Source organism: Hesperophylax consimilis, chromosome 17 (assembly GCF_061612785.1).
Source record: "Hesperophylax consimilis isolate HC1 chromosome 17, BYU_Hcon_1.0, whole genome shotgun sequence".
NCBI lineage: Eukaryota > Metazoa > Arthropoda > Insecta > Trichoptera > Limnephilidae > Hesperophylax > Hesperophylax consimilis.
The window spans coordinates 23,483,669-23,544,616 of record NC_142852.1 but is presented as its reverse complement, the minus strand read 5'-3'; the positions used below and the strand labels follow the sequence as shown (position 1 = coordinate 23,544,616).

General features: G+C 35.8%; 3 protein-coding genes and 1 long non-coding RNA gene across 4 annotated transcripts; 2 read left to right on the top strand and 2 right to left on the bottom strand.

Annotated features, from left to right (window-relative positions):
• Positions 1–11,487: 11,487 nt before the first annotated feature.
• Positions 11,488–17,204, bottom strand: LOC149416282 (uncharacterized). The gene is made up of 3 exons (XM_089641938.1): positions 17,094–17,204; positions 16,526–17,012; positions 11,488–11,555 (listed from the first exon to the last, which is right to left on the bottom strand). The coding sequence occupies exons 1-3, from the start codon at positions 17,145–17,147 to the stop codon at positions 11,488–11,490; spliced, it is 609 nt and encodes a 202-aa protein (XP_089498064.1). The 5' UTR covers positions 17,148–17,204.
• Positions 17,205–17,407: 203 nt separating this feature from the next.
• LOC149416281 (uncharacterized) lies at positions 17,408–21,475 on the bottom strand. Its single transcript, XM_089641937.1, has 4 exons — positions 21,465–21,475; positions 20,636–20,796; positions 17,669–17,821; positions 17,408–17,436 (listed from the first exon to the last, which is right to left on the bottom strand). Exons 2-4 carry the CDS (start codon positions 20,787–20,789, stop codon positions 17,408–17,410), a joined length of 336 nt encoding a protein of 111 aa, XP_089498063.1. The 5' UTR covers positions 20,790–20,796; positions 21,465–21,475.
• A 22,713-nt stretch (positions 21,476–44,188) lies between these two features.
• LOC149416280 (uncharacterized) lies at positions 44,189–46,480 on the top strand. The gene is made up of 5 exons (XM_089641936.1): positions 44,189–44,271; positions 44,354–44,505; positions 44,723–44,991; positions 45,571–45,639; positions 46,338–46,480. Exons 3-5 carry the CDS (start codon positions 44,805–44,807, stop codon positions 46,478–46,480), a joined length of 399 nt encoding a protein of 132 aa, XP_089498062.1. The 5' UTR covers positions 44,189–44,271; positions 44,354–44,505; positions 44,723–44,804.
• A 9,916-nt stretch (positions 46,481–56,396) lies between these two features.
• LOC149416279 (uncharacterized) lies at positions 56,397–57,478 on the top strand. Its single transcript, XR_016303530.1, has 3 exons — positions 56,397–56,462; positions 56,997–57,176; positions 57,324–57,478. It is a non-coding gene; the product is annotated as an uncharacterized LOC149416279 (long non-coding RNA).
• The last annotated feature ends 3,470 nt before the right edge of the window (positions 57,479–60,948 follow it).

Below are 60,948 nucleotides of genomic sequence, written 5' to 3'. Positions count from 1 at the left end.
CAGGGCAGGTATTCCATCAGGTCCACTAGCTTTGTTAACATCGAGCCCCCGTATGACGTGGAGTACATCCCGATGCCGGATCCTCAGCTTTTTCATATAGAAGCCGCAGTGAGGAACCGACGGCGGAACAGCACCCCCGTCGTCGAGGGTCGAGTTTTCCGCAAACATTTTCCCTAATAAGTTAGCCTTTTCGGTGGCGGTGTTTGCTAGTGAGCCGTCAGGTCTGGTAAGAGGTGGCAAACTGGGTTTGCGAAAATTTCGACCTATTGAGCCCGCAAGCGACCAGAATGCTCTGCTGCCATGCGGGCAGGCAGCCAGCTTTTTGCTGGTCTGCAGGTCGTGTTCGAATTTTGACCTATTAATGATTCTCTTGCATTCCTTTGCCGATTTGTTGTATGCTAATCTGCTTTCGGGCGTTCGAGATGTGTTGTAGGCTCGGTAAGCCGCGTTTTTTCGTCGAACTGCTTCGGAGCATTGCCGACTGAACCACGGCTTTGAGCCCACACCAGTTTCTTTAGTAGTTGATTGAATGAAGCCATCCATCGCCGATTTGATGACTTCACCAATCTCCTGGGCACATCTTGAAGGGTCCGAAGTCCGAAAACAAACAGCTGACCACGGAAAAGCGTTGAAATGGGCCCGCATACCGAACCAATCTGCTGACCTATAGTGCCACACTTTTCTCCTCAGTCTCTCATTGGTTGGTCTGAAGCTAACAGGGATTGATGTCGTCACTAGGCAGTGGTCAGATGATCCCAGAGGCGCTGTGACGTCAATCTTATAACCGTGTGGCACAGTAGTTAAGAATAGGTCTAACAGATTGGAGCGGTGAGTCTGGACATCAGGAACCCTTGTAGGCTCCTGAACTAATTGCTCTAATCCGTAGCAAATGGCAAAGGATTCCGCCTGTCGGCCAGCCGAGTCCGTTGGGCCTGAGAACTTCAACCATGGTTCGTTATGAACATTGAAGTCCCCCAGAACAACAAACTCGGCCGAAGGGTAGCGGGGCAAGAGATCATCAATAGTATCGCTCAAATGTTTGAAGAGCTCGGAAGTGTCTGATTCGCTTTGGTTCGGTGAGCGGTATAAACATGCGTAGAATCTTGCCGTACTGGCAAGATTGACGCGCACCCACATTACGTCGAATCTGGAATTTTCCAGACTCAATAGTCGTACACAGTTGACGTCAGCTCGACTATAGAGGCAGACTCCTCCTTTGAGTCGAAATTTGCTTGCGAGGGTAAAGCCCGGGCAGTCCAGATAGGAGGAGTCTGGCGGCTCGGCTATCTGAATTTCGGATAGGAAAAGAAGGTTGGGACGTTGGGACAAAAGATGGTGATGGACGGAATTTAAATTTGTGTGCAGGCCGCGAATGTTGGCAAAATTTACCAACAGTTTTGGCCCAAAACCCTTTACCCCTTTGGTAAGTACTTGACATAAACCCAATGCTGCAAGACCCTGCATACTAAGTAACGGTCTGCAGTGCAGTTCAGTGTGAAACTTTTCTGCGCAGGGTCTTTGAACATTTGGTTTTCGTCGATTGCTTACTGATCCGTGGGACGACGGGCTAAATCACAAATCTATTTATAAAAGAAGAGTGACTGTGACGGGCGGCCGCGTGGCGGACTCTGGGTGTGTCTAAAAAAGAGGAAGATCACATTTACATCTGATCTCGAAAAACTCTGTTGAAAGCACGGGGAACGGACTTCAGCTAGTTATTGATAAAAAATACCGTAGGTTCTTTTGTTGTATTCGTAGATTGTCACGTGCTGCCCCCCGCTTCGTCCCGCACTTTGCTTACTTTGCTCCTCTGTCACAGCGCCAAAGTATATTAAAATAATGAAATATTTGCCTGCAGCAGCTATTGAACTATATTTGAATATGTTATAAAATTAAATAAATCTATTTTAATAAATTCTGTACTATTTTGTAGTCCGCGCAAATAGCCCTAAACTGTCGTTTTTGTAAATGTTAGATGTCAGTTATATTGACAGCCCATACCTCTTGGAATGCTATAAATTGTTTGTACCGAACAACTACAGTCAAGGTTGACGCCACGACTGGCTCTGTATTCCACACGAAAGAACGGACGTTATGGCCCAGCATAGCATGCATAAATATACCACTCTCTAGATCGATATCTTCGGGCTTTTTGTATCCAACAGACTTATACAGTACTTAACCACAGATATACAAGCAGTACTTACGGTGCGGAGAAGAGCAGTAGACAAGGTAGAAAAACTCAAGGTCATCTAAAAATTAGATACAACCATAGATAATATAATTGCTCTCGGCCTATTCCATTCATTCACAACCCAAAAAACTATTTTAAAAATAAAAATGTCCTTGAAGCAGAAAAATGTTTTCCAAGGGCAAGGTTCATCTGACTAAGTAAATAAACTTTTAGTGAGTATTTCCTTAAGATGAAACTTGTTAATCTGAGAAGAAGAAACCCAAAATGACAAGAAATTTGCAAAAACACTGAAGAAAATTTCCAAAACATGATTGTCCGACAGTACGACGATGAATTCCGACATTTTTCTGCCTATTTTGAACTCATGGTTACATATGTTTAAAAATCTTTAATTTCACCAAAACAATAAGATAATACAGGATAACAATAATCAATAACATGAATAACTAGCAAGTTGGAATCGCGTGTTATTTTGCGTGACGTGTTGTTTGCGTTCTATCGTTTATTTTTTTAAGCTGAAAAATGAAGTGGAACACGCGTGATATATTCTCTATCTTCCCATAAGTATATATTAACATAAAAACAGAAACACACACACCACAAAATGCAGGACATCATATAGCGATGTTACTGAAGGCCGCATATGTTTCAAGTTGACTATCGGCCGCTCCTTCCTGGGTAAGGTTTTTTGCGGTTTCCCTTACTCCATCAGGCAAATGCGGAAGGATTCCCACAAAAGGAAGCAGCCGAATTTCCCCCCCGAATCCAACACAACACAAACAGACACGTATGTAGTATATGGCCGCCGTTGGTCGCTGGTGATATTGATGCTTGATAATACATGCAATTTTAGTAGGGTTTTTTGGTAACAAATTTTTTCCCTACCGAGAAAATACAAGGCCTCTAAGTCTAAAAAAGCCAGGTAATATTTGAATAAACCCATATGAGTTAAAAATTGTGAGGCACATATGACGTCGTTCTATTTGTATAAAGAACATTAACTTTAAATTCAGTAAATTTAAATGATTCACCACTTCATGGAATATAAGAATCTAGAAAATAAAAGATAGATGACTACCAAAACGCAAAGATACTCGCAACTAGTTCCTAGCAGCGATTATGACACACGGCTAGTTAACTAGCTTATAAGCCAACACGCCAGCGAATAACGAGTAAATAAGCCCGTCTTTTTATTTTACTCGCTGCTTTTTTACAATCGGATAGTCAACAAGCAGATTGTAAAAAGCCGATGACACGGGGCCAGTTTACAAGCTGCTAGCGAACACGCTGGCTTGTAGCTTGTAAACTAGCCCCGTGTCATCGATGCTTAAGAGATGTACACAAGGAACAATCCCAAAGGTATTAAAGTGTGTGGGACTTTATTTCCCCCCGCATGTGGCAATTCTAACACGAAGTTAGTATTGCCGGTTTTAGCGTTCGATTCAACCGCCAGTACCAGGGGGGTATAACTCCGCTTCAAAACGTCAACACAAACTGTAGCCATTTTGAAAATCTATGTTTGTGACGTAGGCGATACTTATTTTTTTTGTTACTCGCTCACTTTACCATAAAGGGTGGTACACACGCAAAGCTCACATCAACAGATAATATAAAGCACAATAGCGCTCGCCATACAATCCCATACAGACCCGACACACGTAAAAAGATAACGCCCTATAAGTGTGGTTCTGAACTTCGCTAACCGAATTTATTTTACGTAACCGCTCCCGACGCGATATTTGAAAAGTTATGCGTCCCCCTCTCCGCCGTAAAAAGGAGAGGGGGTCATTTTAATTACGGAGCTACCAACTAAGTTCCGTGTTCCCTTTGACAGCCATGACATAAGCAGCCTAATAATGCATTTCTTATTTATTATCATCATCATCTGAGGATGAGCTGTCCAACAGATCCAGCAATAGGCGACAAGTATCATCCATTTCGAAAACGTGCTCAAACTGTCTGTAAGTAAAGTTGTCACTTTGACAGATGAAATTATGTTCCTCGGCCGCTCTCGAATTCAACTGACCCCCTCTCCTACCATAGGAAGAAATATTTGATAGCGTCGTGTGTCGGTAGAAAAGATGATGCGCTGTACATTAACTTTTGATGTGAGCTTTGCGTGTGTACTAACTCTAAGACTCGTGCGCCAGAAAGAGAGGATTCGCAAACGGTGTAATGCGTGTTCTCGCCGCTAGGTGGCCGACTTATGCTTCCCGCCATTTCACTTCCTCTAAAAAACTGAAAGAAAAGTTTGACAGACGCCGTTGTTTGTCATCATAACATTGTCAAACATTTTTAAATATCTGGCTGTGTGAAACAGTTGATTTATGTGTGAAAATGCCTACCGATAAAGTCTTTAAAACGTGTTGTGTGATAGGATGTACGGACAGAGACTATTCGACACAAGTTTCCGACCATAACCTCTGAGAGTCCATTTTGAGAAAGGTGTTCAGCACGTATCATGACTACATCCTAAAAGGTATTCTATACTGCATCAGCCTATAATAATAATAATATGTTTTGTTAATTCGGTTAATGTAATAATTATATTTATTTCAGAGCGTAACATCTCAACCAGCAGCGTACCCGTTGCTGCACAGGTGATGCTAGTGGGGAAAGGAAGGTACATATCTGTTTTATATTACTTAAAAGGGAATAGTTTTGTTCGTCTAATATGTCAATCTTTACTTCAATTTCTAAAGAACTATGATATATTTTTTCCAGAAATAAGTGCAGGACCCAGTCATGTCTTCTTTGCAACCAGCAGTGTTGCTCTTGCTGCACAGGGGATGGCAGTAGAACACGGAGGTACATATCTGTTTAATATTACTTAAAAGGGAATAGTATTGTTAGTTTTGTTCCTCTAATATGTCAATCTTTACTTCAATTTCTTCAAGAACTATGATATATTTTTTTTCAGAAATGATTGCAGGACCCAGTCATGTCTTCTCTGCAACCAGCAGCGTTGCTCTTGCTGCACAGGGGATTGCAGAACATAGATGTAAAATATCTTGTATAGGTGACCCATATGATCCCATAAATTCATCAATCTTAGCAAGCGAGTTCCGTCCCACAGAGAGGTTTTGCTTAAATTATCCCACTAAGAAATTTGCTATCAACGCTCCTAAAATTCATTATGTCGTCGAGTATGTACTAAATTATAATTGCGAAAATTTATATCTTGTGCCCGTTATTGAAGAAACCATTGCCAAATATACATATTTTGATTGGCTTAATTGTAACGAACATAAAAAAAATATTCAATTCATTATCAAAATTACTGTTCCATTCATAATCAATGCATAGTGTACCGATGTCAATAGAAAATTAATTGGCAAGGATACACTACCATACAATGGACCTGACTCCATGAAGAAAATGGCACTACTGCGACATTTAAAATATTATGCTTAATATAGGAAGAAATGGTTGTCATAACTAATTTATTTTAATAAGTTAAAACCAATTAGGACCACAATTTGTTCCTATAAGCGTCTTTTAAATATCGTAGTACTGCCATGCTCCTCATTAAATCAGGTCCATTGTATGGTTGTGGTGTATCCTTGCCAATTCATTTTCTATTGACATCTCTATATGAGTAGTAGAATAATAACGAAAAAATAAATATACAAGTCAAATATTGTTATTGTTTGTAATGTTAAGCCAAATATTCTCTGATGCGGAGTTTACATTATGTATTTAGTTTGGCTGTATTTGTATGCAGCCCATTTTCAGTCACCGACTAGTGTTAATAAAAAAATAGTCGAATTATTTTATTTTATATGTCTAGTTTATATAAAGTTCTACTTTTTTATTACATACAACTTGACATCATAATGAATATTCTCTCAACACCTTCTTTAAATTTTACTCTTGTATTTGGTGTTTTTATTTGTTATTATTATACCCTATTTATTTATCAGGTGCCAATATGTATTGTTAAAACAATAACCTATTGTTATATTTCTTTTCTGTTTACACTGTTACATTCGTTATGTTGTGTACTATTCCTAAGTTAAAAATATCTAAAAGGCATATAAAGTTTTTAAAACTAAAAAGTATTATATACTTACTATTTATATATGAAAGGTATTAATATTTAAGTAATAAGATAAGTAGGAGGGAAACAAAAATAATAATAATGTAATTAGACGCCAATACAGCTAAAACAGTAGGTTGAATCGTTGACTGCCTTATTGACAATACTTTTTTCAATAGCCGTTGGATGTTGAAAGAAAATAACTATCATTTCCAACAGCTAGTTTTATAGTGATACAGTAATTTCTTCTAAATTCACCTTCTAAATGTGTTTTGTGCCTATATTATTGTATTTCATGATTATATTTAAAAAATAAAATTATTGTACATGTAATTGTGAGTTTGTTTTTCAGCTTCCTTCTGATAAAACGCTGTCCTGAGAAAATGAGCTATAAAGGAAAATACTTTAAAGGTCATTTCTTTCTTAGGACAGGGATTTGTCAGATGGGACCTTGTGGTCTTGGGTGACATTTTACTTATGTTTTAGGCTAATGAATTGGGTTTTAGGTAGGTTCCGAAGCAGAATTAAAATGTCTATGGTTGCGCCATTTTTTAAATTTCCTTAATCCTTTGTCGATGGTGTACTGTGACGTCGGCGATGCGTGGTGTATTCAAATTTGCCAAATCTATGGTTAAAACTTGACCAAAGCAAACGTATGGAAAGAGGGCGGAGTTATCAATCTATAGATAGTTGATTTATGGCCAGTACTACCATTCTTTCTGCCACCGTCACACAGTGGGCTGAAAATCGCCTTTCATAGACATACAGACTTGAATTTTCAAGGGTATTTTTTTTTGGCTAGAAATGGATTCTGCCGATCATTAATATGCGATAAAATTTCGTATGAAGCAATTGCATGTGCAAATGAAGGAGTTATCATTTTTTAAAGAGAAATTTGTATGGCACTGAAATTAAAAATGAGGCTATCTCTGGAATCATAAGGTTTTTCATCATATCCTTACACACGGATATAATACTATTTATTTGTATTTTTTGACATACTTCGTATTGAAAAAAGTCAAAGTTGAAAAATAACTTTTTTATGTTGATAATTCAACGCTGACCGATGCACTGGAGCGTAACGGTTACACAGCAAGTCAGACAAGGCAAATCATAAGAGCCAAATCTGCACCAAACGAAGACAGAATTGAACAAGAGTCGAAAGGCTGCGCCTTCCTGCCTTATGTGCACAATGTGACAGACAGAAATGCCAGGCTATTGCGAAAGGAAAATATCAAGACTGTCTTCGGAACCACGAACAAGATACAAAACTAACTGAGGTCTGCAAAGACTAAGTTTCCTCTGGAAACAGATGGAGTGTACAAACTAAGCTGTTCCGGATGTGACAAGGTCTATGTAAACGAGACAGAGCGGACTATTTCCAAAAGGATTTCAGAACATTTCAGAGCTTGTAAACTCGGCCACCCTGACAAATCATTTGCCGAGCATTTGATTGAAACCGGGCATTACTTTGGATTTGTTCCTGAAGTCCTGGGGAGACCCAAAACTTATAGAGCACGGCTGATTACGGAGGCCATTGAAATTCACGAAAATCCCGTAAATATTAATAGAGACGATGGAGCTTAGCTCAGTAGTTCTTGGTATCCGGTAATTGACGGCTACACCAGAGCTAAACGCAAAAACCACTTATACGTTCATAATAGCTCAGACGGTTGGAGCTTGCAACACGGTATCACATCCTCACACATAAGATTACATTACACAATACCCTCAGATAAACATAGATCGATCGAATCCATCAAATTATCGCCCTATCAGCTTATAACCAACACTGAGCAAAGTCCTTGAGCAAGTCGTCCTGTACAGGTACGTACCTCACCACGAGCAAAATAAGACCCTTACTGACGAACAATTCGGTTTTCGAAAAAAGCATTCTACGACCCACCAACTTGCGCGAGTCACAGAACAAATTATTAGAGGATTTAATAATAAACGCTACACCGTAATGGCGCTATTGGACCTCGAAAAAGCCTTTGACACGGTATGGATGAAAGGTCTCATATACAAAATGTACATTACCAACACGCCAACTTACATCATCAGAATTGCGTAGTCGTACTTAGAAAACCGAACCTTTACGGTCAAAGTGGGCGATGCAACATCAACAAGAAGATAAATACCTAAAGGAATCCCGCAGGGAAGTTTACTCGGACCGCACTTTTTCAATCTGTATACCCACGATATATCTCCGCTAAATGAGGAATGCAACAAGGCAATTTATGCCGACGACGCGGCAGTCTACGCTACCTCAAGAACGCCCGAAATGGCAATGAAATACGTACAGCGAGACCTCGACACGCTCACCGAATACTACAAAAAATGGCGGCTGAAACTAAACGAGGCTAAAACTGAAGCGATAACCTTCATGCGAAAACGCAAAAATAATATTCCGCAAGCCAAAATTCTCATGAGCGGAAAGCAACTAGATTGGAAATCCGAAGTCAAGTACCTGGGACTCACAATGGACTCAAAACTGAATTGGAAAGCTCACATCGCCATAGCGACGGCGAAAATTCAGAAAGCAATAGGATCGATAAGCCCAATATTCAACAGAAAGAGCTCGCTAGCTAAGAGAAAGAAAATACATCTGTACCTCAGCCTAATACGCCTGGCGCTAACGTACGCTTTACCGGTTTGGAGAAACATTGCGTACACAACATATAACAAACTTCAAGTTACTCAAAACAAATGCATAAAAATCGCCTACAACACACAACGATACACAAACCTCAAAAGGATACACGAACGAGAAGATATACCTACATTACAGGAGCACCCATACCAACTCACATCACGATTCTACAACACTCTGAACCCGGATAGTCCGTTAATTAAAGCGCTGGGTAATTATAACTCGCCAGCGGATCTCGCTTTCAACTACAAACAGAGGATGTCCAAACACCTCATCATGAAGTTCCTTGAGAATGACGACATCGCCAGTGAAGAATTAGAAGAAGAGGACGATGATTATTAGCGCAAAGTATCCTTTTTAATATAACTAAATGTTTTTCTCCCAAATACTATTTTCTCCCCGCAGGTAGATGTGCAAAACCACGGAAGCGTAAAGGACGCAGCCAAATTATGAAAAAATGAAATATTTACATTCAGTAAATCACAAAGGTAAAAAAGCGTTAAAAGTTCAGAACTTATTGTTTTTCTTTTTCTTGTCATTTGTATGAGGTTTTTTTATCCAGTTAAGAATTTTTCCTCATAAAACTCATTAATGTAACATAAAATCAGTCAAGTAAATATAGTCATATACACTTCACTACAATACAATATCTACGACAACGGTCACGTCTTTACTTCGCTCCCGTAAAAAATAACCAAACTGCCTAAAAACATCAACATTAATCATAAATTAGTGATATTTAATATTAAGCAGTAGAAACCTGTTGTTTTTAGTGACGTTGCACAAGTGAATTCTGTCGTTTATAGTGAATATTAAACAAAAACAGTTACAACAAAGCGTATCAATATTTTTTGTTACTCTACCCACGTAAATAATATTTTTCCTAAAGACATTTAAAAATACAGTGAAATTAAAAATAAATATTGATAAAATAAATACTCACGTCTAGTGCTTAAATCAGATCTGTTTAATAAATAAAAGCATTACATTATTAATTTATTTATTTTTTACGATTATTTAACGCCATCTGTGTCTGCATGCAAATAACATTATTACCAAAACAAAATACTGCAGATCTGTTAGTTTATTCACCACATAGAGGTCGCATTTTGAAATAATATCGAAATAAATAAATACTTAATATAATAATAAATAAATACATCATTTTTAAAAATGAACTGTGGCGTGTGCAAATCCTCTATAACTCAAGGCGTGCAATGCTCGTCCTGTAAAGAAAATCTGCACTACAAGTGTGGAGGTACGTCGGAAGAAAATTATAAAAAGCTGAAACTGGACCTGAGAAGTACTTGGCGATGCAGCAGGTGCAAATCTTCAAATATTGCCGTCGGCGTCCTCGATCTGACCACCATTATGGAAGATATCAAAAGGATTCAGATGGACTTGTCGTCATTCAAGGCACTGCACGACGATATTAAAATCCTCCGTGAAGAAGTACAAGGCGTTCAAAAGTCGGTTGAGAGCTGTCACCATGATGTAGCAACATTCGGAAACAAGATTGCCGATATGGAAAATCGACTTCAAAAAGTCGAACATCTGGAGGCAGAAGTCTCCCACCTGAGAACAGAAGTACGTAACATGGTCGAGGAATCAAACAGAAAGGACCAATGGGCAAGACTGCAAAACCTAGAAATAAGGGGTATCCCGGATAAGAAGGGTGAAAACTTAGTAACCATTATTTCAAAAATCGCTAGTCTGAGCAACGTGGATATCGGCGAAAGGGACATGGAGTTCGTAACACGTGTTGCTCCCAGAGGCCGCGAGACTGGGAAGATAAAAACAAAATCAATAGTTGTGAAATTTACCAGCCGAAACTTAAAAAACCAGCTTCTGCAGGCGGTAAAAGACCGCAAAGGGATCTCCTCGACGGAATTAGGATTTACGGGATTCCCGCAAAACGTCTATGTAGGTGACCATCTCACTAGCATAAACAAACAGCTATTTTACCGCGCAAGGCTTCTCGCGAAACAAAAGGGTTTTCAGTTTGTATGGTCAAAAAACTGCATAATTCACGCTCGACGAAATACGTCATCAGCGCCCATCATAATATCAAAGGAGGCAGACCTGAAGAAGATGGACCGCGAGCCTCCGGCCACAGGACCCAACCGAGGAGATGCAGCAGGCCCTCAGCCGAGCCAAGCCTCAAGATAAGACCATTCAAATTTATCGTATTTCAACTAACTATTCTTAATGTTTTATATTACTCTAAATGTACCTTTCCCTCCCTCATCCCCATCACCTACCCTAAGGATCTATTCATACTAACACACTTTTCGTTCTTTAAACATTTTGCAAAAATATTTGGGAATTATATAAAAATAATTACAAACTTAATTATCGATTTTTCTCGGTCCAATGACTCTAAATAAATTAAATATATATCACCAAAACGTAAGAGGGCTACGCACAAAGACTGACACATTGCTGATGGCAGTTCGATCCAACGAGTATGACGTTATCGCTCTGACCGAATCGTGGCTTGTTGATGGCATCTGCAACGAAGAGTTATTTGATGATCGCTACGATGTACACCGCCGAGATCGGGACTACGCTTGCACAGGGCAGCGCTTGGGCGGGGGTATCTTAGTCGCTGTTCGTCGTGAACTGGTAGCTCACGAGCGCCCAGGGTGGCATTCGCGAGCTGAGGACATCTGGATATCATTAGAATCCAAGGGATCCAAACACACAAATCTTCACATATGCTGTGTATACCTCCCTAAAGGACCAACATATCGTGAAAATATGGAAAGCTTCCTCACCCAAATTTCTGCACTTACGTTGCAATTTCCCTCAGACAAATTCATTATCCTAGGTGACTTCAACCTCTCTGACATTTCATGGAATAAGTCTCCCAATAACACGTCCTTTATACCCAGTGATCGCTTATCGCCTGTTAGCACATCATTTATAGACTGCATGCATTTTTCTGGATTGCGCCAATATAATGGAATTCCAAATACCAACGGTCACTTTCTTGATCTCGTCCTATGTAATGACTTCGTCACGGTCTCTGCATGTGATGAACCATTAATTTCAGAAGACCCTCATCACACCTCACTAATCATAGAAGTTTCATTTTCTGAACCCGATCCACTAGTGGAGGAACTAAGAAGCGGTTACGTCTTTAGGCGCGGTGATTACGAACAAATTAATACATGTCTCGACCAGGTAAACTGGCATGAGCTCCTTTCGATTGGTGATGTAAACACGGCATTAAAATTTTTTTATTCACAATTAAATAATCTTATAGACGCACACATTCCCAAAAAACTATATAGGAATTCTAAATACCCGCCATGGTATAATTCGGCCCTCATTAAATTGACATCAGAAAAATACAAATACTTTAAAAAGTTTAAGATATACAAAAACCCATCTGACTACGCCACTTTCTCTTTACTAAGATCACGCCTCAAAAAACTTAATTGGGAATGCCACAATATTTACTTATTAAAAATCGAACGTGATATATCCTCCGACCCAAAAAAAGTTTGGAATTACATAAAATCCAACTCCAAATCCCACGGTGTTCCGAACACTATGACATTTAAAAACGAAAAAGCTGAAAATGGGTCTGCCATCTGTAACTTATTTTCTAAATATTTCATGTCTGTCTACAACAATAATGCTCGAAACATCCAGATCCTACCGGACAACCCCAAAGAGCTCTGTGTTGCTAGCATTAATAATATTGAAGTCGACCAGCATCATATACAGAAACACCTTGAAGATTTAGATCTCAAAAAAGGCGCAGGCCCAGATAAAATTCCCCCTTTCTTCATAAACAAATGTGCCCGCAGCCTATCTAAACCGCTATTCATAATTTTTAGTCGCTTCCTTAAAGAGGGAATAGTCCCAAACACTTGGAAAACGGCATTTGTAACTCCCATCTTCAAGAATGGCCAAAAATCTAACGTCGAAAATTATAGGCCAATTTCAAAGCTTTGCATCTTTAGTAAGGTTTTCGAAAAAATTGTGTATGACCAGATGTTTTCGGCCTTGAGAACGTCACTCAATAATAACCAACATGGATTTATGAGGGGGAAATCTACAACCACTAACTTAACGGCATTCACCGAATTCTTACAAGATAACATGGATCAGCGTATACAGGTAGATGCAATATATACAGATTATAGCAAAGCTTTTGATTTAGTTATTCATGATATCTTGCTGAGAAAACTTTTACAAATCGGTGTACACGGAGACCTCCTCAGATGGCTCTCGTCCTATATTGAAAACCGTAGCCAAGCAGTAGTTGTCGGTGGCTATAAATCGAACTGGGAAACCGTGCCGTCGGGAGTACCCCAGGGGTCATTATTGGGACCATTACTCTTTAATATATATATTAATGACATTGGGAAATGTTTTCACCACTCCAGAACTTTATTATACGCAGATGACATGAAAATATTCTCCCCTGTCACGTGTATCAATGAGTGTACCCGCGTGCAAGAAGATCTAAATCGCCTAAATATTTATTGTGCAGAACACAACCTGCAAATAAATGTAAAAAAATGTGGCACCATCAGCTTCACCCGAAATAAAAATCCCATTTCTTTTAATTACTCCCTTAACGGCACAATACTGAGCAAAATGACAGAGGCTAAGGATCTAGGAGTAGTGTTAGATTCAAAATTACTTTTTGAGCGCCATATCGAATCCATGGTTGCAAAAGCTTCCCAGGTACTTGGCTTTGTACTCAGAACTTGCAAAAATTTAAAAAAAGTAAATACCATGAAAATGCTGTACTTTGCGTATGTACGCAGTTCTCTGGAGTACGCCTCTCAAGTCTGGAATCCCAGGTATAAATCACACATAGAAAGGATTGAGAAAGTGCAATATCGTTTTCTACGATACCTTGATTTTCGGGCCTATCGTCCTCATCTGAGTCACGAGGAGTCAGCAGCGTTTTTCAGGATTTCGTCACTGGAAAGTCGTAGAAACTCCGCAGACGTACTATTTTTACAAAAAATTGCCACCTCTGTGATAGATTGCCCGGAATTACTAGAAAGAATTCAATTAAGAGTACCCATCAGACAAACCAGACAAAATCACCCATTAAACATCCCTCAATGTAACACTAACTCAAAACAAAATGCTTTTATTCACCGTGCTTCATACAATTTTAATACTTCACACAGTAAATTAGACTTATTTAACTCAGCACCCCACAATTTCAAACCTAAAATCAATAAATAATTATATTATCATTATTATGTTTTTATTAATACACATACGTACATGTTACACATTACACAGACTAGATCCATCCCATCCCCCTCCCTTCCGCCATCCCATCCCTATAGGCTAATTGTAACTTTTTTTCTAACATAAATATTATATATGTTCACTAAATAATTAAAATACCTTAGTGAAAACCTATTATTGGTTAAATAATTTAACACTTACTACACCATACCTTGTAATGATTATAACTGTTGGTTTTCCAAATAAAATAAAATAAAATAAAAAGTAAATACAACCATCAGATGGTGATAGTAATAAGGTCAAATGAGCCGCAGCACTAGTTAGTTAGAAATATGAAAGGGTATTGCTATAAGCCCTAGCTAGTTAGAGGATTACGAAAGAATCCATAAAATCAAAACAAACAAAAAAATCACCCTCAGATAACACATCTGCCCTGATGATGGACACTACTATGATGTCCAAAACGTCGGCTAAAGAAGAATTTAGCGCAACACGGCAGTACACGCCAATAACAAATAACAAAAAAAACTATTTTTATAATAAAATTTTATATTAAAAGTTATTTCTTAAAAACCATCAGAATGCCCTAAGTGAAAAAGACATCTAAAGAAATCCTCATGTTCTTTGACAATCGCTCTTGAAATACTGAATTATCAAATGGGGAAGTGCAAATGACAAAATATCAAAATCAACTCGTTAAAACCCCAAAAGCCCTTATGAATTTTCTTTTGGAAGTTCCTGAAAGAATTAGCTTCGCATTCAATGGTACGAAACTCTACAAAAAAAAAACCCACTCTCATTCAACATAAGGAGATCATAATATACTGACACCGAATAAAGATTGAAACCGAATCCACTAACCGATAAAAAAAAACACAATGTAATTTTTTTTTATTTAAAATATTAAAATATATTTCTTTAATATAAAAACATAAATATGTTATACTTAAAAAACTAATTACAATAAAAAGGTTTTCTTTTTAACGTAACTACCCAACTCAAACACGAGAAAAAGGTTTCTCGTGTTTGAGTTGGGGATTAGTGCCATTACAATATACATTGGTAAAGAAAAGAAAGAAAGTAAACGGAGCTGATAATATTGCAAGCGAAGGTACATAATAAATTGCGACAATAAGCTGTTGGTGGTTCGAATGCTGATATAATATTTCAAGAGGATATGGTAAAAAAAGAAAAATACATTTTTTTTGTTAATTAATGATGAAGATAAATATTTAATTACATACTGAGTATGAAAGATTAAAATTTGAATTTGATCAATTACTACTAATATGTACCTGTAATTAAAAGATACATAAAAAAATTATATCAAAACTTATAATTATTATTTGGTTGATCAAGAAGTTGTTTTATTTGTAATTTAAAGGTTTATAATTTTTTTCAGATTTGATTTTATATAGGAGTGCATTACAAAAATTTATGTGTCGGGATTTCTAAGTTGCCACGTGATCTTGTTCGGTTACTTATTTTTGGAAATATATTTATAATTATAACTAGCTGACGTGTGGTTGATCAACTTTTGACCCGGCAATGATCAACTTTTCTCTACTTTCAATAAATATAATATCTATATACGTACATAACATATACTTCCGTAAGAAATTCTCTACATGTTAGTGAAAACCCTATCAAACTTCGATGGAAAGCTAAGAAGAAATAAGCGAACAAATAAAAAAACACGGATGTTATACTATAACAAGAAACCAAAGTATAGTCACGATTACGAATTTACTAAAAGTTTATCGGGAAACGTCCTATCTATATTACCGATTCCGTATTGGGAAAATTTGGATACAGTCAAATTATATTCTACTAAAGATATTAGACGTTTTTAAAGTGTGTTATAGTAGTAGATAGGCATGATAAAACTTGATTACGTTCTTCATACCATCAACTGCTGGGAATTTAAATAATTTGGGAATAAAGCCATCCGTCCGATCTCTACTGGATGTTTATAAAACGTCAAATATTTTGTTTTACTGATATTAAGTGTGGTGTGTCAAAATGTGGTTCGTCAGAAACTGCTTTCGAGAACATGAATATTTGCACTTGGAACATGAAAAAGGTTTTTCTCCAGTGTGAGTCAGCATGTGGCTCATCAGACTGCTCTTTTGAGAAAATAAAGTGTTGCACAAAGAACACGAAAAAGGTTTTTCTCCACTGTGAGTTCGCATGTGTACCGTCAAACTTCCCTTTAAAGTACACGAATAGTTACACTTTGAGCATTTAAAAGGTTTTTCTCCAGTGTGAGTTCGCATGTGTACAGTTAAGTTTCCCTTTATAGTACACGAATAGTTGCACAAAGAACATGAAAAAGGTTTTTCTCCAGTGTGAGTCAGCATGTGGCTGGATAGAGTGCTCTTTTTAGTAAATGAATTGTTGCACAAAGAACACGCAAAAGATTTTTCTCCAGTGTGAATCAGCTTGTGGTTCGTCAGGCTGCTCTTTCGAGTAAATGAATATTTGCACTCGGAACATGAAAAAGGTTTTTCTCCAGTATGAGTCAGCATGTGGCTCGTCAGACTACTCTTTTGAGAAAATAAAGCGTTGCACAAAGAACACGAAAAAGGTTTTTCTCTACTGTGAGTTCGCATGTGTACCGTCAAACTTCCCTTTAAAGTATACGAATAGTTGCACTCTGAGCATTTAAAAGGTTTTTCTCCAGTGTGAACCAGCATGTGGCTGGTCAGACTTCTCTTTTGAGTAAATGAATAGTTGCATAAAGAACATGAATAAGGTTTTTCTCCACTGTGAGTTCGCATGTGTACCGTCAAGTTTCCCTTTACAGTACACGAATAGTTGCACTCGAAACATGAAAAAGGTTTTTCTCCAGTGTGAGTCAGCATGTGGCTGGACAGACTTCTCTTTTGAGTAAATGAATTGTTGCACAAAGAACACGCAAAAGGTTTTTCTCCAGTGTGAATCAGCATGTGGCTCGTCAGACTCCTCTTTTGAGAAAATGAAGCGTTGCACAAAGAACACGAAAAAGGTTTTTCTCCACTGTGAGTTCGCATGTGTACCGTCAAACTTCCCTTTAAAGTACACGAATAGTTGCACTCTGAGCATTTAAAAGGTTTTTCTCCAGTGTGAGTTTGCATGTGTACCGTTAAGTTTCCCTTTATAGTACACGAATAGTTGCACAAAGAACATGAAAAAGGTTTATCTCCAGTGTGAGTCAGCATGTGGCTGGACAGACTTCTCTTTTGAGTAAATGAATTGTTGCATAAAGAACACGCAAAAGATTTTTCTCCAGTGTGAATCAGCATATGGTTCGTCAGGCTGCTCTTTCGAGTACATGAATAGCTGCACGCGGAACATGAAAAAAGTTTTTCTCCACTGTGAATTCGCATGTGTACCGTCAAGTTTCCCTTTAAAGTACACCAATAGTTGCACTCGGAACATGCAAAAGGTTTTTCTCCAGTGTGAGTCAGCATGTGGCTCGTCAGACTACTCTTTTGAGAAAATGAAGCATTGCACAAACAACACGAAAAAGTTTTTTCTCCACTGTGAGTCTGTGGTTTTATATCGGTTTTACCTGGTGTATGGGTAATTCTTTCAAAGTTTTCTAAGCAGTCTTTTTTAACATCTGGCAGGTATATGTCGATTTCCATGTAAGGAAATCTCTCTTCATCTTCTGCTCGGGCTCCTAGTTCTGCCTTGATGGTATCACTCTCCACATTAAAGCTACCTAGAAAAATAATAAGTATGTTGAACATCGAATTATAATATAAGGTTTTTTTTAAGATTGAAGGAAGCATCGATAAACAATGTAGAAGCGTGAATTTGGATAAGAAAATTTAAGGTTAATTTAAGAAATATGAATGACCCAAGATGTCTGCTTCAGGAACCGATGCTTCAAGAACGGAAAACCATTTGCTTTTGAGCACCTTCCGCCTAGTTAATCCCACTTTTAACTTTCTTGAGATACGCTCAGTATCGCCTGGTTTAACACACATAAAAAACGGATAAAATATAACTCCATACAGGGTGTATCGGCACTTACCCGACAAACTTTAACCAGCTATTCCTTAGCACATTTGGAGTAAAAAATGTTATGTGCACTTTGCTGTCCGGTAACGTTTTTTTTTAATAAAAAATTAATCAAACATATTTTCACCACATGTCACCACTGTTTTATCCTTTGTCAAAGTTTGAAACCAACGTCGCAACTGCTCGCGTGTCGCTGCGAACGAAGCCCGTATTACATAATCCAGTACCAGAAAATAAATATTTTATTTAACAATAATGATTATTCACATTTTTCGTATGCGAATCACTGATTGTCTTCTTGTATTGTACACATCAGTTTTATTTTTGTATCTAAATTGTTTCACCTCTGGAATGCTCTGGTTTCACCTCTTACGCGTTTCACGTATTAAATAGTATACTATTGAAACTGAAAATTGAAAAAATAGTATAAATAATAATTTTGAAACTAAGAAACTAATTAGTAGATTTCCTGAATTTATAATCGAAGTCCAATAATTCTGAGCACTTTTAAAAACAATTTTCCTCACTTAGGTACTTATCAATAATAATAATTGGATTATTTGAACAGCGCCGTTGTTTTTTAAATCACCGTAAGTGCTCTGTCAACATGTTACTTGCTAGGCTATCCTACAACGTATATTTTTTAATAAATTTAGTTATTTACAACTTCGCGGAATGTGATTTATGAATATTATTGCTTATGTTAAAAGCCTTCCAGAATTACCGGAATATAACGAGCAGCTTGACACACTTAAGTTTATTTCCACTAATTTGAAGGTACAAAGAATGTATAGTTTTAAAAACAATCCCGATGAATCAAAAAACGGTTCATATAAAACTGCTGCGCAACACACTCACACAAAGGAAAGCACTCACACAAACGTCATGACTGCATTGGATTGACCACCTGCAAATGAATGCTGCCAGATTGCTAATTTATTTACATAATAATTATTAAATTTTATTTAAAATATCTCAAATTTTTTAAAAAATCGACAATAAATTACAACTATAATTTAAAAAAATATTCTTAACCCCACGCTTTTTCGTAATTGATTAATTAATTCAGAATTTAAACGTTGCTTGAAATGACTAGCCGTATTTGGTGACCAGATCTGAATATCCAGGTACTTCCTCACCTTCCACTCCTTCCCTTAGCCATAAAACTTACCCCAATTCAACATAAAAATTGTGTAGATTATCGGATGTAATGAAATGCATAATAATTAGACCCCAAAATACTTAATTATTCAGGGAAATAAACCCCTGAGTCATCAGTTGGAAATACCAACGACATTAAGTGAAATTTTAAACAATGCAATAATAGGAATTAGCAAATAATAATTTACGACAATTTACTCGGAAATCAATAAAGCCAGGATAATAAAAATAGAAAGTTATCACTTACGTCGTCTGTAAGTGGCTTCACCACAGTTTGATAATGCCGTCAGAAGGTGAAACAGCTGTCACGCGTAATAATAATTACAACTAGCAGAACTTGTTTATAAAAACACTGTTTTTATAAATTTAATAATAAGACTGTTAAAAATTTTAAAAAATCTCTAAATTGAAATGGAGTTCTACAAACTAAACGTTAAATCAAATAAATTTATTGCGAAGGTTCAAAGTACTGTACTGTAATATTATATTAAATAATACTTGGAAATATTTTAATAAATTCTTACGTGTTTAATTATTGTTTGAAGTCAGATTAAAGCGATTAAAAAACCCACCTGGCAATTCTTATTCGAGTTTCGTTGTATACTTACGTATTGGCGCGCTTTTACAATAACAATGGTATGGCTTCATTCGTCTCATTTTTAACTATTATTATTTAGTGTGTAGGAAAGAGCGAAGATGGTTTTCGACACACTTGCTTATAACAGCCCACACGGGACTTGAGACAGAATACGTGTGAAAGATGTGACAGTAGCGCGGCGTTGCCAAGTACTTTACCCCTATAATGGGGGCAGTAACGGAGTGTGGAAATTTTATTTATTTTTTGTTTTTAAAAGAAAAAAAATGTTACCGGACAGCAAAGTGCCCATAACATTTTTTACTCCAAATGTGCTAAGGAATAGCTGGTTAAAGTTTGTCGGGTACGTGCCGATACACCCTGTATATATTCAAAATCTTTATAGATATATTCCTATGAACACAATTCTCAAATGAAACGTGGCCGTGTTAAGTGACCACATCTGAAAAGCCAGGTGCTTCTCAGGTTCCACTTCTCTACCTCTTTCCATCCATTCTACCATCAGCCTCACAAATACTCTCCACATGGTGGGGAGCAGTATTGACTTTAGTGCGGAAATCACAAAAACAATTCATCAAGTTGAAAGCGTATAGTTTGGCTGTTTCCATCAAGAACACATTTTATATGAAAATGCCAAATATATGTATGTACGGTAAGAGAGGACGTTGTGTACAAGCATATGTCCTGCCTGCATGACAATTCAAAACGAACTGGGATTCCGAAAATCATTTTTTTTACATATGCAATGCAACTAACTGGCAGTCCGAGAAGTCTCTGCACTTTTCCAACATTCCATCTTTACATCTGGGACGTCAAAATCCATATCCGTATACGGTATTTCACCTCCACCTTCTTCTTGGGGCCCTGGTTCCGTCTTTATGAAAACTGTATCCGGATTTTGTATATCCATGGCTCTGCTGTGGAAGAATTTGATAATTAGTACAAGCCCAATGAAATAAACCTGAAAAATAACATAGTTTTAACGGAACTATTATTTTAATGTGTTCAGAATATTCTGTAAAAAAAAAGATATTGTATGCAAAACGCATATTGAAAATAAGATCTGTGACTATCTTCACTTTAAAGTCGACATTTGAAATCGGTTGAGAGGAATTGCCGACAATCTTCGGATAACTCAATATATACTTTATCCATATCTAAAGTTAAACCAGCAAACATTTCATTGCGTCCGCCATTATATTTTTTTCAGGATATTGGTTATCGATATTTGAAATTCTTGTCAAATGGTAGACGTCTAATTGACAGTTTATAGTTCTTCAAAAAAAACGGACTTTCTCACTTAGGTTTCGATTGGCGTAAGTTAAGATAAGTTGCGTTAGAGACAGCGCAATTGTAAATTTAAGTATTCCATAGCACAAATTAAAGGACAGTGGTCGCTCAGTTTGATTTGGAATAACGGGCGCTACCAAAATGAATAGCGAATATAAGCATCAGTAATAATCAACAGCAATCACAAGAATGAAATTATAAATTTAACTGCGTGGGCTGAACAGTGGAACATAATGTATATCGATGTAAAGAGATTTAAAACAGGATGAAATCACTAGCAGTAAAGGAAGCATACGTCAAAAAATGATATTTATGCATAGACAACAATAATGAAATCATAGACATTATCTTACTCAATCTATCTTTATATTTATTTATTTTGCTATAGTCGCATCTGAAAAAATGATTTCAAAAATAATGAAAATGAAATAGTGAAAACAAAACAGCGAAAATTACAAAAAAAAATTGACTCTCTTGCTCCACATTAGAACTAAATCAGTCAGAATTGCCCCAAAACAAGCGTGCGGGCGCGCGACGTTTCAAGGAACGTTTATAATAGGAATTAGCGGTATGAATAGGCCGGTGCCGTAATCCGTAATATTTTAGATTGTCGTTTATAATTGGAATAGCAAAAGAATATAATACGCTCATAGAAGTGACAATGCCGCTGTAGATTGTATAATACCAGTAAACCGTTCGTTGTGTTCGCCATTAGGTATACTATTAACAGAATATTGATTACCGATATTTGATATTCTTGCAAAACACTTAAAAATGGTAGACGTCCAATTCACATTTTAAAGTTCTTCAAGCAAAATGCCAATGGATTTCCTAACTTAGGTACCGATTGGTGTAAGTTAAGATAAGTTGCTTTGAACACAGCGCCGTTGTGCATTTGAGAATTCTATAAAACAAATTAAAGGAAATTGGTCACTCAGTTTGATTTAGAATAACGGTAGCTACCAGAATTAATAGCGATGAATATAAGCATCAGTACTTACCAATAACAACCACAAGTATGGGAATATAAATGGGCGTGGGCTTAACATGTGAAGGACTATAACGTAGAATTAGAGATTAAAAATATAATGAAATCACTAATAAAATTTTTGGGCATAGAAATTAAACAATTATGAGTCATAGACAATTATTCTCCTCCACCTATATATACAAATGATGCATTACACCATACTTTTTTTTCATATTGATCACTATATGAGTCGTGTAATTTCTATACCCGCTATATCAACTTTCATTGATTTGGAGAAAACCGCAAAAAACTGTCACATCTCTAGCGTACATAAGTAAATGCATTACAATTTTTTATATAATGAATTGGAGTAATAAAATTTCGAAAAGCATTTATTTTTCTATATATGTCTAGCAATAATTAAGTAATTTCGATAAATAAAATGGATATAGCGGATTTTGATACTCACTTCGTGATTTTGAAAGTCAACTGAGCCGACATGGCGGGTTTAGAAACTCACGCGTAGATCATTTTGACACACGAACGTGGCGTCAGAGCGGCGGCCATATTGTATTTTGGCAAAATAACTGACTGCGATTCGTTGAATCCGATATAGCGGGTTTTGATAGTAACTTTCTGTATGATATAGCGGATTTGGTTTCTCACTCGCAGTTTTAACATGGTTTTTGGTCGCGATAAGGAGGGTTTTGAAACTCAATTTTAGGCTCCTCTTGTTGCTCGCAAAAATGTGAACAAGATGTCATACTCAGATCATTTTGTCAAAAAATCGGATATAGCGGGTATAGAAATTATAGGATTCATATCTGGATCAGACGAAATATTTTCGTCTTCCACGATAATTTTTTCGTTATGAAATGTTTTTCAATTTTTTATTTATTTTCGATTTCATATGAAAAGTTTTGCCATTCTAGAAGAAATAATATTTTGAAACGGTACTAAATCGTCAACAAGTGGCAATAACTTGAAAATAAACATATATCACAATCATGAAATCCCGTAACTCATTTGCGAGTTTTATCACGTGCTTTGTCGTCACCCAATCGATGTTTTTGTCAACTGGTTCGTTTTTAAACCTTTGTCATAATGATTTGTATACATAGGTACCAATGCCTTAGCGAAATTGTATATATATGATCTTTGCATCTTGATCGGTATGATATTCGTATTATATTTGTGGTAGAACTACCATAACACAGCAGCTAAAATACGGAAGCAACAACTTTCACAACCCACTCTCCATAAATAAACCACTCGCCCTGTTTCTATTTCATTAAAAAGTATGTTACAATATCAAGTAACAAACATAGATATTTTTCATAGTGAGGGTATTTAAATATCAAGTAACACACATAGGGCTGCACGACTGTCTGAAAAGGGCGAATTGGTGTGCCAAGCGGCTGGCCGTGCCGTTGGAGAAAATATTCCTACAATTATAATAAAACAAATATGAAACTTTTTTCCACTTTAATTTTACTGACCGTAACCGGTTTCAGCTCGTTAAAGCCATTTTCAGACTGGTCTGAAGCCTGCAATCTGAAGATGGCTTTAACGATCTGAAACCGGTTACGTTCAATAAAATTAAAGTGAAAAAATTTTCATATTTATTTTTTGTAATATATTATAATGGAATTCCACCATGAATTGTCAGTATAAAAAATATTCCTACAATTGAGATTTCACTCCACTGTATACAAGCTAGCTTACGCATGGGTGAAAGCGGGATGGGTCTACGTAAGCCAAACAACAGAATCACGAGCTATCCACATTATCTCGGAAAATATTCTTCTCACACTATGACTCACTAATACCAGCATACACACATTATTTTACTCAAACACCACACACACATCTGTACGTTCCCAAATCTTATCATTGTGGGTATACTTGAATAACTTTAAAAATGAAAATATAAATGATTAAAGTATCTTTTGATATCCCCGAAGAAACCATACTCACATGTAACAAAAATGTGATTGTTAATCCCGAAGACATGAATAAATATTGTTGGGAATCGTACGGTCTGAAAATTATTCACCAAAACATTAGAAGTATTACCAACATTTATGACTTTCTCGTATTTCTTGACCAACTTAATTTCACATTCGATTTGCTAGTTCTAACTGAGTGCTGGATTAATAAATACTTCACTGCCAAAAAGATACTGAGTACCACACAACCAGTATAATAAATAAAGCTAGTGGTATAGTAATCTATGTCAGGGACGGTATACAGACGCAAGTTGATGAGCTCATTTTAACACAAGCAAATTGTCTAAAAATTTTGCTTAGCAAAAATCTATGCATTTTTACAATATATAGATCACCATCATTTCACAACATCGATTCATTTTTAAATTCACTCCACTCTATCATTTACAACACAGAAAACCCAGAACACCAAATAATCATTGGAGACTTGAATATTAACTCTTAAACCATACCACTCTGGGAATATAGTTATTCCTACCACGGGGTACTGAAGTACCCCGCGCAAAAAAAATGAATAAAATAAAAGTCTTTGATATTTTTTAAAATATTATTTTTATTATGGCAAAGTAATAAGAAAAGACAATAAAATTTATTAATAAGAACTAATAGACATTTTTGTCGTCACATGAAGGACAAATTTTGAATTGATGGTCAACACAAATATGGCGGCGACAAGTGTTACAGACAGATCGAAATTTTCTGTCATTTGTGCGCGTACAAAAGCAGCAACGACCAGGTTTGGGATTATCGGGGACCGGCCTATGATCTTCAATATGAATATCCAAGACTGCTCGTATAGTTTCTCTGATATCCCGGGATAAACTTGGCTATTGTAATTTTGCTCTCATATTTTTTATTTGTTTTTTTTATTTTTTTAAAGTGAATACCTCACAAGAGTCCCAACTGCTCCCGTCTGGAGCCAGTGAGACTATGGCATCCCCAATTGGGGGATGTTGTGAGGCTGAAGGTAAGTGGGGAAGGGAAAGAGGAAGGTGGGGAAGTACCTGGCTATTCAGATCTAGTCACTAAACACGGCTAAAGCCATTTGGAGCAACGTTTCAATTCTGAATGGTGGTCTTACACCAGGGCGATACTGGTAGTATCTTCCACTCTGGAACGTGCTACAAATATACTATATATTATTTTAATTAATTAATTGTGAAATAACACAAATTAATCAAATAAAATTTATCTGCGCACGCCGGGTTCGAACCCGCGACCTTCGGAATGGCAGTCCAATGCGTTACCACTGGACTATGCCGGCCTTTATATAAGGCTTTATGGGTGCCATTGACAAACTCTTAAGAAATTCACGCCGCTTGGTTATTTTCTCTTTATCAATGTTAGCTGACAGCTTGAATAAGACCCAAGAGTTGACACTAACGGCATTTAGTGACCCGTAGAAGAGACACATGGGCCACCTTTTGATCTTCCTGGACGTCGAGTAATTTTTACAAAGTTGGTCGGACACATCCACCCCGCATTTGGTTTTATTATAGAAATGTATTATTTCTGGAAGGTACACTTCGTTATCCTTGTCAGGGCTGTCATGCATGGTGGACAGCATGATTACAACTTTCTTCTTAGCTGACTTCAGAGGACAATACGACAAAAGTGTGAGAGGTCCGTCGTAAGCAAACATTGAGGTGCATCTCTTTCGATGTTTAATGTCCAAGAAAACAGGAGAAATTTCTCGTTTATTCTTTCTTCTTTACAGTTCCAACTAATGTTATACATTTTTCCAGTAACTTCTTGGCTGTGGGTGTAGATGTGAACCAATTGTCACATGTCAGGTTTCTGTTAAGACGTTACCAGATGGGTGCAATAAAATATTGCGACGAGGCATTCTTGAGCGAGAAGGCTTAACCCCAGTCTACTTTTGTCGATTATTATGTCTTTTTCCTTACAGAACTAATGGAGAATCTAGCACACGAACTAAGCGCCTACCTTCTTCATTTATACCAGCCCCGTCATTGTCAGGCACTAAATCGCTATCTTGATCACCGTCTTCACGAGGTGCGACTTCAGAATGGTCCCGGAAATCCTCGATAACACCGTCGGGCTCATCTTCTGAATCTTCTCCTAGGTTTTGCTCTTCGTCATCACGCTGCCTTAGTTCTTGTATGTTCAATAGACCATTTAGCAAATTTTACAGGAGACTTTTTTTTTGTTTTTACAGGCAAATTCTAAAAAATTCTCGACTTTGGTCATTTAGTTTAATAAATATGTGTAACAGGAAATTATTTAAGATCATTTTTCGAAGGTTGAAGCTATAATATGCCCATATTATGACTTTAAAGGCGGACGTTGAACATGGCTTGAAAATTATGAATGATTATTTTGGATATTGAACATATCGTCTGGAGATTGAACAATTCGGCTCCCATAAGTTTGAGGTATTTTTTGTTTAATTAGACAATTAGTGGTAAATTGTATATACAGGGTGATTTTCAGATTTCAAATACTTTACTTTTATCTTAATGATTGGATTATTTATATAGCGCAGTTTTCGTGAGAAAATCACCTCAAGGGCGTTTAACAACTTAATTTATGCATTGATCACTTAGACTTAATTACTTTTGGTTTATAACTGAGTTTCATAGATAGAGAGAGACTTATAACTAAGACTAATGTCGAGTGATTTACAACTAAGACTTAACTAATGACTTAAGCTATACATATTTTTATGACCAAGTGGGCATTTACACAATACTGCTATAATACGTATTACAACTACGGCTTAAACTAGAGATTTACGACTAACATACATATTTTATTTATATTTACAAATACCGATTGTTATGATTTCTGCCCGTGGTGTCAGTAATAAAATATTATAACAAAAATTGTTTACGCGTAATAAACGGTTAATAACGGTGAAAAAAAAAAGTCAAGTGGAAAAATCCCCTGGACTGAGCAATGAAATACTACTGATGAAAAAAAAATAAAAAGTCATCATTCTGGATACGACAAGTTGAAAAGGTGAGTCTTTAGTTTTGCTCTGAACTCAGATGAGCTGTCAATCTTTCGCAAATATGAAGGGAGTTTGTTCCAAGCTGTTGGGCCTGCTACTGCAAAAGCTCGGTCTCCAAAATTGGTATTGTGATTGCGCATAGGTACTAAAAGTCTACCTATGGCTGTTGAAGATGCTGATCGAAGCGTTGCTTGCCTAACATTAACATCAATTGGAATTTTATATTTTATATTTTATTATATTTTACGCCCAGAGGGCTTTTACATATATACATAAAGGCAGTACAATTTGACATGAGAAAGAAATATACATACATACATAAATGAATTAAAAATAAATGCATTAAAAATTTAAATTTTAAGTTCAGTGAAAAATAAAGACCAAAATTTAATGTCCCTACTGTGATCAGAGAATCACAACATTATTGTTACGGTATTGGTTCGGTATTGGTTTCGCATAGTACGAAACCGCTGTACCGGGGAATTAGCTAGTTGCAGGAGTTCGGAACTGTCCGATTTGTATTTTAATATTTTATATAAGTTAATTTTAATGGTGAAAAAACTTTTTTTTTTATAACTAAATAATACTACAGATTATGATGGTTTATAATGCTTCTATTAATCATACATTTAATTTGACGATGTAGTTGATAAATTTAACAATGAACTTCTTTAGTGAGAACTTGTATCATGGATAAATGATTTGATTATTTCATGTTTATATTGTATCAGTGACATATTCCATAAATCTATGTGCGAATACATATTTCCCAAGTTTTGAATTCTGTGGAGTGGTATATTGAACTGCGTCCTGGTCGTAGTATTACCACAATAAAACGGTATTACTGACCTTGTGTTTCTGGCTGGCACATTCAAATTTATGAGCGCCAATAATTCAGGGCTGTGAATTGTATTATGCAAGATTTTAAATAGAAATACTAGATCGAAAAGAGTTCTTCTGTCACTCAAAGTTAATAGATTAGATAACCGTAATAGATAAGTGTAGTTTATTTGTTCTTTAGGTATTTTTAGTTTATAATTTAGAAAGCTTAGGAATTTTTTTTGTACTCTTTCTATTGTTTGAGAATGCGCATTATAGTCGGGAGACCATACAGTTGAATTATATTCAACCTGTCTTCTCACTAGTGATGTGTAAAGAAGTTTCAATGTTTTAATGTTGGTAAAATCTTTAGCCACTCTTAGTACAAAACCTAACATTTTTAAACCCTTCTTTGAGATATTTTCAATGTGAGGTATGAAGCTAAGTTTGGTGTCGAATGTAACACCTAAGTCATTTATTTGGGAAACAGATTCGAGAATGATGTTATTTATTGAGTAATTGAAATAAATCGGATTTTTTATTTTGAAAAATCTCATAGTTGTGCATTTATTAACATTAAGGTATAGCTTATTATCGTTACACCACTGAACTAATTTTGACAAATTTGCTGAGAGAATATAACAGTCGTCCAGGTTTCGAATTGCTTTAAAAAGTTTCAAATCATCTGCAAACATAAGTACGTCGATGCCTTTAAAAATATTACAAATGTCGTTCACAAAAAATATAAATAATACAGGTCCAATGTGGGAACCTTGCGGTACCCCACTGGATGCAAAAAAACCATATGATGATTCCCCATTTAGTTTAACACTAAGTTTTCTATTTGAAAGATAGCTTATAAACCAATGCAACATATTTCCACGAACTCCAGCTTTAAACAGTTTTTCTACGAGAATAGCGTGACAAACCTTGTCGAACGCTTTGCTGAAGTCAGTGTAAATTGAATCAACTTGAAGCTTCTTCGCCATTGCATCGGAAATGAAATTTTGATATAGAATGTGATTAGTTAGTGTTGATTTTCCGGTTATAAAACCATGCTGTTCAGTACATATAATATTTTTAAATGAACTAATTATTTTATCCAGGATAAGCTTCTCAAAGAGTTTTGGAATTGTTGATAGTATGCATATCGGTCTATAATTAGTTACTTCGTTTTTATCCCCTTTCTTGAAGATAGGTGTTATATAACTATGTTTCCATAGATCGGGAAATATACCTTTCGATAGAGAATGACTAAAGAGTGTGTACAGGGGATAAGCAAGAACGGTGACACACTTCTGTAAGAGTAGTGGTGGAATGTTGTCAGGACCAGCATTTTTATTGGGATCAAGAAGTTTAATAATTTCGTTTAGTTCGATGTGCACATGTGACAGGTTTATATTGAAATTAGGAGAATAGTTAGGTAAGGAGAACTGTTTGGGTTGACTTTTATCGTAAACGTTCTTGAAGAAGTCGGCAAAAAGATCGACAATATTTTTGATACCATCAGCCTTTCGGTCTTCAAGATACATAGTATTTGGTATATCAGAGTCTCCACTTCTTAATGTTTTACTGAATCGCCAAAAGCGTTTTATATTGCTAAAAATATCATTCTCTGTCTGCTTTACATAGTCGTTATAACATGCCCTAGAAAGTTTATTACAATCATTTCTTATTTTAGAGAATTCTATGTACAACTTTGAGGTTCCGCGATCCTTATACATTTTGTGAGCTGTTTTTTTACGTATAATTAAATTAATCAAATCTTTATTAAACCAGACTGGATATTAAGATTCCTTATATTGAGTGTAAGGGACAAAGCGGTTTATATGATTACTTAGAATTAAGTAGAACTGTTCTGTATTATGATTTAAATCATCACTTTCTAAGAAAGACCAGTCTACTAATGTAAGCGAGTCGCACATACCTGAATAATCAGCATTTTTGAAATTATAGCATGATCTCGTAGGTTTCGGAATTTTTTCGCCAAAGTCTGTTATACAAATATTTAATGGAGGATGATGGATGTCAGGGGGTATGACAACTTCTATGGCTTTACTCACTTTTATAGATTGAGAATTGAAGAAAACGAGATCCAATACACGATTGTTAATGTTTCTAACAAGATTATGTTGATTTAAGTTTAAATATACTGACATATCGAGTATTACTCTTTCACATTCGGAGGTAGTTAAATTACAAGTATTCGACAGTTCAGGGTTGTGCATATCCCAATTTACATTTGGAAGATTGTAATCACCTACGGCAATAAATTTGGCATCAGGGTATTTTGCTTTAAATATTTCCACGTCTTCATAATGGTTTTTAAATATAACAATGTTGGCTGAAGGGGGGAGGTATACAGAACAAATTATTATTTTCTCACTTTTACATTTCACCAATACAAATAATTGTTCAACGTTGTTGTTTTTTGTTTTTAATTTCTTAGAAGAAAATTTCTTTTTTATTGCGACGAGGACACCTCCTCCTCTTGACTTAGAGCTGGTTACGTGGTTTCTGTCCATCCTATAAACATTATAGGAGGCTAATCCTAGTTCAGAAGAATTGATGGATGGATCTAACCATGTTTCAGTCAGTACCACAGCTTCACATATTATTGATGGTATACAAATTCTAAAGTTATCTAGTTTCGTTCGAAGTCCACGTACATTTTGATAGTAAAGGTTTAGTGAGCTAGATTTTGATAGTTTTTTGTTTGAGCCTTCACGATTTTCGGTGTAGAATTGACATACTTAAAAGTAATGTTTGTTTCGCCGTTTTTTAATCTTGATTCGAGTTCACTTCGTAAAAGAGCAAGTTCATTTCTTTGGAGATTGGTGAGGTCGTTTGCTGCTTTGACACCGTTCTTCAACTTTGCTCTGTTCATCAGAATGGATTTGGACATCGTAGAATCCTTGAATTCAATCTTAATGGGTCTTGTTTGGTCGGGTTTCTTGATTCCCAATCGGTGAATCTTGATCTCATTTGGATTAAAGGTGTTTTCAAAACCCTCCAGGGAAGATGAAACCTTCTGTATATCTTCGGTGATTCTCGTTGCAGTTGATTGCGAATTGCTCTCAGGGATGTTGAATAATATAATGTTTTTAGATCTTGACTTCCTTTCCTCCAACTCAGTTAGCATCTCACAGATGTCGGTCAAATTGTTTACAGATGACGGAATTTGAGGAGGAATGATTTTTTGCATTTCTTTGTATGCCTGCAATTCACCTTCCAAGGTGCCAGTTTTGGCAGCTATCGCTGCCGACATGCTGCCAATTGCGGCCAAGACTTCACATGATATTGGCGTGATTTTTGCTATTTGGTCCTTGGTAAATTTATTAGTAGGGTCAAGAAGTACCTTGTTAATAGCGTTTACTGCCTTTTCTGCGTTGTAGATAAATGCCTGGACATCCATTGTGACAGTAAAAATATGTTTTTTAGTTTTTATAAATTTTTGTTTAATAAATATTTAAACTTTATTTTTGAGCCACTGGTTGAGCTTCACTGTCACAAGTTTCAGATAGGTAGTTCGTATAGGTACTGTACTTATCAAGAAGTGTATTTGATGTTTATGTTTTTGCTTTATTGGTTAAATGGTACTAAAAACGAAAGTTTTAACACTTAATTCACTAAAGTTAGCACTGTTTGTTAATTATATGTATAGTTTTAGTGTTAAGATTCACTGTAAATATGTTTATTTTTATTATTTAAACAAGAGACAATTTTTTGACATTTGCACTGCCGAGGAGTATTGTTGTGATATGCACAGTTCCAACAAGTAGAGTGGCGCCATATCATGTACGGCTTTAAAAACCATCCAGCAGAGTTTGAATTGGATTCTCTCAGGGCACTTAAGCCAATGAAGGTTCCGCAAATGTTGTGAGATGTGGGAATATTTGGACACGCCAGTTATCAGCCTTGCTGCAGCATTGAAAACTGACTGAAGTCTGTCAGTGTATATTTTAGGGAGACTTGCGTATATGCCATTGCAATAGTCGAGTCGTGATACAACGTAGGAGTTTACCAAAATCTTTGTGGCGTTAGCCGGAATATTTATTTTTATAGATTTGATTTGACGCAGGTGAAAGAAACCTGCGCTTACTGTTTTGTTAATTTGGGAATTGAGTGAGAGATCTTCACCTAAATGAACACCTAGGAGTTTAATGTCATTTTTAGGGATGATGTTGCAGCCAGAGGTAATGAGAGGAGTTTTGCCTAACATTGACTGGCGCTTTTTTGTTGCTGTCCAGAGAAATTCTGTTTTGGATGGATTTAGTCTAAGTTTATTCGAAGACATCCACTCTGTTATGGCACCAATGCATTTAACAGTGATATCTTTTAATTTGTCTTTCTCATTCGGTGCACAGCAGAAATAGATTTGCTGATCATCAGCATAGCAATGGGAAAGAAGTCCGAATGAATCTATAATTTTGGCAACATCGTTGATGAACAGAATAAAAAGTAGGGGCCCCAAGACTGAACCCTGGGGGACTCCAGAAGTCGGGGTCACGTAGGGAGAGTTTTTACCGCCCGCTTGTACAGATTGGGTTCGGCCACAGAGGTATGATTTTATCCACTTGATAATTTCACCACCCAGTCCAAAAGTTTTTTCCAGTCTGTCGATCAGGAAATTGTGATCGATGGTGTCAAAGTGTACGAACACAAAGAACGCGTGTTTCGGCTTTCAGATTAACAGCACTCGGTGCCTGAGTCCGCCGGAGAAGATATCCGCCGAGTTGTGGACACATAGAACGCCGGTAAAATCCGCGCCATTTGCGCGGTAGCCTGATAGCAGCTGTCAGTTTTAACAAAATGTCAAGCTCGTCAGAAGAAGATTTTTTACTTTTGGAGAATTCTTTCTTTAAATTAAGAAATAAAACAATTGGCATTCATCCAATTGATCGTAGTAAAAAAAGTCATGGTGAATATCATCACTTGTTTAGTGAGCTTAAGGCGGACGAAGAAAGATTTTTTAAATATACCAGAATGACTTTCGAAACGTTTAACTACATTTTAAATAAAGTGGAACATCGATTTAGCAAAAGCTGGTGTAATTGGCATCGTCAACCTATTTTTCCGGAAGAAAGACTTGTTGTTACTCTCAGGTGAGTTGAGTACCTACATATAAAATGCAATCCACCATCTTCAAATCCTTTTCTTTTTAAATCAGGCCTCACCTAGCAATATAACGGGGGAGTAGGGAAGGGGTGGGTGGGGTGAGATTTGCACATCAATAATATTTTAAGATGTTTATTGTCATATTTTTATTATAAAAGGTTCAACTTATGTTTTATTCATAGGCACAATCAATATGCATATATTACATATAATATAATGTTTTACGAAGAAAAAAATAACGGGATAGTACCTTATTAAATTAAATCAACAGAAACAAATCGCTCTACTCATCTGGCTCTTTTGCTGGATGAGAAACTTACACTCGAATTAATAGTTTAACAGAAATATAGTTTGAAACATTTTTTCTTTTTCAGATATCTTGCAACTGGGTCGTCGTTTAAGACTCTTGCATTTACTTTTCGAATGGGAGCATCTACAGTGGGAAAAATTGTTGCCGAGACGGTTGCTGTATTGTGGGAAGAATTGTATCAACTGCATATGCCCGTACCAACAAAAGAAATATGTAATTCAGTGGCAAAAGATTTTTTTCAAGTTTGGAATTTTCCTCACGTCATTGGTGCAATTGATGGAAAACATGTTCGCATCCAATGCCCAAAAAACTCTGGGTCTATGTTTTATAATTATAAAAAGTTTTATTCGGTGGTGCTGCAAGCTGTTGCAGATGCTAATTACAAATTTATATCAGTAGATATTGGAGGTTATGGAAAACAGAGTGATGGAGGCACCTTCAAAGCATCTGATATTTACCACCACCTTTACAATGAACAATTAGATATTCCAGAACCGGATAATTTGCCTGGAACGAATGTGAAGGCTCCTTTCGTGCTTATAGGTGATGAAGCATACCCACTTCTCACTTATTTATTAAAACCTTTTGGTGGAAACAGTTTGACAATTGAGCAACAATGTTTCAATAAACGTTTGTCTAGAGCTAGAAAAACTGTGGAATGTGCTTTCGGTATTTTATATTCAAAATGGCGTTTGCTTTCTAAAAGCATTGAAACAGATATAGCATTAGCAGATAATATTGTAAAATGTATATGTGTTCTACATAATACAATAATTAACAAGGAAGGATTTGAGCGTCATCTAACTGAAGTTTTTGTATTTAATGAACACAGACAAGACTACAGACAGGCTATAGGACGATCCTCTAATTCAGCTAAAAGTGTGAGAGATGTTTATGTAACATATTTTTCAAACAATTCTTTGCGTTACAATAATTAATTGAACTCAAATTGTAAAAATACCGATAAGAAACAAAAAAAAACGAGTAAAATTTGTGATATTGCTAACGAACAATACGACTAAATGGTATAGATTCTGGAGTGACGTAAATGGATTCTGACAAGGAAAATTAAAAAGCATCTAAAAATCATAACTACTACCACTATAAAAGAAAACGAAATATGATAAAACTGTCATTTAGAAAAAAATCTAAATCTCAGAATTCCTTGATTGAAATCAAGAATTACCAGTCAAAATAAAAGAAGAGAAAAATATAATATGTAAAATTAAAGAAAATATATTTAGTAATTTCTAAGTACCTACATGATGTAGGTAAAATATTTGTTAATAAGCAATTATAAGGTTTATGATAAATATTATGTAACCATTGAACATATTATATACTATTTCAATAAAGATAAACATAAAAATGTAATAATATGTAGTTTTTTAATTGGGTGACTAAATACTAAACTAAGGTATTTAAACAAGAATATTATTAGAATTGAAAATTAAACAACTTTTGCACTTTGTTCCACTTATTTTAGAAATGAGTGGAACAAAGTGCAAAAGTTGTTTAAATTTCAATTCTAATGCAATGGAATTCCACAACGAATTAACAGTAAAAAACTAGAAGAATATTATGTTGGTATTAGACAATGATTATATGTACTTACCTATATTAAAAAATTATGTAATATAAGTAAGTACATAAAAAAAATTAACGTTTAAAGTCTAAGATGGACTGAGAAACATCTGCAGAGGCTGCGTCTTCTGCATTTGGACTCATGACTGAATAGGAAAACGGAGGTGATGTGAATTGTGTTGGATACGCAAATTGCTCCACCACTTTTTGAATTCTACTTCGGAATGAAAGTATCCGTGATTTTGGTATCTCTGCGACATGAGGAAGTAAACTTTAAAAGAAGAGGTGATGTTCATCATTTTCATTGTCTCTGGATTCTTTTCTCCGGGACTTCTCTTTTAAATATTCAAGTTTTTTTTATTTCGATATCCACTATCGCCTGATTGTAGACATTCATCGGTTTTCTTCTTTTTTTGCTTACTGGAGTAGATGAGGAAGAAGTGTGCGGCAGATCCTCGATGCTAGGATCGATAATTTCAACGCAGTATTCATCCTGCGTATCTGTATCCATGGGTGGGGTTTGTGGAGAGATAATAGTTTCTTCAGTATCCCAGGTAGGTATCCGTGTAGTGGGTACTGGTTGTGGATGTTGATTGATGGATGGATGCAGCTTCCTTATTAAGATTGCCAGTCGACGCCCGCGGTCTTACCACATCTTTCAGAAATAATAGCGATTTGAAGAAAGGCCATTTTGGGGTGTACGTTGCATTTGCAGCATCTCCTGAGCGGGAAGGTGGTATTCTGCCCAGCTCCACAGCAAATTGGTCTCTTAAATACTTCCATTTTTTTCGTAATTTGGTTTCTGAAAAAATTTATAATTGATTTTAGTTAAGCATTTCAATTGATAGAACATTGTTTCGTCAGAACAATAACTAAAAAATGTAAGTCATTCAATTTAACTGAAAAATATAGATTATGTTCGTTACTGTGCATTTTTACCGCTAGATGGCACTGCAATCGGTTAGGATATTTTTATATGTTCATTAACATTGCAAATGTTTGATAAACCAAAATTTTAAAACCTAAACCGAATTGTAAATTGTGTATTTTTAGTACAAACTTATGATATTTATCAGCCCCATACGGTGCAGAAGGTAAAGTTACTGTTTCTCATCTTAATATGAAAAACCCTCAGCAGAACACACGCACTTGAGTGCATGTTCCCATTAAAAGAATTCACTTGTGACATTTGAGGTTATTTCAAAAGTGAGAATATACCATCTAAATTCATTCGTCGCAAATTCTGCACGTATATTTGTGTATTTAGTAAAAACAACCGTTTATTTTGCAATAACATCAAATGTCACTATTAACAGACATAAAATGTTTGATATTAGTTTATCAGCCCCATACTATTGCAGAGGGTAAAACTATGGTTTTATAAAAAAACACCCCAGCAGAACATGCTATTGAGTGCATGTTACCATGAAAATAATTCACTTGTGATATTTAAGGTTACTGCAAAAGTGAGAACTTACCATCTTCATTCACTCATTTCAAATTCTTCATGTATTTAGTAAAAAACAAAAGTGCATGCAAACTTATTTCACTCGACATTTGAGGTTATAATAAAATTTTCTCAGTTCGTACTTACAGTTTTCATTCATATCCTTACTGATTTCTTTCCAGCACTTGTCGACAACATTTCTGTTGCTGTGTAAGCTGTTTCTCTTATCCCAGATCGGCGATTTGTTAAAAACAGCAGCAATTAGTAAGTCGCTCATTTTGACAGGACTTGTTTATTTATGTTTTGACACTAGCTTCCAAAACAAGCTTCACTAACCGGCCGCACCGGCGAGTAGGAATTAAGAATTCATTCCGGTAAAGCTTCTCGGCGCGCCAGCGCGCGGACACAAATCTGAACCTGCCTTTACTATGTGCGTTCTCACACGTTTAGATACAAACATTCTTGTCGGCGCGCCTGCGCCAGTCGGCCGCTTACTCGCCGGCTAATCTGAAAGCCGAAACACGCGTTCTTTGTGTTCGTACACAAATGCTGCACTCAGATCTAATAATAATAGCAAAGCTAGCTTACCTGACTCATTTGCAAGCATCAAATCTGACAACACGCGCAGTAATCCAGTCTCTGTAGAATGGTACCTTCTATAAGCTGATTGGTACTTTGACAGTAGTTCATTTTTCGCCAGATGGGCGGTTATCTGCCTGATCACAATTTTTTCCAGGATTTTTGAGATGAACGGTAGATTTGACACAGGACCATAATTACTTAAATCCTCAGAATCTAGTTGGGGTTTCTTTAGAATTGGTGAGACAAGGGCCTTCTTAAGCAGTTGGGGTACCTCGCCTAGGTCAAAAGTTTTGTTATATAAGTAAACTAGGAACGGTACTATATGTTTCAGACACTTTTTCAGAAGCCACGTTGGGATTGGGTCTAAAGCACATTGTTTGTTTAGTGAACTGGACACAATTTTGGTGACTTCTTCCGATGTAGTGTGCGTGAACTTAATAAAGGATTCGCCGTTGTAGGTGGTGAACGTAGGTGGAGGTGCAGATGCTGTTGTGGCCCGAATATTGTCGATTTTTTCTTGGAAAAAGTCGGAAAAGTCTTTCGGACTGAGCGCTGCCGTGGTTGAGTTTTCTGACTCACCTCTGACAGTTTTAAGCGAATTCCAAAGTCGCTGGGGGTCCGAATCTTCACTCTTAATCTTCATTATCCAGTAATCGGCTCTTTTTCTCCGAATTGTTTCCCTGTATTCAGTTTGCACACTAACCCACGCTTCACTTTGGCTGGCTAGTTTTCCGCTCCTGTAGGTATATCCTCTCAAGTCGGCGCATAGCCCTCTTCTTTTCCCGGCATTTTGCGTCAAACCAGGAATCAGACTTGCGAACAGCACAGGTTTTGGTCGAAAAGGGGGCATGTTTGTTTATTAGTGTAGTTAAAATATCATTATAGACTTCTACTAGGCCAGATGTCGAAGTTACATTACTATTTATGTCGTATTTTATTAGTTTATTAGTTCTTCCTCAAAGAGGACAAAGTCAAACTTTCGCCACGCTCTGGTCGTTTTCGTTTTATAGACAGGTTTGGAAGGATTAAAGTCTACTTCGGTACGCACAAGCCTGTGGTCTGAGAGACCCACGTCTATTACTTCGTTTATTAGCGGTGGGTCAGTATTCCTCGATACAAAAATATCAAGTATTCCGCCTGCGTCATGAGTCGGAGTATCTACCCATTGCCTACATCCGTAGCACTCTAAGACATCATGAAATTTTGTTGTGTTAATGTCAGTTTTCCTGTCTATTCTGATATTAAAGTCCCCGGTTATAATGAGGGCACCCGGTAGGGCATTTATCCGCCGTAAAAGTTGCGCAAATTTTTTATAAAAATCCGCAGTGATGATCCTTGACCCCAGTCGGTAGATAGTGATTAGTGTGAAAGACGCCCCCATTGAAGAAACACAACATCCCAGAGATTCAAAAGTATGGTAATCTCCAATGTTGATTTTGAATATACGCAGTCCTTGACGACCAATGATCGCCACCCCTCCATGATTCACAAACGAGATGTTATTGTTTCTGGGGTCGTCCGGCGATTTTCGTCTTGCCTGTTCTACGACCGTATATCCAAGAGGTCGCAACTTTTTTATGGAGGTGGAGTCGTAGTTTTCATGCCACGTCTCAGTAATTGATAGGATGTTCAGTTTCTTCTGGCTAATAATATCGTGAACATCATCCACCTTGTTGTTCACTGACCGCGCATTCCAATTTGCCACTGCGAGTCGGCGGGTTTGTAAATTTGCATGGCGCTGTATGGATACGCCTCTTGTTGAAGTTTTTATTTCGTCTGTCTTCTCATGTCCAGGATCGTGGGTTACTGCACTAATTTTTATTGATTTATTTTTGCGATTTCGACCTCCCCGACAACCTCTGAATCTTATTTTCTTAACAGGGTTGCGATTTAGATTGTAAAAGTTAATTTTTGCAGCCGCTAAAGGTTTTAATGGCACACGAGTGTTTCTAAAACCAATTAGTTCTTCTCTATCGTACACAATCACCATACTGATGCCATAAACTAACCGGCTAGCACATTTATATTATTGGGTACATATTTTCAGTAACACAAAAAAAAACAAAACAAGGTGTTAGTGAGATGAGACCCGGTACCCGAAGGGACAAAACATGTGGTCAATGGTCAATGGTCAGGGCACAAATTATTCGGTCTATGGCACTGTATTTAGAAACACTGTTAGATTGATTTTTAAATCATAATAAACATTATTCTGAAATTCCGAATTACGTCCACACTGGTAACTTTAAAATTATTACGAGTTTATTCACTTAACCTAAAAATTATAATAATAATAATAATAATAAGCCTTTTATTCTGAACTTCTGTTTGGTACATTAATATTAGAAATATTTTGTTTGTTATAATATATCCCGAAGCTCAGTTTGCCTCTTGGCATAGGCCTCCTCTAACAATTTCCATTGGGACCTGACACGCGCTACTCTTCTCCATTGATGTCCAGCCGTGAGTTTTAGGTCGTCTTCCCATCTCATGTGTTGACGTCCTCTACTTCTCTTGCCATCTCTGGGATACCAGTCAGTGACATTTTTACCCCATTTCTCTTGTGGGTCTCGGATCATATGACCTGTCCATCTCCATTTTTGGTGGTCTATTTGGGTAACTATATCGGCAACATTAGTTATCTCCCTTATTTTGCTACATCTCACTCTGTCCTGTTTTCTTATTCCTGTCAAACTTCTCTCCATGGCTCTCTGGCAGCGTTCCAACTTTTCTCTGTGGCGTTTGGTGAGTGCCCAAGTTTCGCATCCATAGGTGATGACTGGAATTATACACGTGTTGAAGACTTTCCTTTTTATTTGCATACTTAGTTCCTTGGATTTCAAGACTTCTTTCAAAGACCAGTATTTCTTCCATCCATTTGCTACTCTTCGAACGATTTCTTTAGTGGTTTGATTTTTGTGTGATATTAATTGTCCAAGATAGATGTACTCTGACACGTATTCGAGTGGTTGGTTGTCAATTTTTATAGTTACTGGATCAGAGTTTGTAAGCAATTTTGTTTTGTCTTTGTTTATGCATAAGCCGACTTTCACACTTTCCTCGTTTAGTGATTCTATCATTTTATTTAGGTGCGTTGGGTTTTCCTCGAATAGGACTATATCGTCTGCAAATCTTAGGTGGTTCAGTTTTGCACCTTGCACGTTGATACCATATTTTTCCCAATCTAGTTTGCGGAAGATACTTTCTAGAGCAGCCGAGAACAATGTTGGTGATAGAGGGTCTCCCTGTCTTACTCCTCTCTTGATCTTGAACTTTTTCCCCAAGGTTTCTAGTTGGATCTTCGCTTCGCAATTCAGGTATATGTTTTTTATAATATTTATGTATATTAAAGGTATCCCCTGCTGTTTAAGACTATCCCATAAAGCTGTGTGTTTTATGCTGTCGAAAGCTTTGGAGTAATCGATGAATGCCATGTATATTTTCTTGTTATACTCGTTATATTTTTCTACTATTTGTTTCACTGTGTGTATGTGGTCCAGGGTAGAGTATTTTTGTCTGAAGCCGGCTTGCTCCCGTGGTTGGTTTTCGTCTAACTTTTTACTTATTCTTTCCAGGATAACCTTGGAAAATACTTTGTAGATATTTGACATCAAACTTATGGGTCTGTAGTTCCCTATATCTTCCTTTTGTCCTTTTTTAAATATAAGAATAATGTTTGATGTTTTCCACTGTGGAGGGGTTAGACCATTTGTTAGTATTTCGTTGAATATTGAAGTGAGTATTGGTAGTAGTTCTTTTAGGGTGCCTTTAAGAAGTTCGTTTGTTGGTTCTTCCACACCAACGCCAACCTTCCAACTCCGAACTTAGTTCAGAGTTGGAAGGTTGGCCGATCGTGTGGTGGCCACCTAGAGAAACTGCTGCCAACCCTCCAACTCCGAACGTTTGAACGAATCCGAGTCCGACAGTATTGAATCGTTACTCCACTCTGCCATTATGTGTTAACGGATTGGCGAGAAAAAGATAATACGTAAACGTCACTTATACGCAAATGTCACTTTTGTTATGATTGCCTGCCGTTCGCAGAGATGTGTCGGTTCGTGCGGGTTGCCATAGAGTTGGCCGTAGCGATCGCCTCGAAGGAGATCCCAGGCCAACTCAAACACCAACCTTCCAACCCGAACTTCCAACGCACGAACTACCCCTCCACACGATCGTCCAAACGTTTGAAGTTGGAAGGTTGGCTTCGGTGTGGACCAAGCATGTCATTTTTTCAGTGTAAATACACTGAAAAAATTGAGAATTTCTCAATATTTTAAAAATAAACGAGGAGCGATTGTAAAACACTGCCGGGTGCCACGATGGCGCCCTGTATATCCTTAGTTAGTAGTTGACTTAAAGTATTACTTTAAAATATACAAACAGAGTCCTCGTGTTGATTTTTCCCAAAAACTGCTCTATATAAATCATCCAATATTTTTGAAGTTTGAAAACAATGCACAAGTACAAAGGTACCTACCGCTAATATACTACTTTCGGTTGTCGGTGCATGCGTGATGTGAAATATTCTTACGTCGTACGTATTACGGCCTCCATGGTCTAGGGATACTCTTGACTGGAAATCCGGAGGTCGCGGATTCAAATCCCGGCGTTCGCAAGTAAATTTTATTTGATTCATTTATGTTTTTTTCACAAATTATTAATTTAAAATAACATATAGTCTATTTGCGGCATGTTCCAGAGAGGAAGATATGGTGTAAAGACCACCATAAGAATTGAAATGGCTTTAGCCGTGTTTGGTGATCAGATCTGAATAGATACTCACATACCATCTCTCTTCTCCTTCATCCTCCTTCCTCTCTTTCTCCTCTCCATCTCCTTCCCCTCCACACTACCTTCAGCCTCACAATATACTAATATACCCCAATTGGGGATTCCATAGTCTCACAAAAATTATTTAAGTTCAATTATCAGTTGAAAATTTGTTTTTTTTTATTGTTTTTTACCTTCATTTGATAAATGTAATTTTTAAAATTCACTTACTTTAGAAAGATTTTTTTTCTTTCGGAAGGTCTTATTTGCCATGAACTTATTATTTATGTTGATTATCGTGAATAAAATATTATTTTTTTAAATACTTCCAGCTCTTAAAATCCTAAAATTATAATATCCCGCGATTTGGGTTATGGGTGTGCGCTATTTAACCCTTCAGTATTTCAAATATGAATTCAAAGAAGTCTTCACTGCGATTGAATTTCTCATGAAATTTCCGAATGTTTCCGATATTTTTTAAATTTACCATAGGTTTCTTATTTTAAAAGTTGACGTAAAGACCAATATCATTTTAGAAACCGGATAATTTTTTTTTTCATACATTTGTGTTTAAAAGAAACAATTATATTTCTAAATAATAAAAAAAATAATGCCAAACACGAAAAATGTTCAAAAAAAAACTTACCGAAACGTTTTTACTCAAAACGCCAATAACATGGAAATTATTCCATATTTAGAAAACAGTTACATATTGTTTACAAAATTGTTAACAAAACTGTCACTTCACTTTTTATGCCGTAAATACCAAAAAAAATTATAAAAAATTTGTAAACTTCAGAAAATTATTTGACATCGAGGAAATAGAACAAATTTTTTTAACAACTTGTACTCGTTATTCCATCAAAACGAGGTTACATTTTTTAAATGTATATTAACACACACCTGCAAAAGGCATTCATATTATAAAAAAATATCATTTTAATGAATTTTTTTGATAAATTAGAATTTAATTACGTAAAACTTTCACCTTACGCGAAATAAACCAACTTTTGGTCCCAGCACAAAACACCCTTTTTCAAACAGTAAGGCACTGACAGAAAGATATTTTATATAGTTCCATTTATGAAGTTCACAATAAGACATATTATTAAAAAAACGAATAAATAGAAACGAAATAACCATTAAAAACTGAAATTAAAAACGTAAATATTCGAATCAAACCGGCGACTTCAAACACTAAACGGTCGTTTGTCAGCCATGTTGGAATAGTGATGGGGTCGCATTGAAACTTGAGTGGTAACGGTTACAGTTGGAAATAAAATTAAAATGAATTGTAAGCACGTTTTCTAAGGGTTTTAAATTCAAGAATTATGTTCACTGAAAAATTACTGATACTAAGACGTATAATGTTATTAATAATGTTTAATAATACTGATGTAGCTTTTTGTATTGCATTAATTAAGTGACTAGGATTGTAGTTATTTCGTCGATTGAAGGCCAGTATAATAATAATATTAAATGTTTTTCAATGTGTTGTTCTTGTATTGTTTTGTATTTACTATGCTTATCCACTGGAACGATTTCGGTCGAAAAATCGACCACTTTTATTTTTCTGCGATTGATATCGGTCCAAAAATGGACCGATTTTTCTACCATTCGTAAAATATTTATTGTAATTATTTAAAACGTTTCCATGGCCAGCTACTTGTTTAATCGAATAACTGATAATATATTCTCTTTGTCTATGAACTTATCCGTTGTCTTTGAAGTGTTATTTAACGAGTTTTCACGGTTTTTTTATGGCGTCCTGTCAAAAAACAAAATTATAAATTTTCAACATTCACGAAATTTTGGACTCTTCCTGAAATGCCGTAAGTAATTAATTTATTGGGTTTTAACGCATAATTATATATCTGTGTAATCATGATTGACTGATCTATCTTTGAAATGCGTTTTTAATTCGTTTGTTTGTAATATATTGTTTTGGTTGAAGTTTTTGTGTAAGATTACGTCAACTGAAGACGTCATCTGTTTTTGATTTACAATAATGTCTTAAATACTGCACTCGCGCATTTGAAATAGAGATATTCCATCACAGTGATTCAAAACAAAGAGATATATATAGGTTTTATTTGAATTGGTTCATTATTAATACAGATATTTGTTAACCAATTATTTTAAGTCATATGTCAAAAAGTTGACTCTTTTTCACATGTAAAATGGTGTAAAGCCTTCGTCACACAATAAAAATTTAGTAATTTAGTTGTATAATTAATTAATTTGTTTACTTTTACCAAATTTGTGCAGAAACAGCTGTCGTCCAGGGAAAGGGATCACTCCACGACCCAATAATTATTTTCAAATTTTATATTAGTGCAATATTTAACAAAATTTAAACATTTAAGTACTTACATTAAGTGTTTTCAATTTAAAATATATAGAGTGGTGCTGACTGCAAGATGAGGCAGAGGAAGAGGGAGAGGTGGGGTACGAGCTGGTGCCGGACTACCTGCACGTGGACGTCAACGCAGAGCTGCAATTGCAGCCTCGTCTGGAGTGTTAGTATTTTTTAATGTTTTTTTATGAAAGTACTTTGCTGTGGCCGTTGAACTCATCATATATTTGTATTTATTTAAACAGCGACCCTGCTTTGCTACTGGTGCGAGAGGATCGCGTCAAGGCCCTAAAGGCTGTTAGGGCCCTGCCTGCTTCCTTCCGGCAAGAGCTGGAAAGCCGAAAATTCAAGAAGCAGGCGGCGCGCATTTTGCTCCTCCAAGAAAAACTAAACAAAAGTAAGTAATCGTATTTAGATGCTTGATACAATATTATTGTTTTTTCCTGACAGCGTTCCACTCTTACAGTGAGAGTTGGTAAGATCAGCGCTCTGTGCATTTGGCACATTCAGTGCATATTTTACAGAGTTCTAATTTTATTGTTTATTTACATACTGTACTTACTGTTTCACACGTGAATGAGAACAATTTATATGATTTATGTAAATGTTTTCAGAATTCCATCTCCGGAGAGAACAACGTGTCCCTTTTCACAAGGGACGCCTTCACCGTTGCCACGACCCGTACCACCACCGTGGATGTCCACTCCCGCACAGACCCAATCAACGGCTCCCAATGCACCAATTATGCCTATCCGTGCAGCATCTCCCGAGCCGTTACCTGGGACATCGCGGAGTGGGGAACTCTTCTCTCCGGAGGCCGGCTATCACAGCGAGCTGTGGGTGGACGTGCCATTCTACGAAGAATTGTCGGCGTTTGGGAACGGTGAGTTTATTTTTTGAAATGTCATACCAGGGGCTCAATATAAAATCAATTATCTATATTTTATATTGATATCCCTAGCACAGTTTCACTGTTGGTATATTGGCAGGAAATAAGCATAGTACTTAAAAATTCCACATAACAAACATACAAAATGTATTGTTGTTATGACGTGGATGCATCATTACACATCTTTTTTTTCTGTAACGGGTATTGCAGAGTGAGAAATAAGACATGCCGAACTTCTTTGCGAGGATTAAATTTGATTCACCGGCTTCTAAACGGTGTAATACAGCATTTTTTTCTTAAATTGAAAAAACACTTTCGCTTCACGGGACTCATTGTGTCGAGCTTCCTAGTCAAAAGCGAGGCTGTATTGGTAGGTGGGTTTTGTAACCGGACAAATTATCATTAAAATAGGTCGCTTTACGTAGTTGGTCACTTTAAACGGATACGTTTTCCTACTAAAAGCTATGAAACCTTACTAGAGTTTACATTATCGTCACTTAAAACAGTAGACCGTTAAATGCAAAGTCATTATATCCAAATTCTACTGTAAATTTGTGTTTTCTTTTATTTCAGAGTCAGACATGGGCAGAAACAGTAACGTGGACGAGGCAGCTGTACTAGAAGAGTCTGTACTTGGAAACCGTGAGTTATAAAACTAACTAACTTACCTTCACGCCATTTCGGTAGGCAGAGAGGATGAACCACCATGCAACTCGATCTTGGCACACACACTCTTTTCTTCATTCCATACCTACCTGACTGTGCTATTCTGACTCCTGACATTGCCCGCCTCAAGTATTTGATTAAATTTTTATATGAATACCCCACAAGAGCCTTTTTTACTAACCACAATTTAAATACTAACGCAGACCCGTGAAAAATCATTAGATATATATTTTTGTATGTGCTTACCGCACATGAGTATCAATTGCTCCCAACCGTATGGAGCCAGTGAGACTATGGCATCCCCAATCGGGGTATGTTGTGAGGCTGAAGGTAGCGGGTAGGGGAAGGAGGTGTGGAAGAGGGAGGTGGAAAAGTACCTGGCTATTCAGAACTGGTCACCAAACACGGCTAAAGCCATTTCAAGCAACGTTTCAATTCTGAATGGGGTCTTACACCAGGGCGATACTATGGGTATCTTCCACTCTGGAACGTGCCGCAAATATAATATATATTATTTTTAATGAATTTTGTGTGAAAATAACACTAATTATTCAAATATAATTTATTTGATTTGATCCCGCGACCATCGTATTGCGAGTCATAAGCCGTACCAGAGGCAGTGGGTTATCGTAATATAGACACATTAAATTAATTTGGGTTTTCTGTTGTTTCAGAAATGGATATGGACAGATCGAGCGACGAGGATGACGAAGCGAGCGACGTCGACCACGAAGAGAGCGATGAGGATACCTTCTGCATGCCACCAATACTTTATCATAATATTATCAACGTTTCACCTAACTCCCATAGACTTTAGTAGACAAGACCAGGTAGATAGTGAGGCAATGCGTTCGATTCTGCCGCCTGAAGGTTACTCTTTCGATTGGTCTAATGATATCTTACGGGATAAGGGAGACTTTCACAGGCACGCCAAGACCAACTTTCAATACCGACGAAATGGGCAAACCTTTCTTAAAATCTTTGATGCAGATTTCGTTGAACTGATCGCGAGAGAAACCAACAGGTATGCAGATCAATCAGACTTACAAACCTCAACTCGTACTAGACTATAACAAGGTAATGGGGGGGGGTTGACCGAAAAGATCAGCTTTTGTCAGGCTTCCCCATTGAACGACAGCGAAACCTGGTCTGGTACAAGAAGCTTTTCAGGAGACTACTAAGCGTTTCGGTGCAGAATGCGTATATATTGTACGGCTCAAAGCTCCGCAAGGAAAATAAACGCATTTTGTACCGAAACTTCAGGAGTGAGGTTGCGGATGAACTCCTTCTGCTGTTCTGTCGTAGTCAAATTGACACGACTGTGCGGACCATTGGCCTAATAGCTGAAGGAAAGACTCTGCGACCTATCCTGAAAGGTCCGTAGCGGGAAAAAGGTGAAATGTGCGTGGTGCAACATAAATAACATTTTCAAAAGGACCCTTACAAAGTGTGATGTGGCATTATGCTATGATTGCATGAAGCCATATCACACTACAATATAGATTTGCTGAGGGTTTTTTTTATTTCATTTTTTTCTTTTTTGGTTTTTTAGTTATGAAATTCAAATTTATAAATTTAATTAAATTTGTTTGAACATCAATTATGATGGCCTGCATGGCTGGACTTAATCATTTCTTTCCGCATACTCACGTCTCATGTTATGTTGTCCTCAAAGGTTCTATATGATAAGGTTCGGTGGACATTTAATATGTATATTTCAATTCTGATCATTGAAATATGCATGTTAACAAATGCACAGGTATTCTCATTTTTCCCTGTTTATTGTACACATTAAATAACTCGTTTTATTTTTATGTCTTAATTATATTTTGTCAATTTTTCTGTAAAGAGGCTTTTCCAGATCTAGTCACTAAACATAACTAAGCCAATTCAAGCAATGTTCAATTCTGAATGGTGGTCCCTCACCAGAGCGATACTCAGAATCTCACTCTATAGCGAGGCACAATGATATTATTATGTATTGATTTTCCTTAATTATGAATAAACCAATAAACTGAATACATTTTTATTATGACAAAGTGTGTAAACAATGTTTAAATCAATATACTGCTCTTTCATTGTAACCATACAACTGTAATATTGATTTAAAAGGATATTAGGGCTTAATAAATAAATCAATTATTGGTTCCATCAATTATTTTCCCCTCACCCATTTTTTTCGATACCTTTGCGTTTAGATATAAAATTATCACTATGATTTTATTTGCCATTCTACGGTCATACAAAGGTTTGATATATATATACAAATTTATCATCATTTTACATATTCCGATTTACCCTATGTAGATTGACCTTAAGGTAGCTGTCAGAAGTGATTTTTCGTCAAATATTGGTGAATTTCATCAACTTTCAAAGTATCCCCCTGAAATATTGGCAATGTTTATATCTATAATATATATCTCATTTTAAGCCTTATTTCCTCGTTTTGCACGTTATATAAAAACATGGTTGAAAATCTCCAGTTCTAATTTACAATTATTTAAAAAGTAGCACCATGATTTTGACATCGTGAAATAGGCTCTCTGTATAATTCATCAAATGAATAAAATAAAGCTAACACGGCGACTATGCGTATTAATAATTGTAGACAGTTAATGTATCTTCCTAACGTTTTACCAGTTTTTGTAGTAAATTTATTATATAGTATAATACAGTGATTTCAATTTTGACACGTCACGCACTCAAATTTAAAAAAATTATTTTCTAACCAAACTTTTGAAGAGAGCATAACGAACAAAAAATTATTTTTCTATTATATTCTTGCATCTGTGGTTATCAAACAGGCCATAGAGAACATAAAAACGTAGAAAATATTCTATAAAGATATTTAAAACTGCCACTGGCGGCAATTTCAAATCACAAAAACGCTAATTTGGCGCATTTATAAAGTTTAAGATTTTTTAATAATTTATCTATCAATTCTAAAAATATAGAATAATTATTAAAATATAGGTGAAATCATTGGCTGTATATCAGTTTTATGTCTCTGTATTAAAATTCGGAGGTTTGATTTTTTTAATGTTGTCGGAAAATATTCAAATTCGTCGCCAAAAAACCGCGAGCAATCGGAGAAAAAAGTTTTTTGACGCGCGATCGTTCGAGTGGGCAATGAACATGCATAATAGGGCGGAACGAAATATTTTTTTTTCTAATTCTGATTTGGAATAGTTGTATTAAGTTGCCAATTGCCATCAATTACCTCAATTAAAAATATAAAAAATATCAGACAACGGTAAGAGCCCCCGCCAAGACATCGAACATTTACAAAAACGACAGTTTAGGGGATATTTGCGCGGCCTAGAAAATAGTACAGAATTTATTAAAATAGGTTTATTTTATTTAAAAACATATTCAAATATAGTTAACTAGCTATTGCAATCAAATATTTCTTTATTTTAATATACTTTGGCGCTGTAACAGAGGTGCAAAGTGCGGGACGAAGCGGAAAGCGGCACCTGACAATCTACGAAATGCAGTGTTTTGTTTAAACTACTGTCGATAATTGTCTAAGGTGAAAGGTCGCGCGTCAATTATATTCACGAGTACTTATTGATAAACGTTTTTTAAGTGAATTAAACTGATTTCTAGAAGACAAAATTTTAAATGTCCGATATTTGGTGTAAGTGCAGAGTTGAAAGAGAATATCCTACCTACGTATTAAAATGTGATGAAATTCTACGAATGGGTTAGACAAGACTTAACTTAACAAGGAATAACACAACAAAAGAACCTACGTATTTGGAAATTGCCGTAGTAGTTTGAACGAAAATTGAAGAATTGTGGATAAAATCTTCGATTCCAATTGTCACACACAAAATAATCTTACAGTTACTAAAAAGTTATCACTCGAAGTGTTATAATTTGAAAAAGTCTTTGAAGAAACTTAAGGAAGAAAAGTTAGAAGAGTTCAGAGTACAGAGTAGAAAGATTTTTGACATAGCTGCAAGTAAATGTCAAGAATTTGTAAGCTGTACTTGTTTGAGAGAAAAAAAAGTTCAAAAAGAGGAACAAATATTTTAAGAAGACCAACGCACTAACTGACTAATGGCTTTAGGAAGAACTGATATTATCCATAGTAAAAAATTACTGAATAGAAGATTACGTACCCTCAAACAAGAAATGAGGCATAATAGATAGGATGAAACTAAGAACAATAAGGCAGAATGAAACGCGAGCAAATTTTAACCGAAGAAAGAGTAACAGAAATTCCTTCATTATATTTCGATGGAAAGAAAGACAAGGCGGCTAAAACTATTTTGAAAAGATCGAAGAGGCTTAGAGTGATTGTACAACAGGAACATATTTCGATTATAAAAGAACCAGGTACTGTTTATGTTGGGTATGGGGTTCCAACATCGGGCAGTGCAAGAAATATTGAAAGAGCTATCCACAGATTTTTAACGACTGAAAAGATATCACTAGATGGTTTAATGGCTGTTGGCTGTGATGGAAAAAACACAAATACAGGGAAAACAGACTATCTCGACCATTGCAATGGATAATTTGTCTCTTACACTCCAATGAGTTACCATTGAGGCATTTGTTTACCTATTTGGATGGCCCTACTGCAGGACCTAATCATTTGCAGGTCAAATTGGTAAAGCATTAGAGATATGCGAGACGCTGCCGTTGGCTAACTTTGAGAAGGTGAACAACCTCCACAAATATCCACAGATCTCAGTACAGACCAGAAATATTTACAAGAAATTACTACTGCTGTCATAAATGGATCCTGGTCTCCTGGATTTATTTAAGAGAAGCCCAGGTAAACTACCCCTTGCTCGCTGGTTGACAAGAGCTAATCGCATACTGCATTTGTATATTTCTACAGAAAATCCACAACAAAATCTTGTGACTTTAGCAACGTTTGTCGTATAATCATACGCTCCTGTCTGGTTTAATATCAAAACACATTCATCCTCCAAAGATGGTTCAAATCATTTATGGAACCTCATTAACAGCACTAGATATTTGTCCAACGAGTTGTTAGCGATAGTGGACCCTGTTATAATTTGTAACAGTTACTTCGTTCATCCAGAAAACTTGTTGTCGAGTATGATAACAGATCCATGTAAGCACATTAGAGAACTCGCTGCAAGACGCATTTTAAAGGCTCGTCAAGTTAATAAAAAATCTGTTTCGCGCATTTTTGAGGTGCCAAAAGTGAACTTAAATGCATGTTCTTACATAGACATGATTGACTGGCAACAAAATATATACGAACCCTCAATACTGATGAATATTTCCGATGGTCAGTTACAAGATCTTATTGAAAATGGAGAAGATACATTGTTGAAGTTTATGAGACTGACTTGCCATACCCAGGCTGTGGAAAGATTTGTAAAAGTTGTGACAGAAGCAATTCTAAGTGCATTCGACAAGATAAGACGAGAGGGATTCATAAAATCTAAATTAGCATCTCGAAAACAGCTCATGCCAAAGTTTGAACCTAAAAATGTTTTTTTGCTATAAAAAATGATTTTATTCATACCAACATAACTTTCTTAATCTGTGTTAAATTTTGAAATAAATGTTTTTATTAATTAAAATCTACTTTTATTTTATCATTTCATGCATAACATATTATATTTACTTATTATTTTGTTTATAGGGTGTTTAATACAAAACGTCTATAAAAACTTAAAAAATAAAATTTCAAGTCTCTGGCGGGACCTCAAGATGTCGAGCTAGAAGTTCCAAATTGAGAACTGTTATTTAGAATTACATAAAGCAACTTTTCCCTGGTATTCCAATTCGAATTTCGAAAAAAAAAAATTTTTCATACAAAAGTGTTCCACCCTAATGCATAATGCAGTGGCGTAGCTAGGTTACCAAGGGGCCTGGGGCAAATTAAAAAATGGGGCCGCACTGCTATGTAAACTGATTAGGTTTTATCAAATAAAAATATGAAATATGCAAACACTTAAAAAATGCTAAGCTACTTAAGCTTTTTTTGTGCACTGCAGACTGCGGGGCAGGTAATAAAATTATTAAACAGTAACAACATAAATTACAATTGATACTTGGTGTAGGTTTGGCTAATAAAACGAAATAGAGAAGATTCAAGGTTTTTATTATATAAAGGTCGGGCCTACCAACTGACTAAATAACTATTATATTTACAATTTTTTCCTAGCTTAAGTTTTCGCAAAAGTATCAATGACTTCGTTTAAATCCAGGCTTTATGCGGTTTTGTTTTCAATGGCTATTAGCGATAAATGTCGGAGTCGAGTTTGGCCCATCTTATTTCTTAAATAATTTTTTATTATTTTTAATTTGCTAAATGACCTTTCAGCTGCTGCAGAAGTGACAGGAATTGTAAAGAATAATAACATTAGTACTCCTTATTTGCTCATTATTTCCTTACATAATTAGTGAACAGTCCATGCTTGAGTTAGTTGAGGTAAAAGTAGGTGGTAAATATTAATAAATTAAAGTGAAAAACTAGGGCCTATTATATCTGAATATTTTCTTTGGAATTCGTCACAGTTTTGTTATAAAGTTGCTTCATCAACATGTAATAAAAATGTTGGTGTAAGAAAATCGAATATATGACAGACTGCACTCATACCAATAAACCGTGTATCTAATTGAGATATTAATGTGTCTAGTACATTATTGAAAATCTCAATTTTAAATATTTTTTCTCGGTTTGGAAATCGGTGATCAGCAGCTAATTCATCAAAAGGTTTTTTAAATTTTCTTTGCCTTTTTTTCTTGAAAATGGGTATAAATACCATATTTTCTTGCAGTTTCACTGGCTTTGCACTTGAATAATTCGAAATCATTTCTATAAATTTGCAACTTTGCTTTGGTCTCTGCTAAAACTTTACTCGCCTCGCCCAAATTGATGTCGCATTTTTGTAAAGTTTTGGATGCATAATTGATGTCGTTTAATACACTGTGCATGAATTCGCAAAGCAACACGAACTCGAAATTTAGCATTTTTGTTTTAATACTCTCTGCTTCACTACGCTCATCTTTATTTGGACTCTTTAGAACTATTTCTGATAATGCTTTGATAATATCAAAATAACGAAGTTTTATTGCATATATCGTATTGACCCTACTGGACCATCTAGTCGGATTTAGTTTTTTTAGAGTGGTGTCCGATTCGCCAGTGAATTTTGACAGTAGATCCCAGCGTTTGATGCTGTTTCCAAAAAAGTTATACAAATCTTTCCACACAACTGCTAACGGCATCATTTATCACCAAATTTAAATTATGAGTGGCACAATGTACGTACTCCGCGTTAAGCTGGATATCCTTAATATGTTTACATTATACACACCACTCATCATACTGGCACATCATAGCCTAGAAACAATTATTTTACTTCTATATCAATTGGCTGTCCATTTTCCGATCTGGTTATTACTGCATACCTCACTACAATGCTAAGCTGATCTACCTTCGATATGTCCTATGTTATGATGACAAAAAACGGTAAAAAATGTTATTATTATACCATTATTATTATTTTTTGCTATGATGGCAAAAAACGGTGACGCTCTAATTTGTTCTAATAGATAGGTTTCGAGTTTGGTTCCCAAGCTCTCAATCATTTCATTTTTAATTGTTACACTCAGATATCTTTTAGCTCCAAAAAACATAAAAAACACAATTTCAAAAAAGTCAAGTCAAGTTAAACAGTTAATAATTATAACAAAATAAAACGATAAAAAACTTAGAAATAATTATTATTACCTTTGGGTACATCCAAAACTTGCCGCAAAATGTGATCATATCGGGCGACAAGCTCTACAAAGGACAGACAACTTCCGTGGTATCCTTCCTGACTTAAGTCTTCTTGATGTCCTCTCAAAGCCAAAGAACTCTTTGGTAGGGTAAGTACGATATCGCATAACCTTTGAAGAACCATTTTCCAAAATGATGCTTCTATGCGAATTTCATTTTCAAGTTCCTTGTCGATAGTATTAGTATCGTTTTTTTCAAAATTCACACACAGCACATGCTTCCGAATGGCCACTCGAACAACTGTGTTGTTTAATTCTTTCTGATAAATGCTTCCAATCTCAAATTCCCGTACACCAAACATTATTCCTTTGTGAAGCAAATAACCAGCAGGGTTGACAATAGGCAGCGTCTAGTATTTTGGAATAACACAACCAAAAACGATTAACTGGCCCATATTTAGAACACGAAAAGTAGTACGATTTTGAAAAACACCTATTGTTCTGGTTGATGTCTGTTGGAAAAGGTCCTGAAGGCTGTAAAGGCCCCATATCAAGAATTTGACGTTTTTCATTATCACTTAATATTTTGTTCGTGAAGTTTCCCAAGTCATAAGAAGATTTGAGGTCTGTGGTTCCTCCAAACCCTCCGCTCTTATGTGTGTCATGCAAACATCATCCACGTTCACATGATCGGCGGCGGAGGTATCTCCAACTGCAATAATTGTCGAATCTTCTTCAGTAGGCTTCTCAACCAACACTGCAGTTACCACATAGAAATATTTTGGCCAGATGTACTTGCAGAAGGCTGACTAAAAAACTTGTCAATTTTGGGTAATTTTTGTTTACTATCGTCTCTTTCTTGGTGTTGTTTGCGTTTAAATGCACCACTGGGTTTCTTTTTTTATCGATATTTTAATACGCTACAAGTGTCGCTGGGAAATGACGCACATATCACTATCCGTGAAATTGACAACACTGCCAACCTACAGAAAGAATTTAGGGGAATTCCCTAGGCATAACTTTTGAATTTCTCTCAACTGAGTTGTTATGATTAAAGTGGGGTTGCAAGTTGCAACCTGTCATATTTATTTTGAATATGGGAAAATTTTGCAACAGTTCAGTTCGATCAAGATTTCTGGTAAGGAAGCAAGGGCCCCCTGAGCTTAGGGGCCCCGGGGCACTGCCCCGCGTAGCCCCTAGGTAGCTACCCCGCTGTATCCGTCGTTCGTTATTAAAACAGAACATAATTATTTACGTTGTTAAAATTTGGGGAATTTGAAATTGAACACTACACAACAGAAGAGCGACCAACAATTGTTGAATTTTATTTTGAAAATGAACCGTGCATTGTTTTGACGCAGCGTGCTTATCGTCGCTTTTTTAAGGTGCATACTGGACCTTCAGCACCAACAATAAACCCCCTGGTTGCAAATTTTCAACAACATGGTACAGTAAGATACCTTCCAAGTATCGGAAGACCACGTACGGTCCACACGGAAGAAAATATCCAACGTGTTGTGGATAGTGTGCAGGACAGTCCAGAAACATCAACAAGACGACGTTCGGCACAACTGGGGCTATCGCGGAGGTCCGTTCAGAGGATTTTTGCCTCATTGCACATGTTTCCGTATAAGGTTTAGCTTGTGCAAGAATTGAAGCCGATAGAGTACCAACAACGGCTTGATCATGCCATTTTATTCCGACAAAAAGCAGAAGAAAATCGCGATTTCATTAACAATTTGATGAGCGAGGAAGCCCATTTCCAATTGAATGATTTCGTAAACAAGCAAAATTGCAGGATATGGGCTACGGAGAATCCAAGAACAGTTCATCAGCAACAATTACACTCAATTAAGAGTAGGTACTGTTTGGTGCGGTGTATCGTCTGAAAGTATAATTGGTACATATTTCTTTGAAAATGCACATGGCGCTTCAGTTACGGTTAATGGTGATGAATATCGAACGATGCTGGACAATTTTTCGAGGCCAGCTGTAGAAAACATCCACAGTTGTGTTTCCAACAAGATGGAGCCACAGCCCACACTGAAAGGGACACAATGGCTCTGTTACGGGACCTCTTTGGCGAATGCGTTTTTTCGCGCAGAAGCGATTACAATTGGCCCCCACGTTCATTGGATTTAACAGAGCCAGACTGTTTTCTCTTAAGTTATTTGAAAGAAAAGGTATACGTTAATAAGCCAGCGACAATACCACAGCTAAAACAAAATATTCGCAATGAAATTCAAGCCGGTGTTATCACCGGAAATTTTACGAAAAGTTATGCAAAATGTACTGGAAAGAGCACGAATGTGCGAAGCCGAAAATGGTCACCACTTGCGGGATACAATTTTTCACGCTTGCCAAAATATCCCCCATTAATATACTGTACCTGTAACAAAAAAAATAAATAATTAAACATTAAATAAAAAGGTATTACACATTCAAACCATATCGGTAGTTTTGCGCCACACTGTAGTTCACAATACTGCGGCAAACGGTCAACGATTCCATTCAACGTTCAAAATCATAGGCCAAATATACCACAAAGTGGGCTCATTGCTGCCAATGCCAGACCAATCACACACATTTTTACAAATCTATTTCATGGGCGTTGAGTAAATCAACGTGTGAATGCCCGATGCGGCGACAATAACTTCAATTCGCCTGATACATATATATATATATATGAATATTTCTCAAACTATCGACATATTTCTAAATTACCGATTCTAAGGGCGAGTTGTTTCGAAAAAGCTGAACAATTATTCAGATTCCCGAGTTCTATTCAAATGTAAGAAAATCTTCACGTCGATTTTATTCAAATACAAATTGGGTTGTTTCAACTCCGAAAAAGCTTCCGTTATATTTGAATAATCCGTTCCAGTGTTCCCCGCCGAATCGGGCAATTATTGCAGAGAATAATTTTTTTGCGAGACAGGAATTATTTTTACGCTGGCAACACCTCGTATTTTTATCAATCTGTCAAAACTTTTTCCCGCCGTCGCGTTGTTGGACTGCCTGTATTTTGTGATTGTTTAATGTCTCAATTGTTGAAAACTTAAAATGGATCCAAACTTACTGTAAGTATTGTAAATTATACCCTTTTTCCATAATAAATATGAACTTTATGAATAAATAATACACATGTTTGTAACCGTATAGTTACGTGAGTAAGCATTTTGTTTTCCTAAATCCCAATGTAAAGCTTGATAATATTATGTAGAGTTTCGTCTTCTAAACAACATAAACGATCATAATGAAAACATTTGCGATACCTCTATATAATTATCGCTTGTAATATTACCCGGTGTTTCTGTGGAATGAGACAGGTGGAACTCTCTTAAAGCATCGCGTTTTATCCCTTCTGGATTGTTCCGCCATAGAATGAATTATGGCGGCAAATTTTTTGTTTATTTTTATATATTATTTTGCATTCCGCCACACTTTAATAATGTGTTACCGAGGAATATTATAAATAACGTCCGAAAAAATATCCGTAAGAAACGTGAAGATGGATTTGTGTATTTTGACCTATTAAATATAATATAAGTGCATATTTAATCAGCAATTCCTTGTACGATCTTGTTACTTATAAATATGAAATGTGTTTTCAGGAAACAATGCAATGTTGGTGAGGAAGTATAGCCATATTCTCACCAATAAAAAGACCGACGCAGTCATCTTCAAACAACGAGAGGCGACATGGCTTACTCTTATATCCGATTTCAATGGCGATGGATTCTGTCAAACAGCTCCGAGCTCGGTTTGAAAATATGAAGCGTCGGGCAAGGCAGGTTAGAATATATTTCTTAATTGGTATTAATCTTAACGCCATAATGCTGTTAAATGAACTGTTATATTTAGTAATTGGTTGCCCTGATGCTTTGTTTAATTCATGCAGGTATATATGTTTATTAATTGACTTTTAATAATGCTTCAAGGACGGTAGCAGAGAAATTCAGGAGAGGACTGGCGGTGGACACAAATTTTATGCGGAGCATAGTGGCTACTTCGATTGACGGACTCCAGCGTGTTTGACGATGACATCAGCACTTTGGTGCTGCAGGAGCTAGCTGGTGGTGGAAGAAGGTGGGAGTTTGGTTAGCGCCACAGATGAGGTTTATTATGGTGTTGACTGCAGTTTACTAACTACTACTATAATGTTTCCTAGTTTTATATTAGTTCTTCATTTAAGATAATCTGGTTAATTAATGCATTTTCACTTTATTTTAAGCTTCCAACTCCTACCCCTTTGACAGCAGCTCCACAGAACCAACGATCTAAAAACCTATTTCCTCTCCTTTTAAATGTAAGCGAATTTGTCGAATGATTTTATATAAGATGTTAGTAGAGTGTAGTGTAAAGCAATTATTTTACATTATCGTTGCTTTATTTAAGAAATTAATCTGATTAATTAATGTATTCTTATGTTGTTAATGCATCCAAATCCAACCGTTTTGATAGCAGCGCCCCAGAAACCTCAATCCTAAGAGCAATTTCATCTCCTTTAAATGTAAACGAATTGGTTGACTGACTTAATACAAGTTTTCAAACAAACTATTAGTAGATTTTAGTACAAAATATTTGTATTTCACTATCGTTGCTTTATTTAAGATAATAATCTGATTAGTTAATGTATTCTCATGTTGTTGAAGCATCCAAATCCAACCCTTTTGACAGAAGCGCCCCCTATTATTATTATACATACCGATTTCCGGTTTAAAAAAAAATTGGATTATTGAGACAAGAACGAGTAATATCGGAGTCATCCTAAAACTAAACTGAGATGAAAGCAGTTTATTCCCCTCTGTTCACTATCTACTGGGTGAATTCTTTAATGTACTAATATTAATTTTAATAATTTTTCTCTTTTTTATGTACACAATTCTTATGAAGTATTTTCTGGCTTCACAATTACCTACATTATATTACATGATAATACTAACAAATGTACATTGTGTACTTACGACGGGGTACTCCAGTAAGACCGCATTTTTCTCTTCTTTCCTTTTAAAACTGTAAATTTAAAAAAAATGCATTTTATGCAATATTATGCACGGCATGTCCAGGTTTTTATATTATGCATATTTTTAATGCTGTGTGACCTTTACTTTATGGGCCGTATAATCTTTTGTGTTCTTTCTAATGTTTTTCAATTATTGTCAATTATTGTTAGAACAAGATGAATGAATGCATTCGCACACAATTAACTAGTTCATTATATTATGTTCTTAAATGTTTCTTTCCCATTGTATAAGTATGTATTTTTGTTGTAAATTATTCTTTCTTCCGAGAGAGTATTCTGGTATAATTTTACTTTTTTCAGGGCATTAATAAAAAATAATTTTTTTTTTTTTTTTTTTTTTTTTTTTTTTTTTTTTTTTTTTTTTTTTTTTTTTTTTAGTTAGTTACATTTTTTATATTATAATTTTACTGGTCTTCCATTAAAAGCCTTAGCTTGTGGATGGAAGAAGAGTTAACATTTCACATATTATGTACAAATAAAGTCACGTGTACAGATAATACAATGCAGTTAATACAGTTAATACATTTCATATAATTATAATTACTATTTACTATAATCATGTATTTCAATATATATGTATGTGTAGGTAATATAGAAACATGGCAATCAGACCCGTTAACTAAAGTATGTAAACATATATGTATTCAGTAAGAAGAAAAACAAGTAAGATTTTTAGTGTGACATTCTCTAAAATACTTTTTGATGGAGTTCAACAATTGAATTTTGTTCCTAATGCTTCTGATTTCTATTGGTAGGTTATTGAAAAAGAATTTTCCTTGGTGAGTATAATGGTGTTGTGCAAAAGAAGTGTTTAATTTGGGGCACACAAATACATGTTTAAGTCTAGTACGATTTTCAGTTATGAATGCGTATTTATCTTTTTCTTTTATAATTTGTATAATTGAATTTTTTATAAATAAGTTTTTAAATGTTGGAACTTTGAATTCTTCGAATATGCTGTCAGTTGGGAAGTCTGGAGGTTTTTTTAGTATAATTTTTATTATTAGTTTTTGAACAATTTCTATGGGGGTCAGATTAGTTTTGTAAGCTGCTCCCCAACTGATAATGGCATACTGAAGAATAGACTGTACTAATGCGTAGTATATTGAGTATAGGTTTTTCGTTGATAAAAAGTTTCGTATCCGTAAGAATATATGAATTAACTTCCTAACTCTTTTTATTGTATGGTCGATGTGATCTTTCCATTTTAGGTTTTTATCTATGATTATTCCAAGATATGTAATTTTATCCGCTATTTTCAGAAGTGAACATTTTTGTTGGCAGTGATTAGTATCGTGTTGTGCGAGAGAATGATTATGTAAGAATATTTGAAGATTTGGAGGTACAATGTTAGTGTTAATTTCGAAAGGAATGACATATGTTTTATCACTATTTAACGACAAGAGGTTATTGTCAAACCATATTTTTAGATTATTTATGTCTTCTGTAGCTTTTAGATTAATTTTTTCCCAAGTTTTTTCTTTTATTATAAGGACTGTATCATCAGCGTAAGAGATAATTTGGCCATGCAATGGTTGAATAAATATGTCGTTTACATACAAAATGAACAATATTGGTCCAAGCACGGTGCCCTGTGGGATACCAAAATTTGATGTTTCTTGGTCGCTAGTTTGGTCATTTATTTTAACAAATTGTGCACGATTGTTCAAATAACTTTCTATCCATTGGACGGCTTTATCATTGATGTTATTTAATTTCAGTTTTTTGATAAGCTTTGCGTGTGAGATACTATCGAATGCTTTTCTTAGGTCTATGAATATTCCTGCGCATTTATTTCCTTCATCAAGTGCAGAGTATATAAATGATGTTACATTTGCTATTGCATCTTGTGTGCTTTTTGTTTTTAAGAATCCGAATTGATTGGAATGTAATATTTTATTGTTTTCTAGAAAATCAACAACCCTTTTTTTCACAATCTTTTCAAATATTTTTGCTATATTCGATATTAGTGATATCGGTCGATAATTTGAAACATTTTGCGGGTCGCCGGTTTTAAAGATAGGGGATATTATAGATTTTTTATAATTTGTTGGGAATATGCCTTTAGTCAGACTGAGATTGATAAGGTGGTTTAGTGGTTTCAGTAGATACATTTTCATTTCTTTAAGAATTTTCACAGAAATGTGGTCAAAACCTGGAGAGGATCCGTCTTTCATGCTTTCTATTACAAGTTGTATTTCAGTTTCGGTAGTTTTTTTAAAAGTGGATAGTGTATTTTGTTTTTGGGTATTAGTTGTTATAGTTTTTGGTGTGTGTACAGATTTAGTGATTTTATCAGCGAGATTGTTTCCTACTTTAGAGAAGTAAGAATTAAAAATGTTTGCTGTTAGTTTTGGGTCTTTGGATACATCTATGATATTATTTTCATGTTTTAAATATTTTATAGAATTATTTTTTTTCTTATTTTCAATTGCATAATTTACCGTTTTCCAAATAACTTTTAGATTGTTTTCTGAAGTAGAGATTATTTTTTTAAAGTAGTCGTCTTTACTTTTTTTAATTAAAGCTGTTAATTTATT

Coding starts and splice junctions, on each gene's coding strand:
- LOC149416282 (XM_089641938.1), bottom strand. CDS start 17,147: ATGCGAACTCACAGTGGAGAAAAACCTTTTTCGTGTTCTTTGTGCAAC. Junction 17,013..17,093: donor GTTCTTTGTGCAACGCTTCA/TTTTCTCAAAAG, acceptor TTGTGCAACAAT/TCATTTACTCAAAAGAGAAG. Junction 11,556..16,525: donor TGGAGAAAAATCTTTTGCGT/GTTCTTTGTGCA, acceptor AATGATATCCAG/ATGTCCTCAGCTCGCGAATG.
- LOC149416281 (XM_089641937.1), bottom strand. CDS start 20,789: ATGGATATACAAAATCCGGATACAGTTTTCATAAAGACGGAACCAGGG. Junction 17,822..20,635: donor AGAGACTTCTCGGACTGCCA/GTTAGTTGCATT, acceptor TTATTTTTCTAG/GTAGCTTTAATGTGGAGAGT. Junction 17,437..17,668: donor AAGAATTACCCATACACCAG/GTAAAACCGATA, acceptor TTCCGCGTGCAG/CTATTCATGTACTCGAAAGA.
- LOC149416280 (XM_089641936.1), top strand. CDS start 44,805: ATGTCCACTCCCGCACAGACCCAATCAACGGCTCCCAATGCACCAATT. Junction 44,992..45,570: donor ATTGTCGGCGTTTGGGAACG/GTGAGTTTATTT, acceptor CTTTTATTTCAG/AGTCAGACATGGGCAGAAAC. Junction 45,640..46,337: donor AGAGTCTGTACTTGGAAACC/GTGAGTTATAAA, acceptor CTGTTGTTTCAG/AAATGGATATGGACAGATCG.